Source organism: Gigantopelta aegis, chromosome 10 (genome assembly GCF_016097555.1).
Source record: "Gigantopelta aegis isolate Gae_Host chromosome 10, Gae_host_genome, whole genome shotgun sequence".
Taxonomy (NCBI): Eukaryota; Metazoa; Mollusca; class Gastropoda; order Neomphalida; family Peltospiridae; genus Gigantopelta; species Gigantopelta aegis.
This window is the reverse complement of record NC_054708.1, coordinates 52,126,867-52,187,814: the sequence shown is the minus strand read 5'-3', so window position 1 is coordinate 52,187,814 and position 60,948 is coordinate 52,126,867. Positions and strand designations below refer to the sequence as shown.

At 37.6% G+C, this 60,948-nt stretch overlaps 1 protein-coding gene across 1 annotated transcript; it reads left to right on the top strand.

The window, feature by feature from the left end:
* The first annotated feature begins 1,362 nt into the window (after window positions 1-1,362).
* Window positions 1,363-46,293, top strand: LOC121384275 (transcription termination factor 2-like). The gene is made up of 24 exons (XM_041514592.1): window positions 1,363-1,455; window positions 5,524-5,626; window positions 6,719-6,805; window positions 9,100-9,169; window positions 9,546-10,403; window positions 10,898-11,012; window positions 13,470-13,715; window positions 14,879-14,978; window positions 15,512-15,651; window positions 16,631-16,759; window positions 17,490-17,643; window positions 18,197-18,314; window positions 18,750-18,952; window positions 19,743-19,807; window positions 21,486-21,574; window positions 24,748-24,839; window positions 26,497-26,788; window positions 27,540-27,689; window positions 30,122-30,189; window positions 36,525-36,678; window positions 38,758-38,840; window positions 39,402-39,476; window positions 43,348-43,431; window positions 45,745-46,293. Exons 1-24 carry the CDS (start codon window positions 1,428-1,430, stop codon window positions 45,803-45,805), a joined length of 3,564 nt encoding a protein of 1,187 aa, XP_041370526.1. The 5' UTR covers window positions 1,363-1,427; the 3' UTR covers window positions 45,806-46,293.
* The last annotated feature ends 14,655 nt before the right edge of the window (window positions 46,294-60,948 follow it).

The window sequence follows — 60,948 nt, the reverse complement described above, 5'->3', positions numbered from 1 at the left end:
TAAATTATTTGGTATTCTTGGCATACTAAAATTGCTACAATGTAAAACACGTTAATTTTTTTTTACAAATTTTGAAGCGTTTTCGTTCACTTGACAACAATGTCAGTAAGACAAGTGAAACCAATTGACCGAATACTACACGGGACATGTCGAACCATGCATGCACGTGCACATTGAATTTCACGTTGTCGACGATTAACAGTGCAAAAATAATCAATAAAATTAATGAATCCTGATAATACAGCTCAAGGCTAATACTACTTATATAATTTCATTACACAATGAATTCTTTAACACAACAAATACTATATGTACAAATCGGAAGTTTCTTTTTTTGTTCAGTATATAACCTTAACCTGAAATGTATTGGTCATATCCATTGCATGGAACATGAGCGTCAGAATAGCAGCAAAGTCATGAATATTAAGAATCATGATTATAACTTTTAACAGAAGTATGATGACAAAACATCATTGACATCACTTTAGAATCCCCCACACACACACACACACACACAGTCTCTCACTCCCCAAGAGAAATCCCACACACATGCTCGTAGGGTGAATTTTGAAATAGTGTTGACTACCTCTCTATTTATTGTCATATTTGAGCCTTGTGTATTTCTATATATAAGATTAGGAATTATTTAAAGTTTGAGGTAGGAGGTTGTGCACCTATACTAGTGTAGATTTTAACATTGAACAAATGTACATGATTCTGATAACCGAAATATTTAGTTCCTAATGGCAATATCTTAGAAGGCACAAGAGTAAACTTACAAATTGTATTCAACATGCACCAACGAAAAACATATGAATTTAAACCAATTTTAGAACTACATTTTGATGCTCTCCGTCTCTCTCTCTCTCTCTCTCTCTCTCTCTCTCTCTCTCTCTCTCTCTCTCTCCCCCCCCCCCCCCCCGCTCGTTATCTCTCTGCCTCTCTCTCTCACTCTGGGCGGGATGTAGGCCAGTGGAATTTCTTCACTAAGACTATATGTCAAAATTACCAAATGTTTGACATCCAATAGCCGATAATAAATAAATCAATGTGCTCTAGTGATGTTGTTAAACAAAATTAACAAACTCATTCTGTCTTTGTGTTTCTCTCTCGGTCTGTCTTTCACTCTCCCCCACCTCTCTCTTTATTGTTAGTGTCTACATGCACCATCATGTTTGGATTTAGTGATGTTTCAAAAGTCAGTGGGGATATAGAAACGCCCCAAAAGTGAATCGTATTTAAACAGCATGTTGCACTGCTCGGGACTCCTCGGAGACTACCGGAGAATCACGGAGGTGTCCACACCAGTGCTCCCTGTTTTGATTGGCTATTAAAATAGTCATCAAAATTTGACTCTTTTCTCCCGCAATCGTGACAAAGCGAAACTCGTATGTAATACCAGTAGTCCAACAGTTGAATGTAGCAAAATGGAACACGTTTTGTGTCCCAAACATAGTAAGAACAAGTTAAACAAATTCTTCAAAAGTTCATTAATAGTGTATTCACAATGGTATGAAGTAGAAAGTCTTATCTTACCTTTTACTGTGGTATATCGTATTGTCGTAGGAATACATTTTCGTTATTTCGTCGTATCATAACCCATAGATTTATTTGAAAACCGAAAGTAGTCTTATTGGGAACCCGGAATTTAGTTGCTTTGTATATTCAGCGCAGCCAAACTTTGCATTCAACAGTATATTAAATTGGACCAAAATTTGTATAAATAAAAATAAAATTGGTCGTAACAGCTCATTTAAATACCAATCATGACCCAGTGATTGGTCAACTACTCAGTCTAGTCACTACTGGCATAGGGGTGGCGGAGATTTGCCAGGGAAGGACTTTTTAGAAAAATATCGCCTGGTCCCCACCCTCTTTCATCAATGTAAAGAGGGATGTCAGTGTTCGAGATTAATGGTATCCCGATATCCCGGGGATACCAGAATTTAAATTCGGATACCAGACTTCAATAACACAGTATCCCACCGGGATATCATAAAATGTTGTTTGGTTTTTTAATCCTGTGTTGTTATTTTTCACTGAAATAATGAAAGTCGTCATTTACTAGTGAAGTTAAGTAACAGTATTTTCAAGCACATACCCAGTCTAATGCTATGCCGTAACAATATCTCACCCAACTCATACCCAGTCTAATGCTACACTGGAGCAATAGCGGTTTAGCAATGGACTGGGAACCGCTATGTCGCTATTGTTTTTGTTGGATGTTGCCTCCCGTCAAATTTTATTTGAGATATTGATTCTCCATCTGCAGAAAATTGACACAGGTAGATTTATCATTAGTAATGTCAGAAACACTTATAGATTACTGCTAAATATTAATTTATGTCAGTATTACTCAAAAATAGATGCAGCGATTTCGATTACAGTGTAGCAATAGACTGGGAACGAGAACAGTGTCATCCAAGTTTGTTACGTTGTTATTTATGAATTTCATTTACGTTGGATACTAAATTCTCAGGCGGGATACCAGATTTTGAAATGTTGGTATCCAACTAGGATACTGCCCAAATTGTTTAATCTCGAACACTGGATGTTTTGATGGGGCTTACATATATGGAATGAATGAAGGTGGGGGTGGGGACCGGGCAGATAGTTTTCCGCTTTTCCTTTGGCACTGTCACTAACCCTAACTCTATTTATGATAAGTATTTATAATGTTCTTTATATGTGACAGTGCCAATTTTAGAAATTCCTGCCTTTGCCTGTCTCATGACTCATCTCATAGACAGTGTGGATGCCCCTACCCCCCATGTGGGCCAGTCCCCAATATAAAATCGGGCAACACCAATGGGTCATGCAGGCATCGAAATAAGTCGAGAACGGTTGTTCAGGTTACCAGGAGTTTACCACAAAAAATTTAACTCGTTTTCAAACGTAAACCAGGCAATGTATTCCTGACTCCTGCGTTTTATTTTTTTGTAAGGAATTGCATCAATGTTTGTGCACACTTGTGCAATTGCAAGCAATTTCGACAATCCGTGTTTAAGCAGCACTGACTAGATAAATTTACTTCTGGATTTCGTTTCTCGTACTGATGTTTGCACGCACTGATACAATTTCAAAACGTTCATAAATACATACACTACAATAATCATGTGGCACACATGTAAGGGCGTTAAAAATAGTAGTAACAGGAATTCAGTTCTAACTTTCATATAGTTATTTTGCTTGATGCGTGGTCGGTTCAGGATCGATCCCTGTCGGTGGACCCTTTGCAGTGTTCGAGATTTAACATTTTGGGCAGTATCCCAGGTGGATACTAACATTTCCAAATCTGGTATCCCACCTGAGAATTTAGTATCCCATTTAAATGAAATTCATAAATAACATTGTAACAAACTTGGGCGACACTGTTCTTGTTCCCAGTCTATTGCTACGCCGCAATTGAAATCGCGGAATTAATGAAATTCACTCCAGTGTAGCATTACACTGGGTACGAGTTGGGGGAGATATTCTTACGGCATAGTATTAGACTGGGTACAAGATAAAAAATACTGTTACTTTACTTCAGGAGTAAATTATGACTTTCATTGTATCAGCGAAAAATAAAAACACAGGATTAAAAAAATCTACAACATTGTATGGTATCCCAGTGGGATACTGGGTTATTGAAGTCTGGTATCCAAAATTAAATTCTGGTATCCTCGGGATATCGGGATACCGTTAATCTCGAACACTGCTTTGGGCTATTTCTCATTCCAGCCAGTGCTGCACAACTGGTGTTACAAAGGCCGTGGTATGTACTACCCTGTCTGTGGGATGGAGCATATAAAAGATCCCTTGCTGCTAATCGAAAAGAGTAGCCCATGAAGTGGCAACAGCTGGTTTTCTCTCAATATACGGGTGGTCCTCAACCATATGTCTGACGCCATAAATAAAATGTGTTGAGTGCGTCGTTAAATAAAACATTTCCTTCCTTCCTTCATATAGTTGTGGTAACCTATAGGTTACCAGGCTATATTTTGTGGTAACCTGTAAATGGGTTACCAGACACAATGCTTATTTCGATGCCTGGTCATGTTGCCCACTCCCAGCCTTACCAACTCCCCCCAGTGAGTGCTGAACTTACCCCAGTCATACTTTTGGCCTATATTGTTCAACATAATTTTAGTTTGAATACCAAGATAAGCATCACGGTTCATCTCAGTACTTCACATTTACAGGGCTCGAAATAGAAAGTAAAATGTGTTCTTGTGTTATTTAAAAAAAAAGAAATTTGACCAGTTAAGTCAAAATGTTACCTGCTTGAAATAAGACGGCACAGGTTGAGTGGAGGGTTTGGGACTGCATGTGTGTAGATAATTAGGACCTCAGAGTCTGAGGTATATTTTACTTTTAAAGCATTATAAAATAAAAATATTATGAAATCACGAGATCAGTCTCAGCTAAATAGATGATAAGATCATCGTACATACATCTGTCTCTTGAAGAATGACCTGTGATTTTTTTTTGTAATTTGTGGGGGTGGGTGGGATGGGGAGTTTGTTTGAATGTTTGTTTAACGACACCCCAGCACAAAAATACATATCGGCTATTGGGTGTCACAAATGGTAAGTAGATGACTAGCATTCATTGTGATGAGTTAATGAGTGTTGGGAATATAGTTCTTGATGAGAAATATTGTGTGAAATTCATGATTTGATAGGGACAGGACGTACCCAGTGGTAAATTAGTGCTTGCCTGATGCACGGTCAGTCTAGGACTGATAGCTGTCAGTGAGCCCATTGGGTTATTTCTCATTCCAGCCAGTGCTTCACAACTGGTGTAACAAAGGCCATTGGTGTGTGCTATCCTGTCTGTGGAATGCTGCATATAAAAGATCTCTTGTTGCTAATTGGAAAAAGTAACCCTTTGTGTGGTGGCAGTGGGTTTTCTCTCTCATTATATGAATGGTTTGATGCCATATCACTGTAATTAAAATGTGTTGAGTGTGTCATTAATTAAAATATTCCTTGGCTTGATTACACTGAGTATTATAGACGTGAGTGGTAGTAGGCAGCATGATTACTATTGATGGAAAATTTATATTTCCCTCATGCACAAGAGCCCTGAACTGTATTTTTCTTACATTTGTGAGGTTTGCATACAATAACTTGAGTCTTCTCTAGCACTCCCCTTATTGATATGTTGTAGGCGATGACTAGAGGGGACTGTGTGTAATACTTCGGCAATTGAAGTATTACAGTCCTCTCTAGCCCTCCACTACAACATATCAATAAGGGGAGAGCTAGAGGGGACTCGAGCTAGCATACAAGTCATTGATATGGTAGATTTTATGAACGTGCCAAAAAGTGAAGGGTGGGGGGGGGAGGCTACACACACACACACATATACATAAATACATGCATAAATATATAAAAAACCCATTGCTGCTGCTACAAAGTTGGGGGGTGGAGCACATGCTCCCCTCTTCCTATGCCAGTGTGCTGTACATACTCTAGTAGCATGTATGCTATATGTGCAGTTTCACAATTCTAATTTGCTTACAATACTTTTTTTCAGCTAAGCCATGTGTTCTGAAAACGGGAATCAAACCAGGTGCATCACAGGGGAAAAGTTTCTACCTCTGTGGACAGCAACCTTGTGACTATGTGAAGCAAGCAAGGTTTGTCACTGGATCAGCATTTTCATACAGTGCCTCTACTAGAGGCTCAAGGCATTTTATTTCAGGGGTAAAAATCCACCTGATTCCAAGTTTTAATGCCACCTCTCCCTTCCTATTTTGTTGTTGCTTTTTAGTTATAAAGATAAATTTATTAGCCAAATATTAAATGTTGTAGCCACTTCGTATACAGTAGGCCTACCTCTACTATAGGATTAAGAAATTTTATTTTAGGGGTAAAATCCACATGATTCCAAGTTTTATAACCCCCTCAACCTTCCTATTTTGTTGTTTGCTTTCCATCTAAGGTATTATACATGTATAGAATTCATATCAGTACCTGTGGTCTAGAAAGTTCTGGGCCCATATTTTTTAAGCAATCTTGCGAGAACGGTCCTTTTGTTCGCGTGTTGCTCGTGCAAATCTAATTTTGTGTAGCCCATTTTTTTTTTGCGCAAAATTTTGAGCACCATTTACATGGATAATAATGGGTTATGCAAAAAAGGAAATGGATTACATGGATTTATTTCTGCGTAACCGATAAATGGGTCACGCAGATTTTTAATTCTCAGAGGCATGTCTTGGCGAGCTACAAAATTGTAAAACCCTATGGCATGCTGTAGTGATGTCGCAGCCTACGATGGTTTTACGAGTTCGTTGCGCTAAGATAGCTTTCGAAAATCCCTATCCTGCGTCTTATTAAATTTGAGAAGCAAAGCAGGGCTCACCCTGTCCATTGCTAAATTGGCCAATTGCTAATTTTTAATATTTTTAATAATTTTTGGATAATTAAATTTTGTTTAAATTGCTGTATTTTCTGGCCTATTACATGCACTGGTGTATAAACTGCATCCCTTGTTCATAGACCAAGTTCCGACCTTCGTCCATAGCCTCTTTTCAATCATGTTTAAGAAAATAATCTACATATTTAAAAAATTGGCTAAAACTAAATTCTTTTTAGTGTGAGCCCTGCCAAAGATTTCTTCCCACTGTGAAAAAAATAATTTTTGAGCATTGTTAATGTGTTGCTTGCATAGATTTCATCATTTACAGTATTTCAAGCATTATGATGACAGTTTTAATTTTATTTTTCAGCGTTGAAGCCATTTTTTGCCCAAGTCATCGTGAAACGTATGTCGAGCTGCAGAGGATTGTACAATCACAATCTTCTGATGAAAAAAGGTGAATCAGTAAATTATTTTAAAAATTGTCACCATTTTAAACAAATTAAAACTTTATGAACAAATGAAACAAAAATAATAATTGATAGAAAAGATTTAGAGGCACTGATTTTCCGCAATCGCAGAATCGTGGAAACACCTCTCTGAAACGGAATTCCCTAATTTTTCACAAAACCTTATTATTTACCAACAAACATTGCATTTAATTAATTAAAATGGATTTTCAAAAGTCATTTTGAAAACAGAAATTGTTGACAGTGACATCGACCAGAACACTGATATTTCTGTGTGTTATGCTAAACGTTTAATAAGCGTAGCACATTATATATTACCAGTCATGTTTTGGTCACATGTTTATGTCGATTTAACAGTGAAAATTGAAGATTTTGAGCTAAAATTCTGCCAGTAAAAGATTATTATATATTCTTTTAGTGTTTTCCCTAGCTTGTTTTAGCATGGTGCAGCACCATGCCTCAGTAGTCTAGCACCATCTTGCCTTAATCAGTGCCATGCTGCCCTGAGATTAAACAAGCCTTTTTCAGTAATAAATTCTAAAATTGCCTTTATAAAACACCCCAAAAAGTATTATTAATTAATAAAATATGCTTTTTATATCTTTGCCATTCATTTATTAAAGCAAGCACATAAATTACATTAATGTTTATTTCAATTAATTTTTGTGTATTTTTAATGAAATACAAGTGCCCTGAAAATGGTGAAAATGCCCCAAAAGTGTTTGGTCTACCGTGCCTTGCCAAATTTCTAGAGAAATCACTATTGTTTGTTTCTTAATATTTGCTGTATTTCCAAGCTTGCGAAGGAATGTGATATTTGCATATTGTAAACACTTGCTTTGTTGAAGTAAATTTCCTGTGGCATGGGCCTAAACTTCCTAATCCACTCCCATTTTCAATGTAGGGCTAATGTAAATAAAGTAATTATTAAATATTTTTAAATCACGCCAACATTTTTAATGAGTACTTATATATGTTTTAATTATATTTATATTTTGGTTGCGCGTACAAATTAAAATAAAATCTCCTTTCCTTTTGGTGGTAATGTTCTAAATTGTCTCCTTAATTTATTCTGTCCCGGATCAGGCCCCTGGCTATCCAGGAGTGGGACCCGGGACAGACCTGCTTGAAACCTGAGTGGTATATGAGCATGTTAAAATAATTAAGCTAAGTTTTCTTGAAAATAATTAATACAAGTGAAGTAGTTTGTAGTCTGATTGGTTGTAATTATTTTCTAGATAGTTTCGCCAAAACACAAAAATTATCGAATATGGTGCCATGATGTGTTAACAAAATAGGTAATTGCAACTGGGTTTTTTTTACTTCAAATTAATAAAATGACAGTTTGTTAGTTATGAATGTTGAATCAATAAATGTGTTTTGTTGTTTAAAAGTGTTTGTATTAGTATATGAAAGAATGTGAGAATCCTGGAAATGGAAAAAGGAAAAATTGCAGAAATATTTATCTAAAGTTAGACTGAAATAAATGTTAACATTTAGGAACGATATCTGAAGTGTGTGTTGGGGAGGGGGCACAATCTCTAGTGAGTGGGTCACAGCTTCCAGTGGGGGCACAAGCCATATTTGTATCTATTTTATCTACGGGCCTGGTTAACTTGACAATGTATGTCATGTTTTAATTATTAAATTATTGTTTTTTTTAAATAAGATTGTGTTTTGTTGCTTTTTATGTTTAAATGAATTTGGCAACTAATTTTTTAATAAAAATTTGCCAGAATTGCCATAAATACACATGTATATATTGTGCTGAATTTACTGTCTGTTTCCGCCTGCCACCAACATTGGACTGCTGGTGCTCCCTTGCACTTGCCAGTGCAGGCATTCTCTCTCTACAACCCTCCCCCAACCCTTTCCTGTCCTGGACAGAGGGAACCGGCCAAGGCCGGTCCCTGTGGCCAGGATAGGTGTGTGCTACAACAGCTTGCTCTGAATGTGCACGTAAATCTCTTTGTCTTGTCTTGTCTGTCTGTTTTTGTCTTAAACACGTGTAACTATATATATACACAGGGTTCGAGATTAAATTTCTTGGCCAGTATCCCAATTGGATACTAACATTCCAAAATCTGGTATTCCACCTGAGAATTTTTTATTATATGGCATCCCAGTGGGATACTGGGTTCTTGAAGTCTGGTATCCAAAATTAAATTCTGGTATCCCTGGGATATCGGGATACCGTTAATCTCAAACACTGATATATATGCTAAGCACCTACGTTTAACAAATTCGGCCCTTTATGTTTTGTAAAACATTATTATTGCAGACATTACTTCCGCTGTTCGTCAAGAGACCCGAAAGAGAGCTGGTGTGGATATGTTCCCTTCAAACCTAGGGTAAAGTGGTTTTAGCTTACTTTATGTTCATTGTAGGAGGCTATTTATTCACAATATTTTAATCACCCTCCAAAACAACATAATGAAAATAATGGATTTTGTTCAATAATAACAGAGTAGGATATAAATGAGTACACTTAGTCATGTTTAGGGTGATTCTTCCATGACTTTCATCTCTAACATTGATTATTTTGAGCAGTGCAATCCCACTCCTAAGCATTTTACTTCTGCGTATTTCAAAAATGAAAATATATTTTAAATAACAAATATGAACTTCACTGTAATAGGCTGCCATTTATTGTAATTAGTTATTGCTATCATATGATGGACATGGATTTTTTGTTTTTATTTTTTGTCTTTTGTTCTGTGATTTTAGAACCCTGATGCTTTGAAAGACTATAACTTTCAAACAAAAGCATCTAAGACAAACATGTCACCCAGTCAGAAGAGCAAGGATATACCAAAGAGTCGTGAAGGGGAACGGCTGACCAATCAGAAAGAGAAGGAACCATCCAATCAGAAACACAAAGAGACCTCATCCAGTAAAAGTACTTTTGAAGAGATAGCTGCTAGTCAGACTTCTTCTGTGACCAGCCATGCCGTCAAGGCCTGCAATTCTTCACTGATATTAACAGAAGATAAACACTCCTCCAGGGATGCACTTGAGCTGCAAAATGGCAGCAAACGGTCACCAATTTGTCTTGATGACAGCTTGACAGACTCTCCTGAGAAAGATCCTTGTAAGAATGGACCACAGAAACAGATAGTCCCACAAGCCAAGCACCTTACAGCTGGTCAGAACGACAGCTTCTCAAGTTACCGAATCCGAGGCAATGAAGCTGAATCTTCTGATGATGACAACGATGATGCTGAGAAGGACAGGATTCCTAATGTACATGATGGAAAACATCCGGTGAGAATTGCTTCTTCTGATTCCGGTGACAGCGATGAAGAAGACTCGTTTCCCAAGATGGCCGCCAGTAAAAGCAAGGATGCAGCAGCTGGTGCTGTACACCAGGGGTCAAAGGTCAGAGAAGAAGAAAGAAGTATGTCCAGCTTGAGTGAGAGACCAGAGATGGGTGGACGTAAGGATGGATCTGCCGTGATGGTGAACGATCTGACTGGCACTGTGAATCAGCTGCAGATCTCTCGTCAAGATGGTCGACCTCGTCCGTCACTGAGCGACTTGCAGATGAAGAAAGAGAATCTTGTGTCTTGTCTTGAAGGGAGAAAGGTGACAAACCTGTCAGGTTGTGATAAAAAAAAATATGGGCAATATTTCAAATTTAATTGTACCGATGAGATTTTAAAAAAACAACATATTTATAACTGAATGAAAAGGTAGGATTTAAAAAAAACATTTTCACCGATGAATATAATGAAATATTTTAAGCACCTTACCTTATCGGAGATAATTTTCTTACCATTCAAATAAGGGTAGTAGTATTTTAAATTGTGTTTCATCAAATTCCTACACCAACTACTGGCAAAGTCTTGTAGCTTTCTGTGAAATTCTTTATTTTCATTAGCTTGAAGGATTGTGGTTTGAATAAAATATACATTTTGTTGGATACTTAAATTTATAGACTGAAAAGATAGTAACATAAATTTATATTATATGTATACATGTATTATATTATCTTACTCTCAATACTCCAACCACTTCTTTATAATCATTTCCATGACCACCTTTATAATTTCTCTGAAAATATGCGTTTTGTGTTTCAGAAAATAATCGGAACCGTTAATGTATCGGCATTGCCTGATGGAGGTGCCAAATTGCAGAAACAAATGGAGGACATCATTTCCCAAATAAAGGCAGTAGAAATTGATATTGGAAAAGGTAAAATATTTACCAGCATGTTTTATAACAGAAATATCGGATCACATATAGAGTACTAACACTGAAAATAAATAAATTTAGCAGTTGAAAACTTAAGGTCAATAAATATCTTAGCATCCAGTGTACACAAATTACTGTTAATAATTTGTCACGTTAATATTGATAATGTGTGGATCAAGAAATGCACAAAATGAAGGCTGGTTTTACATGCTAATTCTTGGGTTAGCTTTTTGATGAATTTATTTGTATATATTTTTATATGTTTCCTTTTTCCACTCAATCTGTAGTCAGTTTTGTATGATAACTGACTACTTTGTGTTCAGTTGTCTATTATTATTATTATAATTACTATCGGTTATGTGTGTGTTATAATTGTCCTTCATCTTGCTTTGACCGGCCTCGGTGGCGTCGTGGTTAGGCTATCGGTCTACAGGCTGGTAGGTACTGGGTTCGGATCCCAGTCGAGGCATGGGATTTTTAATCCAGATACCGACTCGAAACCCTGAGTGAGTGCTCCGCAAGGCTCAATGGGTAGGTGTAAACCACTTGCACCGACCAGTGATCCATAACTGGTTCATCAAAGGCCATGGTTTGTGCTGTCCTGCCTGTGGGAAGTGCAAATAAAAGATCCCTTGCTGCCTGTCGTAAAAGAGTAGCCTGTGTGGCGACAGCGGGTTTCCTCTAAAAAAACCAGAATGACCATATGTTTGACGTCAAATAGACGATAAGATAAAAAATCAATGTGCTCTAGTGGCGTCGTTAAATAAAACAAACTTTACTTATTTTTTCATCTTGCTTTATATGAATATATCTTTTAAAATTGTCGGGAAAGGTCCTAATTGGTTTAATTTGGACAAAAATCAGCTTACCCCCTCACACAGAAATGGAAACTCATAGGCCTATGTTTGCTGACCTGGTACATTAAACCTATTACAGTGTTCAAGCTAGGATTTTGATGGGGCAGGGCGCTAATTTAATTGTAGGGCATTTTTAACGCAAAAATCTTATTTTTGAGGCAAGTGCTGGATATCGAATTTTTCACATTCATAAATATCATATATGTAGGAATATCTATGCTGGTTTTAATTTACAAAACGTTTTTGGAGGGAGGGGGACAATCAATTTCTAAACCCAAATTTATTTTTCTTAAATTTGGATGTTTGATGAAACAGTACATTCATCGCCGTATGCAATATTATTGTACTAATGTACTAAATATAGACACTATTAAAAAAAAATCTCGTTCCAGACAGTGCAACACGCCTGGAATGTGCCGTGGTATGTCCTATCTTGTCTGTGAGATGGTGTATATAAACGATGAAACTAATGGAAAAAAGTAGTGGGTTTTCTCTAAGACTAAATTTCAAAATTACCAAATGTTTGACAATCAATAGCCGTTTATTAATAAATCAATATGCTTTAGTGATGTCGTTAAATAAAATCAAACTTTAACTATTAAAATGTTTTACAAAAGGTTGGATCACCTAAAAAATCATATTCTTTTTTTATTATATATAGTATTTATACCATTTAATATCATGCCCAAATGTAATTTAAAATAAATAAATGAAATAATTAAAGAAATCAAGAAATGAAAAAAAGAGAATGATTAGAAATAAATAAAAAGAAATAAAGAAATAAAAGAACAAACAAATTTAAAAATTGACATAAGGATATATTTGTAACAAGTTGTTCACTGCATTTAAAAACGGCTATTATTGCATGTCAAGGTCTAGATAGATTTCATTAAACAGCTTTTTGTAGACATGCTTTTAACAAAACACAGTTATGCCTTCATAGACCAAATAACCAGTGTTGCTAGTGTACTCTGTGCCATATTATAAAGATGCAATCAATGTGTCATTGATAAGGACTACTGACATCAGTTAAAACTATATGTATCTTGGTCTGGGTATTTGCAAAGGCAACAATTACTTTTAAAAATTTACTTATCAAAATAAATTTTGCATTTGACGTTCTGTCGAAGTTTATCATGATGGTCTACTTTCAACTAGGTGTTTGCTAGGTGGTGTGTGGTTATGTGCGTGACGGTGTGAGGATTACTTCGCATTCAAGCTTTGTAAGACTGCCTGTCCGCTCGTCTGCAGTCATATCGACTAACAATAGAAAAGAACAAAACATATCACGTTACTGCTGTCGGCTTTCACAACTGTGGCCAAACAATGTATTGTCAAACGTTTTTTAGTTGGGAATTCAGACTCGTAACAACACTGTACACGCTTTGAGAGGAAAGCAAGATTTTGTATTTTTGTTTGACAATGAATTAGGGCAGGGCGGCAATAATTAGGGGCGGTGCGTCAACAAACACGGCAGGGCGGTACAAAACGGGGGCAGGGCGCAGCGCCCTTCTATTTATTGCTAGCTAGAACACTGTATTAGTATCTTCAATTGTAATAGCTACATATGCCTACATATGTTTTTTTTGTTGACATGTAGCCAAGGCTGAAAGTCGAAATGTCCCACCATCTGAAAGACCCGTGGTGAAGGTAGAGCCACAGATTGTCCGCGTGTACCCCGAGGCTGGCGGGACGGTGCATGTACCACAGAACCAAGTGAGACCCGAGCCACAAGTCCGAGTTCTTCCCAATGGACAGACAATTGTCATCCCTGCTCAGCGGCAGACGTCCTTGTTGACTCACGCTGTGCAGATTCCACCACATGTTCTACAACAGATGTATGCAGGTAAAAAATACTAAAAGCTTTGTTTATTTTACGTAAAACAAAATACTGAGTTTACTTCTTTACACATAAAAACTACTGAGGTTACTTCATTTTACATAATAAATACTGAGAGTTTACTTCATTTTACATTACAAAAATACTGAAAGTTTTGTTCCATTTACAATTAAAAAATACTAAAAGTTTTGTTCCATTTACAATTAAAAAATACTAAAAGCTTTGTTCAATTTACATTAAAAGATATTGAAAGATTTGTTAATTTTACATAATACTGAAAGCTGTTTTCCATTTTACATAAAAATTAATAAAAGCTTTGTTCATTTTGTTAAAAAAAAATACTGAAAGCTTTGTTCATTTTATATACAAAAAACTAAAAGGTTTGTTCTTTTTACATAAAAAACCTTAAGTGCACAACTCATAAGGTTTCTGCACAGTCTTGTCTATTAATAACCACTAGTCACATTAACCTGTGTCATGAACAGGTGAGCCAGATAGTTGAGGTGTATGTTGAAAATGGAGTGCTTGAGACAGGCTACAGGCTGGTAGGTACAGGGTTTGCAGCCCGGTACCGGCTCCAACCCAGAGCGAGTTCTTAAGGGCTCAATGGGTAGGTGTAAGGCCACTACACCCTCTTCTCTCTCACTAACCACTAACAAACTAACAACTAACCCACTGTCCTGGACAGACAGCCCAGATAGCTGAGGTGTGTGCCCAGGACAGCGTGCTTGAGCCTTAATTGGATATAAGCACGAAAATCAGTTGAAATGAAAATTCACCAGCCCTCAGTCCCAGCTAAAGAATGTTTGGTCTGGGCTACTGAAAACTATCATCTGTATTATTATAATACATAGGGCACTAGCCAATGCTTCTGTGAGAGCTAGTGACTTTTTCAACAATTTGTTGAACACTGCTTGAACCCGTAATATAAGTAATATTTTCAGTATTAACTATGTACTCTTGAGAGAGCCCATGATATCTGGAGGTTTTGGTTATCTTGAAGTACCAATGTCTTGAGTTTGTTGGTTTGGTACCTACAGTATCGACATAACAAAGTTCGAATGCTGCTGATTACATGTATATTTTGAGAAAGCAGAATGTATTCTTATTTGTTTTTCTTTGTAATGTGTTTCCCATATCCATGCATTATTCTTCTCTGTATTTGACAGCCAATCCACAGGCCATGCATCTTTACGGAGGTCGAATGACGGCTGCACGTCTCAGGGATGTCGGTTCAATCACCAAAGAAGCCATTGAGAAGCTGCATAAGTATGTAGCAACCCCTACAAGAAAATGTTTACGGCAAAAAATTGCTCGTGAAAAAAAAGAATATTGTGCAAAATATGTGTTGTGGAGAATTAAAAACTCCATGGCAATCTCCAAGGCATTTCCCATTGCCATAGGCAATTAAAGGGGCTGTGTAGATACCTTTTTAGATTATTTAAATGTAACAACTTGACAATGATTAACATTACAGGTGCATTAATATTGCTATTTGATATCGGGCCTCTGTAAAATTTAAAGTTTGCATAAGTCATTAAACATAAGCCATTTCATTTTGCATAATCCATTACAACTATCTAGATGATGTCCTAAATTTAATGTGCAAACAAAACAATCGACCTGTGAAAAAAAGCAGTCTGTTTTTTAGACCTAGCAGATGCAGTGGAAATTCACATGCTAAAACACCCCAAAAATCGCCAAACATAATTTTATGTTTTAGTTTTATGATATATACAATTCTATAATATATACTACAATATGCTATGTACGTGTGATCTAACACTAGTATTATTTTACAGACAGCTAGAATCCCGTCCTGACGAATCAATGGAGCTAGAAGACCCGCATGGTCTGACAGTACCATTAATGACTCACCAGAGGCAGGCCTTAGCATGGCTAACGTGGAGGGAAAGGCAGCAACCAGCCGGTGGAATTCTAGGTACACTGTATTATTAAAATAGTTATGCCTAATTGTGGGAGAAGGAAGGAATGAAATGTTTTATTTAACAACACACTCGTATTGAGAGAGAAAACCCGCTGTCGCCACTTCATGGGCTACTCTTTTCAATTACAGCAAGGGATCTTTTATATACACCATCCCACAGATAGGATAACACCACAGCCTTTGAAATATGGTTAAGGACCACACAGATTTTGAGAGGAAACCCGCTGTCGCCACTACATGGGCTACTCTTTCCGATTAGCAGCAAGGGATCTTTTATTTGTGCTTCCCACAGGCAGGATAGCACAAACCATGGCCTTTGTTGAACCAGTTATGGATCACTGGTCGGTGCAAGTGGTTTACCCATTGAGCCTTGTGGAGAACTCACTCAGGGTTTGGAGTTGGTATCTGGATTAAAAATCCCATGCCTCGACTGGGATCCGAACCCAGTACCTACCAGCCTGTTGACCGATGGCCCAACCACAACGCCACCGAGGCTGGTAAAATTTATGGAGTACATATCAAATTGATGGTTGTAATATTTTTAAAAAAATCTTGGTTGGGGTGGGTGTAGGGGGTGGGTCTTTTGGGAATGTAGCTCAGTGGTAGAGTGTTACTATGAGGTGCCATGTCTAGTGATTTGCACTTAGATGTCAATTGCAATGGTATGCACTGTGCTGGGACCCTATTCCATGAGGCGATCCTAGTGCTAAGAACACCTTACATGCATACAGTAGTTATACACTTAACGTGATCTTAGAGCTAAGATTGCTTCATGGAACGGGGCCCAGTTTGGGTAGTAGTAGTACCTAACCACACAGTCGTGCTTTAAAATGTGGTGAGATGTTGTTAAACCAATATTATTTTAAAACAAAATGCTACAGCGAAGCTATTTTTAATTTAAAAATATAATAAATTTAAAAAACAGTTAAAAGACAAACAGGCCTGTTTGTAAAATGTTTGCTTGCTATTTCAGCTGATGACATGGGTTTAGGGAAGACGCTGACAATGATTGCCTTGGTTTTGAAATCGAAAGAAGCGAAAAAGTTGGGGACAGACGAACAGAAAGATGCCTGGATGAACCGAAGCAAAGAGCTGAAGAAAAGTATTACACCTACAATTTATAGTTTTGCAGTTTCATGTATATTATAATAGATTGAAGGCTTTAATTAATTGATTCTTATCGCAATAATTAACTTTCCATTACATTCATTACAACATAACATCATCCCATTGGTCCAGACATAGCATTTTATATGGGCGAGTTGTCTCATTGAGCATTATTGTTTATGGATTAAAAATAATTAAAAATAAAGTATGAAATTTTAGTGTTATTATTAGAAAGTATGATTCAAATTTAATTACATTAACAGTTTTAATTGGATAGTATGGGCGCATTAACCAGGTCATCACCTTGGAGCAGCCATTTGTATGTTTTAAATTGATAATACACGTATGTGTGTTATTAGTATGTGTTATCATAAATAATGATTGATATTCTCACCAACAGGTGTGTAAAAAATCAATGTGCTCTAGCGGTGTTGTAAAATAAAACATTTATATGCAGTCTGTTGTTTTTATGACACTAACAATGCAATGTATTGTTATTCTACAAATAAAAAACCTTTCCCATATGCATGCACACAGGTTACAAAATATTAACCTGTGTTTAAACTGCCAAATGAACATTTTATGTATCTGGATATTTGTTCCAACCAAAAGTATTTGGAATATATGAATAGTAAAAACAGTGCATGTATTATTTCGGTAATCTGAAGATTAACATTATTATTTTTAAAAATTAAATTGACTCATTAATGATGTTGTTTTTACAGTGGACAAGTCTATTGTTGATTCGCATGCAACTCTTGTGATATGCCCAGCATCTTTAGTCTATCAGTGGCAGAAAGAAATAGAGAAACGATGTCGCAAAAAACTGCTTAAAGTTGAACTGTATCATGGTCCTAACAGAGAGAAAAATATTTTGAAGTAGGTTTTCCTTTAGATTTATACCACCAGATGTAGTTTTCTAGGAGGGAGAGAGAGCTATTTATAAAAACGAGAGAGAGAAAGAGAGGGAGATGTGAAGGGGAGATAAACTACTAGCACTAGTTATTATTAGAAAGGAAATCTTTTATTTAACGACACACTCATCACATTTTATTTACAGTTAAATTTATTATAACCTGACTATTATGCTTTTAATAATGTGTTGATGGGTCATTTAAAGAAAAGTTAAATCTATTTTTAAAATGAAGGGAAAAAACCCTAATAAATTATGAATAGTAAAAACTATGAGATGTGTTATATTTTATGAAGAAAAAAAGGATAAAATTATGAATGGTGAAAACAAAATTAGTAATGCTGTTTTTTTTATAACTCAGTCAGTTGAATTACAGAAGACAGTATTTACTGATTTTTCAACACATTATGTCTCTTTCCCATTTAACTAAAACTTGTTATATTATATTAATATTAATGGTTCTCACTACATTATATTTCACATGTATGCAGGTTAATGGTTTCCTCTCGTGTATTTCAGATTAGCAAGCAACGACATTGTACTAACGACCTACAGCATTGTTAGCAGGGAGGCTGGAGTCACGAAAACAGACAGTTCGGAAAAGCCAGTCGAGGATGATCCTGAGCAGGAGACAGATGTGAGGAAATACATAAATATTCTCATTTATACATGGTTTCTTAATTCTTTATTGCATTGCAAAAATATGTTTTTAAAATGCTAAAACCAGATGGGTTTTCTTTTTTTGGTGTAATTAATGAGTTACTTCCCCTTAATTGTCCCACCATTTTTGTGAACTTCATCTTATGTAGAAATTGCATAACACTGTTTACCTGGAACCTAATTCACAAAGCTCTCTTAGGCTCTGCTACACAACAAAGCATCGTCTTTGCAAGTCTTTTAGCATTGCACTGTGAGATAGCAAAGTTGCGACCTATAAATAATGACAATAAATTCATATATGTATATTTTTACTTATATTATTAAATTTTTAAAAATATTATTATTTGGTTTTAATTCTGCAAGAACTTGAAATAAGATGTACTTAAGGTATGTTTTGTTGATTATTCTTCAGGGCAGTGGTGATAAAAATCCATCGGATAAACCCAATATACTGAGGATTGCGTGGGAGCGAGTGATACTGGATGAAGCACACAGCATCAAGAATCACAAGAGTCTCACGTGTATGTCCGTCTGTCGGCTCCGCACGGGATTTAGATGGGCTTTGACTGGAACGCCAATACAGAATGATCTACTAGATATGTACTCCCTTCTCAGGTATGCCTTTTGCTTTCAGCTAACCTTCAAAGTATTAGTGATTAAATATTTCTAAATTTATTATGTATTTATAATGCCTACCAGTTCAGCCAGTGGGGACTATAGGTTTCATCTCAGTCCTTCTGTCTGTCTGTCTGTCTCAGTCCCATATATATATTTTCCAGACATTTCTTTTCACAATGCTTCAAAATATGAGCATGTATTGATACAGATCAGCTTTGACTTTCGTGGCAATTTATTAATTTTTTAACACATTATGGCCCCTGAACTTTCTTTTCCAGACTTTTTATCCACAATGCCTCAAGATGGTTATGCATAGCTTTATTATGTACTGTTACAGATCAACTTTGATTTTCGTGGCAATTTTTACCCATTTTTCACAGGCCCTTGAACTTAGGAGATACAAAAACTTGTTGGGCCCTGTAAAGGACATATATTTTTTTGACAGTACTCTGAGAATGCTTGTAAAGTAAAACAAAATAAACATACAGTCTGGCATATCTCAAAATAATTCAAGCAGGGTTTCTGCCAGAGGGTAAAACAGGTATGGCGCCATACCCAAATATTTTTGCAGATTTAATTTTTTTAAGTTAACCTTTTGACAAAACTAATAACTCTTTATCATTACTGTATGATTTTCTTAACCCTAACCCTAAAATTAACCTATTTTCTTTCTCTCGACTGTGGTTGCATTCAGTACACACATTGTAAATATTCAATTCCATAGCGCCATACCCAAAAATTTCTTTATGCCAGAAACACTGAATTGTCTTCTATGTTTTATGTGTAGATTTCTCCGGTGCTCTCCCTTTGATGAGTTTAAAGTTTGGAAGAGACATGTAGATACAGGAAAAGGTAAACATTTAATCTGATCTGTTGTCTTGTATATGATTGCTATCCAATTCCTTAACTGACTGATTAAAACAATATACCTTGTGTTTTTCTATCCTATTGTTGAGTTGATGCTTTTGAGATTCAGTTACGAAATCATATATTGAAGAGTATACAGTCCATTTTTGTTATCTTGGATCAGGTTTACATCGATGTCTAATTATGGCGAAATCTGATTAAGTAAAGTACAAATTAAATGTATACATTTCTAGAAATATATTCCAGAAATATATATATATAATTACAATCTGCCTGCCATTATACGATTTACTCTATTCTGATTTGACAACGTCACTTAAAAACAGAACTTTATCCTTTGATAAACCTCAGAAAATGACGTCAAAAGCAATGTCATTACATAAAACAGGTCATGGAAAGAACCTTAGAAACTAGTTTTTATGTATTTTCACCTAAATACGTTTTGTTGTTTATAATTATAAGAATTGTTTGCCAGTTTTTTGTGAATTTATTGATGTGATGTATAACAGTCACAAATTTAGTATACATGTAAAATTGCTTTGCTGTGCTACGTGATTATATACAATTTTTTACTGTTATACATGTACATTGATAAATTCACACAAAAAAGACAAACAATTCTAATATTTTGGTTATTTAGTTATTCATTTGTTCATATGTGTGTTTGTTTGGTTTAAGGACACCACTAGAGCACATTGATTAATTAATCATTGGTTATTGGATGTCAAACATTTTGTAATTCTGACATGTAGTCATCAGAGGAAACCTGCTACATTTTTTCTTAATGTAGCAATGGATTTGTTATATGCACCATCCCATAGACATATTAGCACATACCACGGCCTTTGATATTCCAGTCATGGTGCACTGGCTGGAGCAAGAAATAGCCCAATCTGTCCACCGATGGGGATTGATCCCAGACCGACCGTGCACCAAGCAGGCGCTTTACCACTGGGCTATGTCCTGCCCCATCTGACCATTATGAGTCTGTCTTGTAGATCATCCACATACTTTACCACTGGGCTGTGTCCTGCCCCATCTGACCATTATGAGTCTGTCTTGTAGATCATCCACATACTTTACCACTGGGCTGTGTCCTGCCCCATCTGACCATTATGAGTCTGTCTTGTAGATCATCCACATACTTTACCACTGGGCTGTGTGCCCCATGCCCCTGTCTGAGATCCATACTTTACCACTGGGCTGTGTCCTGCCCCATCTGACCATTATGAGTCTGTCTTGTAGATCATACACATACTTTACCACTGGGCTTTGTCCTGCCCCGTCTGACCATTATGAGTCTGCCTTGTAGATCCTCCACATACTTTACCACTGGGCTGTGTCCTGCCCCATCTGACCATTATGAGTCTGCCTGTCCTGTAGATTATGAGTCTGCCTTGTAGATCATACACATACTTTACCACTGGGCTGTGTCCTGCCCCACTGGGCTGTGTCCTGCCCCCGTCTGATCTGACCATATTTAGTGTGTCCTGCCTTGTAGATCATAGATCATCATACTTTACCACTGGGCTGTGTCCTGCCCCATCTGACCATATGAGTCTGTCTTGTAGATCATACACATACTTTACCAATTAATACAATGTTATTTGTAGATCATACACATACTTTACCAATTAATACAATGTTATTTTATTTGTTCCAGCAATGGGCACAACCAAGTTGAACACAATTGTTCAGTCACTGTTGTTGCGCAGAACTAAAGACCAGACATGCAAGAAGGGAAAACCGATTGTAAGTGAAACTACATTTCAAGAGCTATCAACCAGAGGCCTAATTTCACTAAACCACAAAACCACAATTCTTAATACTGTCAAAAGTACAATAAATATAAATCGAAGTATACATATTTAATTTTCGTTTGGCATTAAAATGCTCCGTCTAAAGTAATGATGTAATTTTCTACATGAAATGGATGATAAACACACCTAAACGTATAACCGGTATAACTGCTAGTCGCAGATGTAAACTTACAATGTTTTTTTAATTTGGCCTGCCATAGCTGTGAGATATCTCAGTGCAATGTAAATAGACTTGCACGGATGATGCAGTGTTGCTTAAGAGAGTTTAAGAGAGCTTTGTGAGATAGACCCAGAACTGGTTATGTTCACTCTTTGCAAAAATGACATCAGTCTACAATACTGATGTCAAAAAGAAACCTTACAAGGCTTGAAATTGTATTATAGAAAACCAACAAATGGTATGGTGAGATATGAACGTATAATGAAGTTCAACATCTTGAATGTCAATATGCACTTCGTGATATATGCAATGTGTTTGTAAGGTGGTTTCTAAATTGGTACTTTCCAATTAACAATATTTATTAAATTATTTAACTTTTATGTACATTGTATGTGAAGTTTTTTGGGGACATCAGTATATTTCATTAAAAAAAGTTTTATGTAGCTTTTTTTGGGAACAACATACATGTAATAGAATTAATGCAAAGCTATATAATTTGAATAAATAAATCAATTTGCTTTTTAAAATGATTTTACTGAATTTTATAAATGTTAAAACTGGTTAATTCTGCAAATGATTACTTTGGACACCTAATTGCAGTGGTCAGCCCTTTATTTATTGACAACATTTATAGCTTTCCTGGGATTCAGTCAGTGTGTGTATACCATGAAGGATTCGAGCATGTCTGTCCCGGGTTCTGCATCTGGATAGCCAGAGACCCAACCTGGGAGAGAGAAATTCAGTTAGTGGGTGATTCTTTGTAGTATACTGAACTCCAATAAAAACACACCAGTCAGATTTGTAGTGGTAAAAAAGATACGAGAAGAAATAATAAAATATATAACTGATTTTGTATAACAAGGATGTATTCGGGTAGGCAGTAAATAACCATAAAATTGTACATGTGGTGACCCTAGTTCATCTTGTGCAAAGTAATAACTAGAATGTGTGTTTAAAAAAGATCTTAACCAGGCCTCGAAATTCGGTGTCAGAAGGGCAGGCTATGATAGTCTTTAAAAATCTAGGAAATGAACGGCACCAAGTCTTAACCTTTAGCACAAAGGCTACTTTCATACACCAAGGCCGTTTTGTTTTGGAAGTCGATTTCACCAGAAAAGAACTTTTAACTGTAGTTCTGTTAAATTGGTCATTCATCAATAAAGCAATGTGTTCTAGTGGTGTCATTAAAGAAAACAAAATTTACCTTTTTGATGGTGTTGTTAAACCCAACTTTGGAGGAGAGAGATTCTGTGTATCAAGTTGCAGAACAATCCAATCAAAGCTTTAGAAAAAAGGCTAAAATTTTCAGTGTTAAATTATTTCAAATAAAAATAATTAGATAAATGTTCAAACCAAATCATTTGTTTGTTTAAATTTTAGTCTTTTATATTATTTTTGTGTTGTAAATTCTATATTTAAAAAAAAAAACCCAATCCCAGCCCAATTACAACTTTTTCTCCAACAAACATAATTATATAAGAGGATTACCCAAATTAACCATTTAATTATAGAATAAAAAAATGTGGAGGGAAATCCTATTCTGTCGTGTAACCTTATCCACAAAAACGTAAACATTGTCTAAAGACAAGTTGGCCTATTTTCTGAAGTATGTTTTCAGCATTTATGGAGTATTTAAAACAATAAAAAAATATGTTAAATGGGGGTTGGGGGTGAGGTTTTACTGATATACAAAATGAACAATTCACATTATTTTGGCCGCTTTAATTTTTCAAATGATCGTTTGCTGCAATTTTTAGTTGTTTTCTTTTTGTACCACTGCTTGATATCACTTCCAAGACTTGTCGCCAATACTCATTCATTGGCGTTGTCAGAGACTGGACCTAGCCTTGACATGCCAGAGCGTTGAATAGATATGAGAATTACAAATCAGTTAGAAATTGGAATCATAAACCCGTGCACTTATTAGGTACCACAGTAATTGGTGACCCATGATATCGCATGACGGTACGGTAACATGAGGAAAATATATTGTATAAATGTAACTCCAGTTATATCATACATTGCCAGTTTATTTTCAAGAAACAACACATGTGATCTTAACAAAAAAATCAAGGATTTCTCGAATGTCACATCCACAGAGCAGGTCATTGCCTTTTTTTCCACATGCAAAGGTGAAGATCACTGGAAGAAGCCATCGTAAAATTTTAGTTGTTGGCTACTGCTGTAACAAGTATCGAGTATATAGCATTTGTTAATGTATATGAACTGCTGAGAATGGGTAACAAATGGAATATTCAAGAATAACCACAAAAATTAAGCAGTTCATATTTATTTCAATGTTTCAATTATGAATAAATTAATTTAGGTGATTTTAGCATTGGTCCGTCCGATAATAAACATTAAAATTTATGTCATGAAGAATATCAATAACCATAGGTCAATTTAAATAGCTAATAATAATAATAATAATTTAGAAAAAAAAATTAAGCCATGGAAATCTGTTTCAGCAATTCACATTTTTTTCCAGTAACTGTACGACACATTAACACTATCAGCAATTCATGTGGGGTTTTTTTTCATTTCAACTGTAATTTATCAATTGTTACAGTTTGATTTTCAGTTACATTACATGACCAAGAAACTGTATACAAACAAGACCGAGGAACATCGAATTCATTCATGTTTTATTTTTTTTAATAATAATAAAAAAAGCATGACCTACCATGCAGTTAGGGTTAAACACTTGTCAAGTTTTAAAAAACTAAACACATACACAAAAGGGGTGCCACGGCAGATATTTAAAAGAGTATGGTTATTCATAGCTGTAAAGTAACTGGCATTTTTGAGGCATCACAGCAAAGGCACAAGGCAGTATGACAAATACCATGGAACGATCATGAATTTCAAAGCCTGCTTAAAAAATATTTTTTATTTTTGAGATTCCAGTCTTCAGGAGTTTCACTGTATATTTTTTATTTTACTAGGTTACACTGCCAACTAAATCTACAGAGGTCATTAAGCTGGAATTAACAGAGGATGAACGAAAAGTCTATGACAAAGTCTTTGCTCTCACGAAGTATGTGTTTTTCTTCAAATTCAGTCATTCTGTATAGCAATATTTGATATGTTTTATGTAGACAGGCTATTTAACTTCAAATGTTTAATAAGTTACACATGTCTGTTTATCCAACACTAGGATACTTTCTTAGCATGTTGCAGCGAACTGTCACAATGTTTGTTTTTTCATTTCCTATATATATATATCTATGTTTTTCACAATATTCTAATAAAATAGACTTTCTAAATAAATCATGTATGGCTAAAATTGCACTGAGAAGTGGCCCATGTTTCAAGCTTAATTCTTATCAGGATTCATCTCTGGGAAATTCTTCTTCAGGCCAAAGTATATATAGGTACCTGGCATAGTTGATCTTATCATAGGCAAAACACCATGAGATTATTGTTCTTACGGCATTAATGTTCACATTCCAGTTCCCAATACAAAAAGCACACATACGGCCAAGTGCATGTATGGCATCCTCTAGCAGGTGTATGTGTGACATCCAGTATGTGGATAACTCTCTATTATTGTGAATTACATGTTCTATTATATATATACACATTGTTATCAACTCACCTAAGAGTGGACTTTACAAGACACTATTGAATTTCTGTTCAAATCGGCAACCATGCTAAAATTATCAGATCACTGCTGCCGTAAACATTGTCCTTCACCCACATTGTAAAATCCCCCTTACAGTACTAATTTTGTAATGGTTTCTTAAGCATACTTACATGTATGTACCCAGACAGCATGGTCACAGTGTGTACATTCATGGACCCCAGTGATGGACACCTTAGATAAATGTTTAAAACATACTAAATTATTTCAGTAGCTTTTACAAAAAGTGTTTGATCCACAACTACCATAAGTAGTTCAACAAGTAGTTTCTCCCGGATTAGTTTTCACTGCTTAAAGATTTCAAACACTGGTTAACTTTTGTGCCTGGTGCATTGAGAAGGGCAGATACCCAACATCTGAGTTTGGCTGATGTTAAATCTGGCCCACCTTGGGAATCGCTGACCCTCTGGACATGTTTGCCCTGCAAGAATCCATATCAGCTTCTTCTTACAGGCAACGGTGGCAGCTTCCTTGGTTTTCTGGATTATGGTTCTTTGTTAATAATAGGGGCGGGACGTAACCCAGTAGTAGAGCGCTCGTTCGATGCGTGGTCGGCCTAGGATCAATCTTTGTCGGTGGGTGCATTGGGCTATTTTTCGTTCCAGCCAATGCTCCACAACTGGTGTAACAAAGGCCGTGGTACATGTATGTACTATCCTGTCTTTGGGATGCTGCTTATCGAAAAGAGTAGCCCATGAAGTGGCGACAGCAGGTTTCCTTTCTCAATATCTGTGTTGTCCTTAACCATATGTCCGATGCCATATAACCGTAAATAAAATGTGTTGAGTGCGTCGTTAAATAAAATATTTCCTTCCTTCCTTCCTTCCTGTTAATAATATATATATTCTTTTGTATGTACTAAATTATTGTAAGGTAGAATCAACAACAAACACCCTGTAAATCCAGATACTAATATTCTAAACAGGAAGATATCTTTAATGAATAATTTTAGTCATCAATAGGGGTTTATTAGTTGTAAATGTGTTACAATTGTAGAAAGCTGAGGACAATCCCATTGACAAAATAATCATCAGTGTAATGTTGATTCCAGATCTACTGTTCAAGACTATGTGAGGAGACATGAAAACAAAGAGAGTGGCCTGGACTACAGGACACAAGCTGGTGCTAAACTCAATCCTCTCACAGACCTATTTAGCAGTGAAGACCTCATTTCTGGTAGACCCACTGCAACAGGTGGTGCTAGGTCAAGGTCAGAGTCCGGGTCAGGGTCGGGGTCACAGCCAGGGCAGTCTCAGACGACTACCAAGTCGACTGGCAGTCAAATTCTGGTGCTGATGCTTCGAATGAGGCAGTGTTGCAGTCACCTGAGTTTGATGAAACAGGTAGATTTTTTTCTCTCTCTTTGATACTGTGAAATACTTTATTTTCATGAGCTTAAAATTTCATGGTCTTTCTAAGTAACACATCTTATAAAGGCTATTTCATGTTTGTTTCTTTCAAATATGATATTTATGTTAACAAGTGATGTGTGAAAACCAGCTGGCTCCATTTCTGACAAACTGTAAGTCCTATATCAATGAAACTTGGTTTATAGGGGTGAGACGTAGCTCAGTGGTAAAGCATTCGCTTGATGCGCGGTTGGTTTGGGATAGATCACCGTCGGTGGACCCATTGGTCTATTTCTTGTTCTAGCCAGTGCACTACGACTGGTATATCAAAGGCCGTGGTATATGCTGTCCTGTCTGTGAGATGGTGGATATAAAAGATCCCTTGCTACTAATGGAAAAATGTAGTGGGTTTCTTCTCTAAGACTATGTGTCAAAATTACCAAATGTTTGACATCCAGTAGCTGATGATTAATAAATCAATGTTTTCCAGTGGTGTCGTTAAACAAAACAGGTGTTTTTGGTTTATAGTGACATCTATAAATTGTCATCTCAATTCATGTTTCAAATATTTTTTTAAATTATGAAATTAAAATTTGAAATTTAAATTGTTTTTAATATTTTTTTGTTTTTTACATTTATAAAAACCAAACATTGAGATGACCATCTGTGGATGCAGTTATCAGCCACATTGAATAAGTTTATGGTAGCCACGGCATTTCATTCTGTGGAATTTTTATTTATTTAGCACCTTGAGGAAGAAACTCTGGAAACAGAAGGGATAGAGTTGACTCTAGAAGAACAGATGAAGGGAATGGATCTGGATGAAGAGTCGGAGAGTGATTCCATCAAACCATCAACTTCACCACTGTTCACCATGTCTGCTACAAGCACAAAGGTAAACCAGGATTTTAAAATATTGAAATCTAGGAATACCTGATAAAAACTATTTTTGTATATCCTTAAAGGGACATTCCTGAGTTTGCTGCAATTTTTAAGATGTTATCGACTAACAGAGACTTTTTAACGATTGTAATTCCATATCAAATATATTTCTCTGCATAAAATATTAGTGGCTGTATATTAAACATGTTTCTGAACGTTCTAATATTTGTACTAGGTTTTTATCATTTTAATTCATAAAATATATATTTTTGTAAGTACAAAATTATTTGAAGACAAATTCCAGTTTGTGCTTCTTACAAATATTAAGATGACCAGAAACGCATTGAATATACAGACACTGATATTCGAAACAAGAAAATATATTTAATATGTACGTTTAATTGTAGAAATATATTATTAGTCGGAAACATCTTAAAATGCAGCAAACTCTTGACTGTCCCTTTAAATAACATTCATATACAGGGTTCATTGAGTAAGTAAACAGTTTGAGTCGGTTTGTGATCGATCTCCGTCAATGGGCCCATTGCACTATTTCTCGATCTAGCCAGTGCACCACGACTGGTACATCAAAAGCCGTGGTATGTGCTTCCCTGTCTATGGGATGGTGCATTTAAAGATCCCTTGCTGCTAATCGAAAAGAGTGGCTACAGCGGATTTCCTCCATCAATATCTGTGTGTTCTTTAAACCATATGTCCGATGGCATATAACTGTTAATAAAATGTGTTGAGTGCATCGTTAAATAAAACGTTTCCTTCCTTCCTTCTTAGTTTAATATTTTTAACCATGAGGCCTGTGGAATATATAATAAATTTATATAGATATATGCTCTTTATAAAATGTCTTTGTCATAAAATGAATGGTGAAAAAAAACCCCACTTTGAAGCAGACTGCTTATGCAGACCTTAGTGTGTAAGGGGAGCTATCACTTTTAGTCCCCATCACTCCCCCTTCAAGGATTTTAATTTTTAATTTCCCTTAGCATGAAAATATATAATGTATCAGTATGGTAATCTCTTAGCATGTAAATGTATAATGTATCAGTGTGGTGATCTCTTAGCATGTAAATGTATAATGTATCAGTGTGGTGATCTCTTAGCATGTAAATGTATAATGTATCAGTGTGGTGATCTCTTAGCATGTAAATGTATAATGTATCAGTGTGGTGATCTCTTAGCATGTAAATGTATAATGTATCAGTATGGTGATCTCTTAGCATGTAAATGTATAATGTATCAGTATGGTGATCTCTTAGCATGTAAATGTATAATGTATCAGTATGGTGATCTCTTAGCATGAAAATGTATAACGTATCAGTATGGTGATCTCTTAGCATGTAAATGTATAACGTATCAGTATGGTGATCTCTTAGCATGAAAATTTAAAACGTATCAGTATGGTGATCTCTTAGCATGAAAATGTATAACGTATCAGTATGGTGATCTCTTAGCATGAAAATGTATAACGTATCAGTATGGTGATCTCTTAGCATGTAAATGTATAATGTATCAGTATGGTGATCTCTTAGCATGTAAATGTATAATGTATCAGTATGGTGATCTCTTAGCATGTAAATGTATAATGTATCAGTATGGTGATCTCTTAGCATGTAAATGTATAACGTATCAGTATGGTGATCTCTTAGCATGTAAATGTATAACGTATCAGTATGGTGATCTCTTAGCATGTAAATGTATAACGTATCAGTATGGTGATCTCTTATCATGTAAATGTATAATGTATCAGTATGGTGATCTCTTAGCATGTAAATGTATAATGTATCAGTATGGTGATCTCTTAGCATGTAAATGTATAATGTATCAGTATGGTGATCTCTTAGCATGTAAATGTATAATGTATCAGTATGGTAATCTCTTAGCATGAAAATGTATAATGTATCAGTATGGTAATCTCTTAGCATGTAAATGTATAATGTATCAGTATGGTGATCTCTTAGCATGTAAATGTATAATGTATCAGTATGGTGATCTCTTAGCATGAACATGTATAATGTATCAGTATGGTGATCTCTTAGCATGAAAATGTATAATGTATCAGTATGGTGATCTCTTAGCATGTAAATGTATAATGTATCAGTATGGTGATCTCTTAGCATGTAAATGTATAATGTATCAGTATGGTGATCTCTTAGCATGAAAATGTATAACGTATCAGTGTGGTGATCTCTTAGCATGAAAATGTATAACGTATCAGTATGGTAATCTCTTAGCATGAAAATGTATAACGTATCAGTGTGGTAATCTCTTAGCATGAAAATGTATAATGTATCAGTATGGTAGTCTCTTAAATGGCTCTCCATATAGTCACAATTAATCACTCGCCTCAGTTGTTTTGACGATGAGGTCTGCTCATGTAATGTATCAATCAAAACACATCACCGACATTCATGTTTTGTGTTTTTTCAGTTAAAAGTTCTGATGGATAAACTCCTGGATATCAAACAGACATCAGATAGTTCTCAACCAATTAAAAGGTATGACGACTGTTTTTGTATTAAATGTGAATGGTGTATGGTGAAACTCCTAAACCGGACATCCTAAGGACCAAGTAAAAATTCCGATTTTAAGAGGTATTCGTTTTAGAGAGGTTCTCTTCTGTACAGATATTTAAAAAGGGGCTGCGAAAAACATCCGGTTTTGAGGGAAATCCGGTTTACAAAGGGTCTGGTTTTGAGAGGTTTCACTGTATTGATATTTTAAATAAAATTTTTGTGCTGTTACTATTGTAGTCCATGAGCCAATAGGGTTTATCTGTATCATTTTGTGCTGTACCTGTTGTAGTCCATGAGCCAATACGGTTTATCTGTATCATTTTGTGCTGTACCTATTGTAGTCCATGAGCCAATAGGGTTTATCGGCATCATTTTGTGCTGTACCTATTGTAGTCCATGAGCCAATAGGGTTTATCTGTATCATTTTGTGCTGTACCTATTGTAGTCCATGAGCCAATAGGGTTTATCTGTATCATTTTGTGCTGTACCTATTGTAGTCCATGAGCCAATAGGGTTTATCTGTATCATTTTGTGCTGTACCTATTGTAGTCCATGAGCCAATAGGGTTTATCTGTATCATTTTGTGCTGTACCTATTGTAGTCCATGAGCCAATAGGGTTTATCGGCATCATTTTGTGCTGTACCTATTGTAGTCCATGAGCCAATAGGGTTTATCGGCATCATTTTGTGCTGTTACTATTGTAGTCCATGAGCCAATAGGGTTTATCTGTATCATTTTGTGCTGTACCTATTGTAGTCCATGAGCCAATAGGGTTTATCTGTATCATTTTGTGCTGTACCTATTGTAGTCCATGAGCCAATAGGGTTTATCTGTATCATTTTGTGCTGTACCTATTGTAGTCCATGAGCCAATAGGGTTTATCTGTATCATTTTGTGCTGTACCTATTGTAGTCCATGAGCCAATAGGGTTTATCGGCATCATTTTGTGCTGTACCTATTGTAGTCCATGAGCCAATAGGGTTTATCTGTATCATTTTGTGCTGTACCTATTGTAGTCCATGAGCCAATAGGGTTTATCTGTATCATTTTGTGCTGTACCTATTGTAGTCCATGAGCCAATAGGGTTTATCGGCATCATTTTGTGCTGTACCTATTGTAGTCCATGAGCCAATAGGGTTTATCTGTATCATTTTGTGCTGTACCTATTGTAGTCCATGAGCCAATAGGGTTTATCTGTATCATTTTGTGCTGTACCTATTGTAGTCCATGAGCCAATAGGGTTTATCGGCATCATTTTGTGCTGTACCTATTGTAGTCCATGAGCCAATAGGGTTTATCTGTATCATTTTGTGCTGTACCTATTGTAGTCCATGAGCCAATAGAGTTTATCTGTATCATTTTGTGCTGTACCTATTGTAGTCCATGAGCCAATAGGGTTTATCTGTATCATTTTGTGCTGTACCTATTGTAGTCCATGAGCCAATAGGGTTTATCGGCATCATTTTGTGCTGTACCTATTGTAGTCCATGAGCCAATAGGGTTTATCTGTATCATTTTGTGCTGTACCTATTGTAGTCCATGAGCCAATAGGGTTTATCTGTATCATTTTGTGCTGTACCTATTGTAGTCCATGAGCCAATAGGGTTTATCGGCATCATTTTGTGCTGTACCTATTGTAGTCCATGAGCCAATAGGGTTTATCTGTATCATTTTGTGCTGTACCTATTGTAGTCCATGAGCCAATAGGGTTTATCGGCATCATTTTGTGCTGTACCTATTGTAGTCCATGAGCCAATAGGGTTTATCTGTATCATTTTGTGCTGTACCTATTGTAGTCCATGAGCCAATAGGGTTTATCGGCATCATTTTGTGCTGTACCTATTGTAGTCCATGAGCCAATAGGGTTTATCTGTATCATTTTGTGCTGTACCTATTGTAGTCCATGAGCCAATAGGGTTTATCTGTATCATTTTGTGCTGTACCTATTGTAGTCCATGAGCCAATAGGGTTTATCGGCATCATTTTGTGCTGTACCTATTGTAGTCCATGAGCCAATAGGGTTTATCTGTATCATTTTGTGCTGTACCTATTGTAGTCCATGAGCCAATAGGGTTTATCTGTATCATTTTGTGCTGTACCTATTGTAGTCCATGAGCCAATAGGGTTTATCGGCATCATTTTGTGCTGTACCTATTGTAGTCCATGAGCCAATAGGGTTTATCTGTATCATTTTGTGCTGTACCTATTGTAGTCCATGAGCCAATAGGGTTTATCGGCATCATTTTGTGCTGTACCTATTGTAGTCCATGAGCCAATAGGGTTTATCTGTATCATTTTGTGCTGTACCTATTGTAGTCCATGAGCCAATAGGGTTTATCGGCATCATTTTGTGCTGTACCTATTGTAGTCCATGAGCCAATAGGGTTTATCTGTATCATTTTGTGCTGTACCTATTGTAGTCCATGAGCCAATAGGGTTTATCGGTATCATTTTGTGCTGTACCTATTGTAGTCCATGAGCCAATAGGGTTTATCGGCATCATTTTGTGCTGTACCTATTGTAGTCCATGAGCCAATAGGGTTTATCGGTATCATTTTGTGCTGTACCTATTGTAGTCCATGAGCCAATAGGGTTTATCTGTATCATTTTGTGCTGTACCTATTGTAGTCCATGAGCCAATAGGGTTTATCTGCATCATTTTGTGCTGTACCTATTGTAGTCCATGAGCCAATAGGGTTTATCTGTATCATTTTGTGCTGTACCTATTGTAGTCCATGAGCCAATAGGGTTTATCGGCATCATTTTGTGCTGTACCTATTGTAGTCCATGAGCCAATAGGGTTTATCTGTATCATTTTGTGCTGTACCTATTGTAGTCCATGAGCCAATAGGGTTTATCTGTATCATTTTGGGGAATAAGGCTCTCACAGTAATTTTTAGCAAGGTATGCATATCTAGAGTTGGAAAATATGTGATAGCATTGGAATGGTGGTAGCTTTTGAGTATTATCACCCTTTTCCTGACCCTACCCTAAAATATTTTTTTTACAAATATGACCAACACACGATAAAACAACCTACTTAAACCTAGTGCTACATTGAGCAGCCCTTGTCACTGATATTTGTCACACCTGTGGTAATGTTAAATAGCATTTTTTGTTAAAAACATTAAAAAAATTATTGAAGTTGAAAATTTTAGCAATGGTACATACATTGCAGTGCCTACATTTTGTATAATGCAATATTTCAGTTTCCCAAAATATTTATATATGATTTAGTTTTAAAACATTAATAAAAGTCTTGGAATACATAAATTACACATGTTTATAGCTATTTTATAGAAGAATCCAAATAAATGAAAATAGTTTATGTAATTTATATATTAAAATGACTAAAACAATTTTTTTTACCCTCCCCCCAATGAAAAAACTAGTTCTTTTTGAATATTTGTAGAATTTGTATTTCATTTCCCTATGCAATGTAAAGTGTTTAGGGGAAATATGATAAAATCATCCTCATTTGTACTTTCACCATAGTCTAGTAGTCTGTACATATTAGTGTAATTTATTGGCAGTTTATTTGCCACACACATGTAATTTGGCAGTGTACATGTATTTGGACAGTTTCAAACCAGTAAATCCAGAATAGCCTTTTATAGCTTTGTTCTGGAGCATGCAAATTCTAAAAATATCGGGCGAGACTATTTATGCAATAGGCGAACGTATTGGTCTATTCAACATTAAAAACAGGGGGAAAAGTGCAGTAATAAACTCTGTATTGTATACTAGTATAAACAGATTTTATAGCTATACCATCAAAGTTTTTTTTCTGTCTTGAAACAAATTTTATATAAAATTTTATATTGAAATTATTTTCCGACATACTTTGTAATTCACCCGAAATAAAACATTCCTTTCTTTTGTTCAAACTATTGGGGTCCCTGTCTGAGCGTTCGAAGAAGGAAGAAAGGAAAGGATTTATTTAACGACGCACTCAACACATTTAATTATGGTTATATGGCGTTAGACATATGGTGAAGGACCACACAGATATTGAGAGAGGAAACCCGCTGTCTTCACTTCATAGGCTACTCTTTCAGACTAGCGGCAAGGGATCTTTTATATGCACCATCCCACAGACAGGATAGCACATACCACGGCCTTTGATATACCAGTCATGGTGCACTGGCTAGAACGAGAAATAGCCCAATGGGCCCACCGACAAGGATCGATCCCAGACCAACTGTGCATCAAGCAAGCACTGGGCTATGTCCTGCCCTATTCGAAGAATAAGAATAAGAATAAGAATAAGAATACTAATTCTCCAGTACAGCATAGAGGCTTCCAAACTCCTCTGGTGTAGCTGTGCATACCAGCCTGAATCTTAGAGAAATTTAATTTTCTTTAAGTTGTATGACAGTGCTCAAACTTAAAGCCGCACACCCTAGTTCCATCCGGCGAAAATAAATTATAATTTGGTTAATCTACAAACCTGTAACACACTTAGATCACGTTTTTATCAAATGGAGTGAAAAAGCAGGTTTTATATCTATAAATACCATTGGAATCCCCATGTCCCAATTGCTTGAAATAATTTTGAAAGTTTGTATTCTGATGTCACCGGTAGATGTCGCGCGAAGCACAAAAATGCCTACGTCACGACAAATTTCACAGACTTGGGGTGCGTTCTTTTCACCTCTCCTGGACATGTTCCAACTGTTCTGTCCTGGTTGTATCCCCTCTCCAGATATCGTAGGACTTAGCAAATTATTGGTTTTAAGGGTTTGTAACGTTTTGTATTGAGATACTTACTTGTCTGAACTTTATTGTTACTGAAAATGTTCACGAACTGTGAAGAAAAATCTCACAAATGAGCAACAACAAATTGGATGTTGAATGCGCGAACCGTGCACGAGAAAACTAACCGAACCAAAATGATAACGGTCACTTGGTATACCAACGTCTGTGACATTGAAATGGAAATATCCCCTCTAAAAATAGATTAGACCTTGTCTGCTCAACGTTTTTTTCTCAAACGTGCGTCCGTTTTTCAGAAATACGAAAAATGTATTTTGTGGTATTACAAACACCAGGATTACCAAAAAACACTTCAGGTGAATGGAAATGTATATTCTAAATAATAAACGGTAAGTAAAGTGCAATTTTATTTGTGAAAAAATGGGTTTAATATCTAAAAACAATGCCGTAATGGTTAACAACTAGCCATAACTAGGGTGTGTCCCTTTAAGAATTTGTTGCCACAGGCAAAATACTCACTCATGTAATTTTGAGTCTTCCTTCACCAATTTTAAACTATTAACCTTTGGAGCAAATATAAAGATAAAAAAATTATCCCTTCCACCGACTGCAGTAATTTTTATCCATTGGCAAAAAATACCCCATTGTTTAAAGCTCCAGGGCCCGTGCTTATAAAACTTTTAGAGTGTAGACTCAATCTCAAATGACGTCACACACATACAACATGTATGGCGTTGTCATGACATTACTGTCTCAGACTCTATTAGAGTCTCGAGTCTAGACTCAATCTCAAATGACGTCACACACATACAACATGTATGGCGCTGTCATGACATTACTGTCTCAGACTCTATTACAGTCTCGAGTCTAGACTCAATCTCAAATGACGTCACACACATACAACATGTATGGCGCTGTCATGACATTACTGTCTCAGACTTTATTACAGTCTCGAGTCTAGACTCAATCTCAAATGACGTCACACACATACAACATGTATGGCGCTGTCATGACATTACTGTCTCAGACTCTATTACAGTCTCGAGTCTAGACTCAATCTCAAATGACGTCACACACATACAACATGTATGGCGCTGTCATGACATTACTGTCTCAGACTTTATTACAGTCTCGAGTCTAGACTCAATCTCAAATGACGTCACACACATACAACATGTATGGCGCTGTCATGACATTACTGTCTCAGACTCTATTACAGTCTCGAGTCTAGACTCAATCTCAAATGACGTCACACACATACAACATGTATGGCGCTGTCATGACATTACTGTCTCAGACTTTATTACAGTCTCGAGTCCAGACTCTGAAGGTTTTATAAGCACCAATTCAGATTGCAAGTACAGCAGTTGCTATCGGTTCCCTGTTTTAGTTCGAGCCCTGGAATGTCATACAATGGTAACTAATGGTAGTCACAGAACTGTTCCCTGTTGTTGAGATAATTTACTTATTGTACCAATAAGATAGATAAAAGTAGGGGTACAAGATTAGTGTCTGTTTCAGTCCAGCAACATATCTTAACATTAATAAACTTGAAATCGAGAAAAATCTTAAATTGTTATATGTTTGTTTGTGCTTGCAGTGTGATCGTGTCGCAGTGGACCAAAATGTTGGATATTGTTGCTCACCATCTGGAGAAGTTGAACATCAAATACAGCGTAATTCGAGGCAATATCCCTCCCAAGAAACGGACGGAGTTGGTGGACGATTTCAACACCAACCCAAGAGGAATTGAAGTCAGTTTGATTTAAAATAACACATTTTATTGTACACTCACATTTTAAATTAGCAGATTTTTTTTTAAAACTTTATCTGACCTGAAACTAATGGTCTAAACATCCCAACAGCCATTATTAAATGTTTATAAACAATGAAAACGATCCACGTTTTCTACATTTTGTTATGAAAACTTGTCTTCACCATGAGTAAAATACAGTTGAGCTGAAATGGGACTAGGTGAGAATTTACAAGCATTTTAAATAAAATTTACCTGCCTCGTTGGCGTGGCAGGCCATCGGTCTACAGGCTGGTAGGTACTGGGTTCGGATCCCAGTCAAGGCATGGGATTTTTAATCCAGATACTGACTCCAAACCCTGAGTGAGTGCTCCGCAAGGCTCAATGGGTAGGTGTAAACCACTTGCACCGACCAGTGATCTATAACTGGTTCAACAAAGGCCATGGTTTGTGCTATCCTGCCTGTGGGAAGTGCAAATAAAAGATCCCTTGCTGCTAATCGGAAGAGTAGTCCATGTAGTGGCGACAGCGGGTTTCCTCTCAAAATCTGTGTGGTCCTTAACCATATGTCTGACGCCATATAACCGTAAATAAAATGTGTTGAGTGCGTCGTTAAATAAAACATTTCTTTCTTTTTTTTAAAATAAAATTTATAAAATTTTGTATTGCAAGGTAATCTATTTGCTGCTCTTTGGGGTGGGACTTGCTTGATGCGTGGTTGGTCTGGGATCGATCCCCATCAGTGGGCCCATTGGGCTCTTTCTCGCTCCATCCAGTGCAACACGACTGGTACATCAAAGGCCATGGTATGTGCTATCCTGTCTGTGGGATGGTGCATATAAAAGATCCCTTGCTGCTAATCGAAAAGAGTAGCCCATGAAGTGGCGACAGCCTGTTTCCTCTCTCAATATCTGTGTGGTCCTTAACCATATGTCTGACGCCATATAACCATAAATAAAATGTGTTGAGTGCGTCGTTAAATAAAACATTTCCTTCCTTATTTGCTGCTGTTTTAAAACTTTTTTTTTTTAATCCTACTGCCCCATTTCCTTCTCTCGTTTGACTTTCATCTCATTTTTTCCTGATCTGGGAGCTCTTATCTTTCAACTTCTTTTGCTGTCCACCTCCACATCCCAGTCAATGTCTCTCCAAACTTACCAGGCAACAATACATGGGAGTGTGAAGACTGAAATACCTCTTGGGTTTGTTTCCTTCAAAAGTCTAGATTTTAGTGCTGTCTGCTGTCTGCTCTTGCCCTTGTTCACGGGAACACCATACTTATCAAGTGCCTGAAACGTTTCCCAGGTTTTCTGTCTAATATCTTGACATTTTAATCAAATACCTATATTTTATATATTGGCCTTTTGCAATTAATTATCAACACTTTCCATGAGTGTTCTTATTACACTGGGTGGCTATGTTAGTCTGGTATTAATGTCAGCATACATTTTTAAAAAGTCAAAACAACTGTTGATGTATATACAGTGAAACCCCTCAAAACTGGACTGGAATTCCATCAAAACTGGACCCTCTGTAAACTGGAATTCCCTCAAAACCGGACCCTCTGTAAACTGGAAACCCCTCAAACCGGACCCTCTGTAAACTGGAATTCCTCCAAAACTGGACCCTCTGTAAAGTGGAAACCCCTCAAAACCGGACCCTCTGTAAACTGGAATTCCTCCAAAACCGGACCCTCTGTAAACTGGAAACCCCTCAAAACTGGACCCTCTGTAAACTGGAATTCCTCCAAAACCGGACACTCTGTAAACTGGAAACCCCTCAAAACTGGACATATTTCATAGTCTCTTTTTAAATATTATTACAGAACAGAACCTCTCTAAACATGACACCTCTCATAACCAGACCTTTTACTAGGTCCCATGGGTGTCTGATTTACAGCGGTTTTACTGTAGTATGTGCAAAATCAACTGTTTCCACATACATTACATATTTTGGGAACAGTGACGGAATGGCTAGAAGAGAACTCTTGTACACTTGTAAAAATGTTGCTGTAGTTGTTGCTATAGTTGTAGTTGTACTAGTGTTTTTAGTGTTGTACATTTATTGTTGTTTTGTTCAGGTGATGCTGGTATCACTCAAAGCTGGTGGTGTGGGTCTCAATCTTATTGGAGGAAATCACCTGTTTTTGCTCGACAACCACTGGTATGTACACATAGTCAAACCGGTGTTAAGCACCCACCAAAGGCAGTATAAAAAGTTACCTTTTAAACAGGTGTCTGCTTAATACAGGTCATTGTTGTGTTCACTCTACGAAGTTTAAAGTGAGATACGAATATTGCTTTTCCCATGGCAGTTAAAATTTAACATTAAATTTGTTGTGTTTAGATCACTTTCTCACAAACTGTAAGTCCTAAATCAACCAAACTTGGTTTATAGTTATACCTGTCTGGTTTATCTGTCTGTTAATCTGTCTGTCTCACATATAGTTTTCCAGATGTTTTTCTCAATGCCTCGAGATATTGATCTGAAAGTTTGTATATAGCTTTATCATGTGCTGTTACAGACCAAGTTTAACTTTCATGGTGATTTTTCACAGAGTTATGGCCCTTGGATTTAGGAAACATTTTTTACAAATTGGGCCCGGTAGTGGATGTACATTACTTTAGCAGTACTCTCAGAATACTGGTTTTGACTCATAGTTAATGCTATAAAATCTGATTCCAATAACCACCTACTTTGATTTATTTGTTTTGTTTTGTTTAGGAATCCCGCGTTGGAAGAGCAGGCTTGTGATCGGATTTATCGTGTTGGCCAAACCCGCGATGTCTTTATTCACAGGTAGATAACTCTCGTTTCTTGAGTATTTTATTTATAAAACAGGCATTGAAATCAGCATAGAGTGTGCTAACCCGTGTATAATTTACCATAAATTACTAGCTTGGCAACCTACAGTTTACAACCCATTATCAAATTTATAAATCCCATTGTTATTATTATATACTGTAAATCAGAAAATGTTGGCGAGCATAAAATATTCGCGAATTTAGTGAAGCCATAAAAAACGCTAACATTTCATGACTCTAAATATAAACTAAAGTCAGATTAAAACAAAAATCAAACAAGTCTTAAAACATATACATATTTAATAACAATTTGAATTAATCAACTGTGAACAATTAAATTGGATTTCAGAACCAAGGCAAAGAAAAAGTCATCATATATGCTATGTAAACTACCGTTTGTGGCACAATAATTCAAACTATTGTCACATCTGATCCTGTGTCGCAGCAAAACAAAATAAAATGTCAGTATTATGAATACAGTCTTATAGTTTCGTGTTTGTAACTTTTAGCAATAAAGACACATAATTGTGGTTAAACATAAATTAGTTCTGTCATAGAAAACAAATCCATGAAAACGAATTGTTACGGGCTTGGTGACCACTGATCACCGGTAAGCTCAACTGCACTAACAATACCGGCTTTTATTCAACCTCTACGAAGTGCATCTCTGTTGTTTCGCAGCTTGTCGAAACTTTGCACCAACCAGTTTGCATGTAGTGGTTTTAAAGTTGATAGCTTCAGATCCAACTTTGGTTCTTCCACCCCACTCTCTAGATCTTTCTCAACGTATCTGGCATACCAGTCTGAGAAATGTTTTTTCAGACTTTCCTTCAACTCACCATTTCCCAACAGATCAAGTGGCTGTAATTCACCTGTACACCCAACCGGGACGAAAACAGGACTAGCGTTAATTTCTCTCACCCTGTCAATTACGCTCTCTTGTCAGTGGGCTTTGAACACGTCAAAAATAAACAAGGCAGGGTAATCGACTGGCAATCCAAGCTTTTACCTTGTTTTTCATAGGTAGGGATCAATCACAAAGTACCGTAAGTACCGTAGCATTGATGCAGTATTCGACCAGTGATTAGCAGTGTGGAAGATGTCCCAGTCATCAGGAAAATTTAAAATTTGGATGACATCTCTCAGTCTTTCCTTGGTACAGCAACTGAGGGGGAACAAGTGACCCATCCATAGCACATCCCATGACAACTGTTATTTGGTGTTTGTCTTCCAGTCCAACAATTTCAACTTGCTTCGACCCCTCTTGCTCTAAAGTCCAGTTCGATATGTGAACAATGCTAACACCTGTTTTATCGAAATTCACTATCAGCTCCTGGGGGATTTGTTTTTCTGTCACAACTTTAACAATTCGATCCAGAAATGTTGTTTTGATTTCTGTGAAATCAGTCGGCATTTTTCTTGCTGCTTTCGTTCTTTTGCGTTTGACCAGTCCTAAACGTGACAAGATTGAATTGGCCCATCCTTGTGTTACCTCTATAGTTCCACCATGTTCTTTAAGCAAGCCCCTGTTTCGTTGGGAAATCACCCCTTTCGCTGTCGCCATTAAAATTTGTCGATTGGCAATACCACCTATCAGTCACACAGCTCTGATTCTGTCAGTAATTGTTTGTTAAAAGTTCTGGAGCATTGGCGGACGACCCAATTTGGCTTTCGGTAGTGCTACGATTTCTTCTTCTGGGTTGGCCTTTCTCACTTTTAAGTAAACACGTTTCATGTTTCTTACAGTACTTTCTGAAATCTTATTCAATACAACAGAGAAATGTCGGGTGGCTTTAGTGTTTCCGTTTTCAATTGCATAGCTAGCAATTTTTGCCCTCTGTTCATCATCATAGTTTTCATAAGTTTCTCTCTTTCGTTTTCTACCTGTAGCACCATTTAATGGTTTTAGGACCTTCTCTAGCCTGATCTTGTGACAGACAGGAGTCCTGGACCCGGTTCAGGAAATTTTATCGTTGGGGTAGCACGTTTTAACCAGTTGTACATCTTGCCGACTTGCTGTTCAACAGTAAAATAAAAGAATGGTAGTCGGGAATTGGGACACATTTACTAACAACGGTATAATGATCATTAACACTAAATCATTGTTTTCTTTATTTGACAAAGTGGAATAGTACCGGAGCATAGAATACTAGTACGTCTCAGTGGAAAAACAGCTTACGACCCCTGTATGCACAATAGACTACTCTGAAAACACGTTTTCATTGGACTGATTATGTGTGGTTGTTTCATCAGCGATTAACTGGACAACAACAGGCTATAGATTATGCAAGAAATACAGCAAAAAATACTAATTAGTTTAGATGTATAACACTGTAATGTTTTTATTAAAATTAAGGGTGCGCTCCTTTCACCTCTCCTGGACATGTTCCAACTGTTCTGTCCTGGACAGCGAAAGGAATGAGTTTGGAACAGGAAATTACTTCACCAACATGGCTGCTTCTGTTGAGGAAATGGCTGCTGCAGCAATCATGATACTTTAATCGGAATAAGACGACAGTGATGATGATACTCCATCATTGACCATGTTGACTATGCTACAATGTTTGAAATAATAAATTTGAGATATTTTTTATAAAGCGCAATTAGCCTACATTTGCTATTCGGCGCCGTACCGGTCACAGGTTTAGTTTTATTTAACGATGCACTCAACACATTGTACGGGTTCAGTACGAGTGCCTAACCTATTGTTATTAGCAATTAGGACGGAAGGAAGGAAATTGTTTATTTAACGACCCATTCAACACATTTTATTTATGGTTGTATGGCGTTGGACATATGGTTAAGGACCACACAGATATTGAGGGAGGAAACACGCTGTCGCCACTTCATGGGCTACTCTTTTAGATTAGCAGCAATGGATCTTTTATATGCACCACCCCATAGACAGGATAGCACATACCATGACCATTGGCTGGAATGAGAAATAGCCCAATGGGCCCACTGATGGGGATCGATCCCAAACCGATCGCACATCAAGCGAGCACTTTACCACTGGGCTACGTCTCGTCCCCTATTAGCAATTAGATTAGCACCTTTTATTGTTGTTATTATTATATTATTATTATTATTAGTATAGTAGTAGTAGTAGTAGTAGTAGTAGTAGTAGTAGTAGTAGTAGTAGTAGTGGTGGTGGTAGTGGTTGTGGTGGTGGTGGTGGTGGTAGTAGTAGTAGTAGGTTAAAGTAGCAATGAAAACGTTTGTTGAACTAATAATTAGAATACATTTGCAAATCAATTTTAAAATATACTAATGAAATTATAAAGTAACACAAATCAACAGCACCCTCCCCCCGCCAAAAGGACGAAAATGTAAGGGGTTTTGTGTCTTACTCTATTTAAATAATGGAAACAATATAGCTTGTAAACCAACCCCCCCCCAAGGTTGTATTCCCTCTTCAGATATCGTTAATTTGCAAAATTATTGGTTTTAAGGGTTTTGTATTGAGATACTTACTTGTCTGTACTCTATTGTCAATGAAAATGTTCACAAATTGTCAAGAAAAACCTCACACATGAACAACAAATTGGATGTTGATGGTGCGAACTGTGCACGAGAAAACAAACCGAACAGAGTTGGAAGCTTAACGCAGTTAGGTTCGTTGACAATATTGTTATTTTCAAAACACTTATATCAAACCAAACTGAAATTATTTTCAAAAATATTTTTGCAGGAGGATGGGACCTTTTGCTAAATTTTAAGTTCGCTAATATTTTCTGATTTACAGTAATCCCTTTACAGGCTTTGTAAATTTGGCCCTAAATAACTAATTAGTTTTTTTTTTAAATCGTACCGGTTCTTTTGTTAATACATGATAAAGAATTACAGTAGATATTTCTTATTTTTAGATTTCTATGCAAGGACACAATAGAAGAAAAAATTGTTGAACTTCAAAAGCGAAAACTAACCATTGCCAAGAATGTACTGACTGGGTAAGTAAAAGATTGGAAGACAACCTCTGCAATTGCCCGCGGCAATCGCCAAGAAGTATTTTTTTGCTTTGGACTATATTTGTTTTTTAAAAGATGCATTTTTTTCCTTATTATAAAAAATAAAATATACTTTGTGAACTGAAAACATTAAAAGTAAATATTAAAACGGTAACTGCACAGTTATTACTAAAGTATCTGAATCTCAGCTCCATCAGGCATGATCAGAAATATATGTAAATTACCAATCCAAAGTTCAACCAGCAAACGTTTCGCTAACGTTTGCAAACTATTTGATTGGTTTCTGACGTGGCCATTTGGTTTACCGTGAAGCACATAAACCAGTCTAGCGGATGTTTTTCTACTCGATCTGGTTGAACTCAATCCAGCATTAAAGCGAGTTCCAACTAGGTCATTGCACTTTGTGGACTGTTCAAAGCACGTGCAGTGCGGGGACCACTGGATTGCAAGGGCGTGACAGCTTATACATTGTTGAACTGTGGTTATGGTGCGTTACAGGTGTTTTATTTAACATATACTGCTACAAGGCGCTTTAAGTATTATGGTCAGCCTGATGAGATATTTGTGGATATACATATATAAAGATAGTCTCGAAAGTTTAAAAAAATGTTCCAACATTTATATTGACAAAACATGCTACTCTGTCTTGGTGCCGCGTGGCCTAATCATGAAAACAAACAAACTTACTTTACCGATTTACTTGGGTTTGAAAGGGGGATTCGGTCTTTCTGACAGATTTTTTAACATAAATTATGCCGCTATTAAAGAACGTTATTTAAATTTTGCATTGCTTTAAATATATTCTGACACTTTGATATAATATAATTAAAAGATAAAGATTGAAGTAGCACGTCAATAGGGATGCTGTATATGATAAATTGTCATCCCCTTACAACCCCATTGTTCTTAATCGTGCATGTGTAATTCGCATGTTAACTGTTATGTCACTTTCAGTCGATGAATACAGCCACTGGTATGAATGAATCTTACAGCATATTGATAAACAAGCAAATAAACTCATCATTCAAATTTACTTACAATCCAGAGTTGCAAACATGTTAACAGTAAAATAGTTTCGCGCAGCAATTTTTTTCGCCGTGGTCACTTTCTTAATTGCAGGGGATGGCAGATATAAAGAGTAAAACATTTTGTACCATTTAACTTTTATTTTTTTCAAAGTTGTATGAAATTTCCTTTTGAAGATTCAGCATCAGAAGTCTTTGTTTTACTCTTTAGACCTGTTTTTTAAGGGTTAGTAATTACTCCCATGCCTCTTCGCACTTTCAACTTGAAACCGGCCTCGGTTTGCGTTGTGTCTAGTCATTGGTCTACAGGCTGGTAGGTACTGGGTTCGGATCCCAGTCGAGGCATGGGGTTTTTAATCCAGATGTTGACTCCAAACCCTGAGTGAGTGCTCCGCAAGGCTCAATGGGTAGGTGTAAACCATTTGCACCGACCAGTGATCCATAACTGGTTCAACAAAGGCCATGGTTTGTGCTATCCTGCCTGTGGGAAGCGCAAATAAAAGATCCCATGCTGCCTGTCATAAAAAGAGTAGCCTATGTGGCGACAGCGGGTTTCCTCTCAAAATCTGTGTGGTCCTTAACCATATGTCTGACGCCATATAACCGTAAAAAAAATGTGTTGAGTGCGTCGTTAAATAAAACATTTCTTTCTTGCAACTTGAACTGCATGGTGTGAGAAATGCAAAACAAAATCTGCTCCTGGATGGGCAGGATGTAGCCCAGTGGTAAGGCGCTCACTTGATGCATGGTCGTTTTTTGGATCGATCCCCGTCGGTGAGCACCACGACTGGTATATGAAAGGCCGTGGTATGTTCTGCTCTGTCTGTGGAATGGTGCATATTATAGATCCCTTGCTGCTGATCGGAAAGAGTAGCCCATTGCGTGGCGTGTTTCCTCTCTCACTATCAGAGTGGTCCTTAACCATATATCCGATGCCATATAATTCTAATTAAAATGTGCTGAATGTGTTGTTAAATAAAATATTCCTTCCTGCCTGCTCCTGGAAAACAACAAACTTACAAGATTTGGAATTTTAAAAATATCTCCTAGTTACATCTAAGGCACATGCTCAGTCTCTAATGATATCACATGCATACAATTTGTATGGTGTTGTCATGACATTAGTGTCTCTCAGACTCTATTAGTCTCAAGTCTAGACTCTAAAAGTTTTATGAGCACCAGGTTTCTGGAATTTTTCAAATATTATAGATTGTTTGTTATTGTTGGGAAATATATTTAATTGTTGTTATTTTGTTTCTTCCATTCACAGGTCTGGTGCTAGCAGTCAGAAGTTGACATTACAAGATATGAGGATGTTGTTTGGTGTTTGATGTGACTCTAAAGCCTGTCATACACTGTGCAATACTTTGTGATGAGAACACTCTGTTGAAGCAAGCAGGCTTTTCAGTCTTGTGTTATCCACAGTGTGGGTGTTTATAACTCATCTCTGCGACTAAAAGCTAGTAAAGCAAGTTTGGTGCTCCTGATGAAAAATTGTTATGCAAGATTGATGTTCTAGTCATTCATGGCTACAACTGGAAGTGGGCAGAATAGGCTGCAGTTATCTCCCTTCATCTTCTAAAATACAAAAATGTGTTCTTTTAATTCAACAGACACTACTGCAACCTTGGCAGTTAAGAAAATTACCAAGGCAAAAAAATATTCCTTGGAAAAAATTGTTTTTACTTGCAGTTTTGCAGTTAATATGTAAAAGAGGAGTTTAATTTTAAAGTATTGTTAAAAAACTTAATTAAATAAGGAAAATGACACAGGAAATTGAATGTTCCAAGACGAAATAAATGCTGTTGAAAATTGAAAACACTGTGGGGATCTCCTTTTCGTGGATTCTTTTTTGTTTAGCTAGACAACAGCTTAAACTACTCGGGCTCTAATCAAGAATTGAAAAAATATGAGAATAGACTTCTCCCTTCCCAGTTTGACAGAAGATATGATAACATCTGACTAGGAACGGTTCAGATTTTATCCAGTTTGGGTGTTTATATCACATGTGGTACTAAAAGTAGAGAAATTAATACCAAATAAAGTAAATTGAGTTAACCCTATTCTAGCTTGAATCTTTTTTTCTGCCTATCCATATTTTGATTTTTTACCGGCCTCGGTGGCGGCGAGGCAGGCCATCGGTCTACAGGCTGGTAGGTACTGGGTTTGGATCCCAGTCGAGGCATGGGATTTTTAATCCAGATACCGACTCCAAACCCTGAGTGAGTGCTCCGCAAGGCTCAGTGGGTAGGTGTAAACCACTTGCACCGACCAGTGATCCATAACTGGTTCAACAAAGGCCATGGTTTGTGCTATCCTGCCTGTGGGAAGCGCAAATAAAAGATCCCTTGCTGCCAATCGGAAGAGTAGCCCATGTAGTGGCAACAGCGGATTTCCTCTCAAAATCTGTGTGGTTCTTAACCATATGTCTGACGCCATATAACCGTAAATAAAATGTGTTGGGTGCGTCGTTAAATAAAACACTTCTTTCTTTATATTTTGATTTTGAATTTAGTTTCAAACCAGACATTTTTGGCTAAAGTGGTGCAATACTAATATGTTAAGCCTTTCCACATAGTGCGCACAACACTTTCAACAGTTTGTGCATGTGTCTTTAAATCTTACAAATGTGAAAAAGAAAAGGAAGCTGATCCTTCCGACTGAGTGTGTTTGGTTGAATCCAACACATCGACATAAAAGGATTGCTTAAAGTGACCAACCTTGTTTTGAAACACCATGGCATATTTTTCGCTATTGATAATTTAAATAAGACATTACAGTTTGTAGGTAAACCAAGGCTTCTAGATTATGGTAGTCCCACTCACATGGCTAGTTATTTTCAATGTTGGGCTAGTAAAGAACTACTGTGGCCATGCCCGACGGCTAGTGAATTTTTTGGGGTCCATTGTTGCAGTTGTCTATTTTGTAAATATGAATATCCTGCCCCAACCCTAGTGTTAGTGTTTTTAAGTTATATATTTAGGTGACATATCTGATTATTACTATTATTTAGTAAACTTTTATTAATTTAAAGAAATATAAGGACTAGTGAATTTTTAATTGTGGCTAGTAAATTTTTTAAATCACTGATCCAGTGGACTTTATAAAAATTCTAGAAGCTCAGGATAAACTAAACTAAGTGTCCATTTTGTGGGTTGAAACGAGGATCAGTGACTTTAAATGACTTCACGTTATTGCATCATTAAATTTACCGTATATTACCATAGTTACCTGAATAATTTTGGAAAAAATATTACAAACTGGATATTCAATACTATAGGAGCCGGTACTGGTCTGATTTCCGATGGCTTAACCACGACACCAGTGAAGCCGGTGTATTAATTAATATAACATGTATCTGGTGAAGTGTGCAATACAAAGTAAACTGTGAACGATGGTTACCAACGGCTGCCAAAAGAATCACCTGCCTCCTACTAACACCACTCTTGCTATTCACGTTGGTCGACAAAACATCTTTTTCCGGAAAACACCATATACGGTATTGAAGCACAAGTGGAATGTGATTCGTTGTGAACGTCTTCTCATAGTGACTACTAAATGAAAACTCAAACTGAAACTCAAAATAAATAAATGCATTTTTATGAACAGCTTGTGTCCATTTTAAAATTTCTGGTGCGTTGATCTGCCCAGAGAACAAGTGTACGTTGAGCATTACAGGCCCGTAGGTGAGGGGGGGGGGGGGGGGGGGGGGGGGGGAGAGGGTTGTGTACAGTCTGTAGGAACAGTGAATGAATGAAAGTGTTTAACGACATCCCAGCACAGCATGGAAATACATCGGCTATTGGATGTCAAACTATGGTAAATGCAAAACATCAAGTCTAGGAACAAGGCAGATTTGTATCTTTATTTATGTGTGTGTGTGTGTTGGGGGGGGGGGGGGGGGGGGGTAAGTTGTATGGGGCGGCCCCGGGCAAAACGTATTTTGTGTTGATGGTGTGATTGACATTTCTAACGAAGGAATTCAAACTTTGTTCAAATATAATGCAGTGACATCTTTAAAAAAAACAAAAACCCGTATTAAACATAACTGTCCTATTTCCTCTCTCTCTCTCTCTCTCTCTCTCTCTCTCTCTCTCTCTCTCTCTCTCTCTCTGTTGGATGGTGCATATAAAAGATCCCTTTGCTGCTAATCAAAGAGTAGCCCAAAAAGTGGCGACAGCGGGTTTTCTTTCTCCTATATCTATATAACCGTAAATAAAATGTTTTGAGTGCATAGTTAAATAAAACATTTCCTTCCTTCCCCTCTTCGTCATTACTGGGTTGTTCACCGTTTTTGATAGACGGCACCCATCGTGAAATACAGGATTGGTTCCTGTCAGTAGACCATTTGTTTGAGACACTTACCACTGCGCCTTCAATTTGGGTTACCAAGGGATTCTTAACACATCACATACACTAGGATGGGCTTACATAATGACGTACAAAGATAGGCTTATGTGAAGACAAAAATATAATGTGTATAGATAATATTTAATTTCCCGGGATCCTTTTCGTTTCTGACGACCATCATCACGACCACCATCAATCATCATCACCACCACCACCAATCACCACCACCAATCATCACCACCACCACCAATCATCATCACCACCACCAGTCATCATCACCACCACCAACCATGATCACCATCATCAGCACCACCATCACCACCAATCATTACCACCACCACCACCACCACCACCACAACCAATCATCACCAATAATCACCACCACCGATGATCACTACCGATAATCATCACCAATCACCACCAGCACCAATAACCAGCACCAATCACCATCGCCAGCACCAGTTCAGTTAAAGGGATTTACGTGCACATATACCACGAAAGTTTCATGCACGCCTATCATGGGCTTAATCTCTGACTTCGCCAGTGAATAAGTCCAGGACGGGGGGGGGGGGGGGGGGGTAAGTTTGAAGTGGGCAGAATTTGGAATAAAGCGATTTAGTGATGATGATAACTAGTTTAACGTGCCCATATACCACTAGAGTTTCGAACACGCCCATCCCCAGAGTCCGGCCTCCGATAAGATCGGTGGCCTGACTCGGGATGGAGGGGAGGGGGGGGGGGGGGGGGGTGAAAATGGGCAGAATTTTGAAAATAGTAATTAGTAAAAAAAGTTAATAGAATAAATATTTTTTTTTAAAAAGGTTACATGCCAAAAATAAAAAGAATTGACTGCTCGGCCGAATATTTATATAATTTGGACCATTTTAGAAGGACAGTCCAAAATTAAATAAGAGAAAGAAGAGAGGATCGGACTATTTAACAATATTTAAAAAAAGAAGTAATTTCGACATAAAATTTTGAACGCAGATCTAAAAGTTTAAAGTCCGATCGATATGTCCACGCGAGTGGCCTCGTTAAGGCCGTTTGGGTGCACAGCTTAAAGGGACGAGATGGGTTGCATCCCGTCAAGAAAACCCCTAGATTGACAGTCGATAGACATTGAAGGTGTAGTGCTGTGCTGAAATACAGATCTTGAGAAGCCGGATCCGTCTGAACGAGAGAGAGAGAGTATCAGACTAGGGTATAGTCCAGTCGTCATGAGTTGGTATAGTGATGCGGACGGGCCCGACTCCGGAGGATACGAGATGGTATCACTATAAAGCAAGGTAAAGTGTACAAAAAGAGTAGTAGGGGCTGACCCCGCTTCCTATTTCTTCTTAGAGTGGGGCGGTCAATATTCCAGTGCTGCTAGGACAGGCTCGGACATGTAGAGACTAAACGCGAACAACCGTGGGGTTCTGCAGAATGGCCGTCATACGAGTCACGAAAAAAAACAAGTCGACAGTCAGACGGAGAAATGACGTGAAGGCAAGGAATCTCGCTAAAAAAGAATCCAACCTGGTGGTGCAGGCTGTCGAAACGAGAAGCGTTCCAGCGTTCAATCAGTTCCAATGGCCGCATACATCCCAGTAGAAAACTTCATTTCGCTGACAAAAACAACGAAATAAAGGACCCCCCAAATCGAGTACACGAAAGCACGTGCAGTGTGCACAAGCGGAACAAACACGTCTTACCGCGTGGAGCTCCAGACTGGGAATGAGCCATTTAGTAATGGTCCAGCGACTGCGCGGACCGACTAGTAGACACCAAGTAAAGGCCATGTTGTAATTGGCTGAAGTTCGATTCCTTGGTTCTACCTGTCAAAACCTAAGTCTACGGAGAATAACTGCATCCCAATCATATTTGGACTAAGAAATTAAATCCAAAAGGTATCCTCCCTCGGCCTAAAAGGTTTTAAGGTGATTTGAGCAATTGAACGGGCGCCAAAATAAAGTGTGTTGGACTATTTATAAAAAAATAAACATAAGAATTTTGAGCCGCGGCCAAATTTTTTAAAGTCCAACTAAGCCCAAAAAAGGAGGTTACCTGTCCTAGGTAAGGTTGGTTCTACTTCGGGGAGGCTGGAGATTCCCGGAGTGACGGCAGCTGGTCTTGTCGCTGACGTAGTGTCTGCATACCGGGGCCGCATACTGCGCTGAGCATCTTGTGGATGGATCTATTGTTGATCTTGGAAAACAAGATGCACTGTCTGAAGATCTGCTCCCTCCGGTGCGTGACGATTACTCCAAGTGTCCCACTGAAGATCTTGGTATGTAGCTCGTAGCTGCTGCCGTCTTCCATTGGTCTCCAGTCCGCATTGAGGTATCCTCCCCGAAGTAGTTGTGGATCTCGCGTGTTCCCCTGCATGTACTGATGGAGCTGGCGCCGAAGTCCATTGATGGAAAGTATCCATTCGGCGTCAACAGGGGCTACCGGCGGCGGTTTGGTCTTGGCTGGCTGGGTGGTCGGTGATGTCGCCTTCCGCTTCGCCGCCGCAACAACAACATGTCCCTGCGCCGACTCAACGGGAGCGGTCGGTATAACTGACCGCTGCACCGGAGTCGGCATCCGTGGGGTGGAGGTCGGTGGTACCGCACTTGGAGGCTGGCACATTGCCGCCAGCTTTGTTCCCCCCCCCCCCCCCCCCGAGCCGTCCCTGGCACGGGTTTCTTCTTCCTCCTTCCTCTTCCAGTCCCTCCTTTTCTCTTCTTTGGAGGCGGGTCACCGTATACCAAAGACACGGTCGCCCGTGTCCCGGTATAGGTAACCCGAAACTCCAATAGTAAAGTAAAGTAAAGTTTGTTTTATTTAACGACGCCGCTAGAGCACATTGATTTTTTATCTTATCATCGGCTATTGGACGTCAAACATATGGTCATTCTGACACTGTTTTTAGAGGAAACCCGCTGTCGCCACATAGGCTACTCTTTTTACGACAGGCAGCAAGGGATCTTTTATTTGCGCTTCCCACAGGCAGGATAGCACAAGCCATGGCCTTTGTTGAACCAGTTATGGATCACTGGTCGGTGCAAGTGGTTTACACCTACCCATTGAGCCTTGCGGAGCACTCACTCAGGGTTTGGAGTCGGTATCTGGATTAAAAATCCCATGCCTCGACTGGGATCCGAACCCAGTACCTACCAGCCTGTAGACCGATGGCCTGCCACAACGCCACCGAGGCTGGTAAACTCCAATAGAGTCCCAAAGCTGGCTATCAGTCCCCCCAGGTGGGGGGGGGGATGGGGGGGGGGCAAGTCGAGAGCACACGTAGACACGTCTACTCGCATCGCGAGACAGCTGAAAAAAAAAGCGCCAGCACCAATCATCACCACCACCACCACCAATCAACACGACCACCACCAATCATCACCACCACCAGCAATCATCACCACCACCAGCAATCATCACCACCATCATTATCATCACCACCGATAATCACCACCACCAGCAATCATCACCACCACCATCACCACCACCAACAATCACTACCACCAATCTTCATCACCACCACTACCAATCATCATCACCACCACCACCACCAATCATCATCACCACCACCACCACCACCACCAATCATCATCACCACCACCACCACCAATCACCACCACCACCAATCATCATATTCACCATCTTGTTCTTTTTCATCTTGGCAGTCATAATCGTATAATGATGAATATGATATATATTTTTGTTATAAAAGCAAAAAGTAAATAAATAACATTTTATTTTTAGTATTTTGATAACGTCTTGTGCAACCGGCCTCGGTGGCATTGTGGTTAGGCCATTGGTCTACAGGCTGGTAGGTACTGGGTTCGGATCCCAGTCGAGGCATGGGATTTTTAATCCAGATACCGACTCCAAACCCTGAGTGAGTGCTCCGTAAGGCTCAATGGGTAGGTGTAAACCACTTGCACCGACCAGTGATCCATAACTGGTTCAACAAAGGCCATGGTTTGTGCTGTCCTGCCTGTGGGAAGCGCAAATAAAATATCCCTTGCTGCTAATAAGAAAGAGTAGCCCATGAAGTGGCGACAGCGGGTTTACCTCTCAAAATCTGTGTGGTTCTTAACCATATGTCTGATGCCATATAACCGTAAATAAAATGTGTTGAGTGCGTCGTTAAATAAAGCATCCCCCCCCCCCCCCCCCCCCCCCCATCTTGTGCATTTACGATAATGGTTTTGCACAAAGTTAATTGATGAATATGCACAGTCCTATATTAACGGCTGCCATTTACAATCTTGATGTATAAAAGTGTTTTTTTAAATCGTTCATACCACCGTTTTTTGCTTAACGCTTGCAAACTAATTTGACTGATTCCCAAATTGATCATTTGATTTAATGTATTGCGCAACACTTTAAAAATTTTTTTTATCTAGTTTGCAAACGTTAGCGACAAACGGTTGACTGAACTTACCCCAGTTTTGATAATTAATGTAAATAAAGAAACAAATAGATAGAACATGCATATTTTGAACAATATTATTTGAAATATACAGACACATATTCTAAAGAAGAGAAATGTATTTAATATGTCAGAAACATGTTATAGTGCAACAAACTCAGGACAGACCCTAGTTTTTAAACATTAAGGCATATTGTTCACCTAGACCCTAGTTTTTAAACACTAAGGCATATTGTTCACCTAGACCCTAGTTTTTAAACACTAAGGCATATTGTTCACCTAGACCCTAGTTATTAAACATATTGTTCACCTAGACCCTAATTATTAAACATTAAGGCATATTTTTCACCTAGACCCTAGTTATTAAACATATCGTTCACCTAGACCCTAGTTTTTAAACACTAAGGCATATTGTTCACCTAGACCCTAGTTTTTAAACACTAAGGCATATTGTTCACCTAGACCCTAGTTATTAAACATATTGTTCACCTAGACCCTAGTTTTTAAACACTAAGGCATATTGTTCACCTAGACCCTAGTTTTTAAACACTAAGGCATATTGTTCACCTAGACCCTAGTTTTTAAACACTATGGCATATTGTTCACCTAGACCCTAGTTATGAAACATATTGTTCACCTAGACCCCAGTTATTAAACACTAAGGCATATTGTTCACCTAGACCCTAGTTATTAAACATATTGTTCACCTAGACCCTAGTTTTTAAACACTAAGGTATATTGTTCACCTAGACCCTAGTTTTTAAACACTAAGGCATATTGTTCACCAAGACCCTAGTTATTAAACATATTATTCACCTAGACCCTAGTTTTTAAACACTAAGGCATATTGTTCACCTAGACCCTAGTTTTTAAACACTAAGGCATATTGTTCACCTAGACCCTACTTTTTAAACACTAAGGCATATTGTTCACCTAGTCCCTAGTTATTAAACATATTGTTCACCTAGACCCTAGTTATTAAACACTAAGGCATATTGTTCACCTAGACCCTAGTTATTAAACACTAAGGCATATTGTTCACCTAGACTCTAGTTTTTAAACACTAAGGCATATTGTTCACCTAGAGCCTAGTTTTTAAACACTAAGGCATATTGTTCACCTGGACCCTAGTTATTAAACATATTGTTCACCTAGACCCTAGTTATTAAACCTAAGGCATATTGTTCACCTGGACCCTAGTTATTAAACACTAAGGCATATTGTTCACCTGGACCCTAGTTATTAAACATATTGTTCACCTAGACCCTAGTTATTAAACACTAAGGCATATTGTTCATCTGGACCCTAGTTTGGAAACACTAAGGCATATTGTTCACCTAGACCATAGTTATTAAACATATTGTTCACCTAGACCCTGGTTATTAAACACTAAAGCATATTGTTCACCTAGACCCTAGTTATTAAACACTAAGGCATATTGTTCACCTAGACCCTAGTTTTTAAACACTAAGGCATATTGTTCACCTAGACCCTAGTTATTAAACACTACGGCATATTGTTCACCTAGACCCTAGTTATTAAACATATTGTTCACCTAGACCCTAGTTATTAAACAGTAAGGCATAAAACACTAAGGCATATTGTTCACCTAGACCCTAGTTATTAAACACTAAGGCATAGTGTTCCCCTGGACCCTAGTTATTAAACACTAAGGCATATTGTTCACCTGGACCCTAGTTTTTAAACACTAAGGCATATTGTTCACCTAGACCCTAGTTTTTAAACACTAAGGCATATTGTTCACCTAGACCCTAGTTATTAAACACTACGGCATATTGTTCACCTAGACCCTAGTTATTAAACATATTGTTCACCTAGACCCTAGTTATTAAACACTAAGGCATAAAACACTAAGGCATATTGTTCACCTAGACCCTAGTTATTAAACACTAAGGCATATTGTTCACCTAGACCCTAGTTATTAAACACTAAGGCATATTGTTCACCTAGACCCTAGTTTTTAAACACTAAGGCATATTGTTCACCTAGACCCCAGTTTTTAAACACTAAGGCATATTGTTCACCTAGACCCTAGTTATTAAACATATTGTTCACCTAGACCCTAGTTTTTAAACACTAAGGCATATTGTTCACCTAGACCCTAGTTATTAAACATATTGTTCACCTGGACCCTAGTTATTAAACACTAAGGCATATTGTTCACATAGACCCTAGTTATTAAACACTAAGGCATATTGTTGACGTGGACCCTAGTTTTTAAACACTAAGGCATATTGTTCACCTAGACCCTAGTTTTTAAACACTAAGGCATATTGTTCACCTGGACCCTAGTTATTAAACACTAAGGCATATTGTTCACCTAGAGCCTAGTTATTAAACATTAAGGCATATTGTTCACCTAGACCCTAGTTTTTAAACACTAAGGCATATTGTTCACCTAGACCCTAGTTATTAAACATATTGTTCACCTAGACCCTAGTTATTAAACACTAAGGCATATTGTTCACCTGGACCCTAGTTATTAAACACTAAGGCATATTGTTCACCTAGACCCTAGTTTTTAAACACTAAGGCATATTGTTCACCTAGAACCTAGTTATTAAAGATATTGTTCACCTAGACCCTAGTTATTAAACACTAAGGCATATTGTTCACCTGGACCCTAGTTATTAAGCACTAAGGCATATTGTTCACCTGGACCCTAGTTATTAAACATTAAGGGATATTGTTCACCTGGACCCTAGTTTTTAAACACTATGGCATATTGTTCACCTAGACCCTAGTTTTTAAACACTAAGGCATATTGTTCACCTAGACCCTAGTTATTAAACACTAAGGCATATTGTTCACCTAGACCCTAGTTTTTAAACATATTGTTCACCTAGACCCTAGTTATTGAACACTAAGGCATATTGTTCACCTAGACCCTAGTTATTAAACACTAAGGCATATTGTTCACCTAGACCCTAGTTTTTAAACATATTGTTCACCTAGACCCTAGTTTTTAAACATATTGTTCACCTAGACCCTAGTTTCATCCCGTAAAAATGGATACTAAGCTTGGTTAATTTTCAAACCTGTAACACATTTGGATACAACGGAGAGAAACAAGAGTATGTGATGTTGAAATACCCTTAAAAATTGACTAAATGCGATTCCATAAATTGTCAGACGCACAGTTGCGTTTTTAAAAATAAATAAAATGCATTTTGTGGTATTAAAATCACCAGGATGACCAGAAACACTTCGGTTGTAGAGAAATGGATAATCTAAAAAATTATATAAAAGTAATATTTGATTTCATTTATCATAAACGGCTCTAATAGTGAAAAATATGCCTTAGTATTTAAAAACTAGGGTCTTTCCTTTAATATTAATGTGAATAGAGCAATTCGTCTAGAATCAAACGACCTGTAACGCTACGGCTAAGGTGGTGGTTAAATGTTGCAAGAGTCTTGGTGGATGTGGCACTATTGTCCATCCCACAGGGAATGTCTGGGTTTTTATGGTATGGAATTTACTACAAACTATTTATTTCTGAGCTGACTGGTTTTAATTTACACACATTGTTTTTTTAAAAGTTATTTCCAAAACACTTCTACTTTTCTTCTCATGTCAAACCAAACTGGAATTGTTTACGAGGTTGGGACGGACTGCAGATGTGCAGGTAAATAGGTCGCTTGGAAGTTCACTGAACTCTGTATTTGTGAGAAGCAAACTGTTGCATGAGCAGTGGTATATGAACTCGACAAAACATCTTGAATTAGGAGATAACCATATATGGAGTTTCTAGATTTGCGACTGTTATTGTCTATTTGATCACGCAAATGTCTTTTTTGACTGAAGGCGTTCGCCTGAGGTTAAAAATGAAACGTTTGCGGGCATTAAATAGACAATAACACCAGCAAATCCAAAAAAACACCAACTTGTTTGTATACGTTGTTCATTTTATAAAAATCCATCTAGTTATATTTTAAATAGTATAACTGCATTCATTTCTTTCAAAACTCTTAAGTTAGACCAAAAAGAAAGAACTGCGAGACTAGGCGACATGGGTACTGAGATATTGGTACTACATAAGAAACAATCCTATTCAGATGGGAGTGCTGGGTGAACATGCTGTTAGATATTTTATTCCATGACTTTCAATCTGGCCAAAGGCAGGTGCAGCCAGTGTGACTAAGTCATTGAGCGTGTACCACCACTACACCGAATTCGGTGGAATGTAACTCTATAAGATACGTTTAATGAATGACCGTAGTGGAGAGAAGTATAGTGGTGAAACTACCGTTTCTGGCCCAGTTTCGCCCATTCACTTAACATGCGAAAGGTTTCACTCCCTCAGCGTCACCACCCCCCCCCCACCACCACCACCCACCCCAAGAGGGTTTGGTGACGTCACAGCCCAGATGAATTTTGATTGGCTTATCAGTGGTAATTTAAAACAAGGAAATCCCATTGTCCGCGATAACCAGAAAGTTCGATCGTATACGATATTAACGAACAGGTAAACCAACAATAAAGACAATTCCGTGGCTACGTTGGGAATCAACCAAATAGTTCGCGAATGTTGGCGAAACGTTTGCTGACTGAAGTTGGGTAGGTCAAACATGAAAGCCGTGACTATTGTGCCGTGTTTATATTCCTTTAGTAGTCACTATCAGTAGACGTTCACAATGAGTCACAGTTCATTTGTGACTCAATACCGTATATGGTGTTTCCCGAAGAAAGACATTTTTGTCATTGGCGCAAGCATCAATAGGTCTCTAAGACGCACCTCTTTATTCACTTGTTCGATGGTTGGGTGGGACGTAGCCCAGTAGTAAAGCGCACGCCTGATGTGCGGTCGGTGGGTCCACTGAGCTATTTCTTGTTCCAGCCAGTGCACCGCGACTGGTTTATCAAAGGTCGTGTTATGTGCTATTATGGCTGTGGGGTGGTGCGTATAAGAGATCCCTTGCTACTAATTGAAACATGTAGCGGGTTTCCACTCCATGATTGTCCAAATGACCATATGTTTGAAATCCAATAGCCGATGATTAATCAATCAATGTGCTCTAGTGGTGTCGTTAAACAAAATAAATAACAAACATCTTCGACGGTCGTCTTCTCTCAATTCTACACAGAGTATATAAATTTATGGCTACCACCGCTTGGTCATTCTCTAAAAGGTCGGCCAACGCCAAGACGGAATAACAAGAGTGGCGTTAGTAGGAGGCAGGCGATTCTTTTAGCAGCCATTGTAGGTGTGACGGTCGTTCACGGTTTACTTAGTATTAGGCCAGGAGCATTAGCCAAAATATAACAAGCACCCGGAAAAAATTAGTAGAAAGCTGAATTTTTCAGGAGAGCTCCAGAAAACCATACCTAGGCCAAAATCACAAAGTTCTGCAAATTCTATCCTGTGGCATTAAAAAAAATTCAAGATGGCCGCCATCACATCAGAGAAAAATGGGAAAACTTCAAAAGCATTATAACTGCTCAACCATCAGCCTTAGAACAATAATTTTAATGTGTAAATTCATATTTGATGTGTGCTGAATCCATTGAAGCTATATACATTTGTCTTGGAGCTGAGTTAATTAGCATAAATCCAAAATGGCCGCCAACGAGACCAATATTTGGCTTCGAAATCAAAATATTTGCATAACTTTATAACTATATACTACAGAAATATTATATGTGCATCTATATACTATAAAAGAGAATCCAATAAGCAATTAAAACCAACTTTTGACTACTTATAATTAGCTTATATTAGCTTCAGTCTGGGAAGACTAATCAATAACATCAGTGTCTGCATCAATAGCATGACAATTTGTACAGTTGTGTCCACCACAAACAGCACACAAGAAGGTGCACTCCAAATCGGCCTTGTAACGGCCACACAATTTTCCACACCCTCCCTTGTAGGCACAGGATATAATTTTCAGCACTTTCTCTGGAGCAACCGGTCTGTTATTTTCCATTGGAACAAACAGTCCCTCCCTGTACTGCCATCACCATTCAGTTGGCAACAACTCTTTCGCCTGCCATTGCTGGACAGTATGGTATGCTCTAAAGCTATGATATTTTACAGCTACTGGTGTTGGAGAGAGTGATTCCAACTTAAAACCAGATGAAGATAAAGAGACAGATCGAATATACTTGACATAACAATGTTTGTTCAGTGACTTCGATCTAACTGCTCTATATAGCTTTAGCAGAAATAACACTTGCTATATCATTAGCTGTTAGACTGAGAAAAGACACTCAAACAGTCCTAGTTATCGCCATCATCAGCCTATGAAAGAGCCTTCTTCTTCCCTTGATTGTAGAGGGCAGACACTGTATCACACCCTGCCACAACAGGTAAATTTTGTGTTTAGGCAGTATCCATCACAGTTGATGCAATCAACCAGTCAGCATCTGCGATGCTATGCTTCACAGTCGGATCTACTCCCTCAATTTTTCCAATCAACGTTTTGATAAAGAGATATTTATTTTTGCCATTCCCCCCACCATTTTTTTTTTTTTTTAGATGTGATTTTCATTTCCAAATCAAAAACTATATCAGCTGATGTGTTTTGCTGTGTTCATCGCTGTTCAGTAGATTTTGTTGACGTTGTACTGCCATATCCAGCAAACCCTAAGACAGAGTCTAGCCCATAGTGTTGAAGCACGTATGCTACATAGTGGTCATAGACTTGGTCGTACGTGGCATCAGTAGGTGAAGGCAAGCTTTGGAGGAGGTGAAGCATGCGTCATCAGGAAGTTGAAGGTGGACACTTACTTTCGACTTTAGAATGTTACCAAGAACACTCTTCGTGTTTTTTCTCACAATCCCTTTATCAAATGAGGGTGGCTGTTTGACAAACTCGTGAAGGAGATGAGCTTCCATCTCAGAACTATCCTTAATCACACATGCAACCCTCATGAATAACAATGTGCTATTCACCTCCAACTGAACACCAAGGATAGTGATACGTGTTTTTTTTACCACTTATGCTGGTCACTCTGTCGTTTCTCTTCAACTTCATGTTGGCATACATTTGCCCAGTAACAGCCCAAGCAGCTTTTATGCCAAGAGCAACAGCTTGGTCTGCATTGACACACTTCCCAGCAATGACACCACTTGCTACACAGATCAGCAAGTCATTGTGCTCTCCATAGGAGAATGGAAAATTCATTTCCTGCCAATGGAGGAAGGTTTCATAGTCTTTTCTATCTCGGGCTGTGCTACTGGCATGAAGGCATGATTGTCAGATGTGTTACAATGCACACCTGTAAAAGTTTCCAAGGCATCACAGATCGGAATACAGCGGGACATAACACGCACGCATTTGTCAGTGTGCTGTCTGTAATTCCTCAACAATGTGTCATACCTACAGAGGTTTACAGCAAATGCATCAAATCTTGTTCTATTGTTTGGTGACTGAAGTTTCCACTCCAGAATTTATCTGTTCTTCGAATGGTAAAATAAGCTCTCTTCGTGAAGGCATAATACTGCTCAGCAGACATAATATCCATCAGCCTTTTCATCTGATCAAGGTAGAAACGGGCAGATATTGCATATGCGATGTGACCAGCAGCATGGAACAAGGGAATCATTTCGCTGACTACAGGAAGATGTAAATCCCAATCCCCAGTGCGCTCTGCTCAGATGAAACGCCTAATGAGGGACACTTGTTTCAAATATTCAAGCCAAAGTTTACCCGTTCTACTTTGAGTGGCGGCATCTTCCACCAGACTATTTAT

Excerpts from the sequence above, each read along its gene's own strand:
- LOC121384275 (XM_041514592.1), top strand. The coding sequence starts at position 1,428 with ATGGAACACGTTTTGTGTCCCAAACATA. Across the intron at positions 9,170-9,545 it reads ATGTTCCCTTCAAACCTAGG|AACCCTGATGCTTTGAAAGA; the intron begins GTAAAGTGGTTT and ends CTGTGATTTTAG. Across the intron at positions 24,840-26,496 it reads AAAGTCTTTGCTCTCACGAA|ATCTACTGTTCAAGACTATG; the intron begins GTATGTGTTTTT and ends TGTTGATTCCAG.